The sequence below is a fragment of the Phymastichus coffea genome, unplaced genomic scaffold (genome assembly GCF_024137745.1).
Source record: "Phymastichus coffea isolate CEN01 unplaced genomic scaffold, Cenicafe_Pcof_1.1 PCOF00016, whole genome shotgun sequence".
NCBI classification, from domain to species: Eukaryota; Metazoa; Arthropoda; class Insecta; order Hymenoptera; family Eulophidae; genus Phymastichus; species Phymastichus coffea.
This window is the reverse complement of record NW_026706827.1, coordinates 2,094,733-2,166,821: the sequence shown is the minus strand read 5'-3', so window position 1 is coordinate 2,166,821 and position 72,089 is coordinate 2,094,733. Positions and strand designations below refer to the sequence as shown.

Below are 72,089 nucleotides of genomic sequence, written 5' to 3'. Positions count from 1 at the left end.
CCTTTACTCTTTTCTTCTTTTCCTCCTTTGGGCCTTTCATATCCAACCTTCCACCTTTATCTCTTAATTTTTCTTTCTCGCCAAAACTCGCGCTCACATCCAAGACACGTCCACACTTCCCTCAAGTGAAATCTAACCTCCAAATATTTTATATATAAAACATACTTTTCTTTGTAGGTAACTGGAGATTACATCATTTTTTGGCTGACTTTTTAGCATCACCAAATTGTTGGTTGGTCTCTTCATCTTTGTCACTCGATACTTTTCCAAATTTTTGCTCCGATCTACTTTTAAACATACTTTTCTTCGTGGATGATCTTTTTTTGGCTGACATTTCAATTTCAAAACTAGATGATTTATGCTTGCTTTATTTTTTTCATTTCGTGCAAAACTAGATTCCTGTACACAGATGACTTCCGAATTTTCTAAAATAAAAATTGTTAAATTAAGGAAGTTCCGAATTTAATTGCATATAATTGTCACTTACATCCCTTTGACAACGAGAATGGCATCATTTTACGCCCTGTTGATAGTGGTGTATCCAATGATGTTTGGTAATTAACCTTTGCAGTGTCAACTAATAGTGCTTGTTTTGCACTCTGTCGAGCCTCTTCTAACGCTTTTTGTAGTTGTTGGATGATATCATCCTTAGCTCTCAATTCATCGTCTTGAATTTTTTCCTTAAGAATTGGTTCAAAATTCAAACCTGTCATTTAATCCACACTAGTTTTCACCTTTTCTGTGACTTCTTTAAAAGATGCAATAGAAATCTACGGACGTAATATATAAATTAATAGTATAAAATGTTATTAAACAATAAAAACAGCTATCTCGTGCCTTTGGGATTTCCTTGGTTTTAGTACATCTGCGTACAGCGCTTTTATTGTCCAAGACTTCAGGAACAGTGATGCCTTCTTCAGCTAACTCCTGTAGAACCGTAGATTTCCGCTTAGTTGGCTTGTACCAGCGTCCCTTTCTCAATTTCAGTTTCTTTTCATCTCCTAGAAATACAGAATATTATTATTATTTTTTTTTTGTTTAACAAGGAGTTGCGGAATCCTTTTCACGGATTCCCCTTAGTCTTCCTAACTAAGGGTTTATGTGGGACTCCCCGAAAAAAAATAGACCTACCCACTAAACCGCCATCTCTTTGGTGTCCTTCCCCTAGCCAGGGACTATATTGATATTACTTCTGACTGGAGGTTCTGTCTGTGTTCGTCCGTTCGTGTTGTTCCTCCGTATCTCGTTACGTCGCGTCACTTCGTCTGCTCAATCATCTGTCAGGCAGCCGTCCGCGTTTGTACGTCTCAGTATAGTTTCCGTATTGGTAGCGACTAAGCGCCACCGTTCGGGTTCACGCAACATTAGAGCCACGATGTTATCGAGGGTGATGCTGCCGACCGTTTCTTCCAGTTCCTGTCTGAGTCTTGTCCAGCGGTCACACGCGAAAAACGTGTGTTCTGCGTTGTCTCGTTGGTGTCCACAGTACTTAAAGTCGGGTGTTCGTAGTTTGTTCATATTGTAAAGGTACTGTCGGAAGTACCCGTGGCCCCGTCAAGAGCTGGGTGACGTAGAAATTTACATCACCAAATTTCCTTCCGAGCCACAACCTCAAGTCCCGTATCAATCGTCTCGTCCAGTTACCACCTCGTTCCTCTGTCCATCGGCCTTACCAAATGTCAATTGTCCTGTCGCACTCAGCGATTGCCGCCTTCTTTCGTCCTATGTCCGCGCTGCTCCCATAGATCCTTTTGCGTTCAAAGGCCAGAAGATCCAAGGATATTACGCCAGCCACCACCAAAACAGTATGCGCAAAGACTGTTCGATAGGGGCAAGCGATTCGCAATGCGCCCTGTCTCTGTACCATCATCATCGACTTACAGTATTTCTTTGTCTTCACGGAGTTTGCCCATATTTCCGTGCCGTATAGAAGGATCGAGTGAGCTGTCGCCATTAATAGTCGTCGTTTTCCCGATCTCGGTCCCGTCGTATTTGCCATCAGGCGACTCAAGGATGCTATCCTCTCTGCCGCTTTCTGGGTTGTTTTCTGTATATGAGGCCAGAAGGTCATCTTCGTATATCGGGGGTTACTCTAAGGTACTTGACTTCCCTCTTGGTCTCCATCTCGCATATCCCCACCCTCATGTGCAGTATCGTCTGTATGCGTCTTCTCGTGAGAAACATAAGTTCCGTTTTTTCCGTTGCGAGATGTAGTCCGTGGTCTGTCATTCATCGCCCGACTCGTCCCATGGTCTGGTTCAACGCTAGCTGCGCCAGCTCGGGGGACCTCTCCGTAATCACCGCCGCACGTCATCAACGTAAGCGACGAGGGTCACTCCGAGCGGCATCCGAAGCCGAAGCAAGCTATCGTATAAGCCATTCCAAAAGTCAGGTCCCAGTATCGACCCCAGTACCACCCCAGCGGTTACCTATCTCGTTACTTGTCCTTCGATCGTCTCGCACGTTATCCGTCTGTTTTTTAGGTAATCCTCCACAACCCGAACCAGGTATGGCTGGATTCCGAAGGTGCTTTTCAACGCCTCCAAGATTCCTTCCACCTGGCCGAATTAAAAGCATTCCTAATGTCGAGCGTCCCCAGCAACACTATATGTCGCGCTGCGTGGCAGTGTCTGTCTAGTTCCAGGAAAGAGTCGACCGCCTTTTGTATCACTCCAATCGTCGATCGACCCCTCCTGAAATCGAACTGCAAATCTGATAAACCCCCTCCGGTCTGTATCGCATCCATCAGTCTCGGTCTCAGTAGTTGTTCAAAGAGTTTACCAGTCGTGTCAAGTAAACTCAACGGTCGGTAAGCTGAAGGCGTGCCAGGATCGCTCCTACCTTTTGGGATAAGAACGAGCCTTACCACTTTCCACCGGTCGCTGAAAGTTCCTGTCGTCAAGCACGTGTTGTACAGGTCGAGAAGTATCTCCGGCCGTAGACGAGCCATAAGCAGGAAGATCTCGGATCTTCCGGACGAAAGATCTCCGTCCGGTCTCGGTGCCTTACCCGTCTTCATCGCATTCGTTGCTTTGATGAGCTCCTAGCGGTAAAGTTGGGGGGCATTTGTGAGTCCACGTCATCCATCACGTTTGTCCTAATCGGGTGCGTCAGAAACAATCCGTAAACAATCCGTTCTGCTGTTTCGGCATCTTTAAGTTCCGGTGAGACTCGGGCCCCTAGTTTCCCGGTCACGATCTTGTAGCAGGTACCCCAGGGATCCTGGTTCACCTCCTCACAGAGCTTCCTCCAGCATCGCGTCATACTGTCCCGTATTGCTTTCGTCAGCGTCTTCTGTGCTGTTTTGTATATGGCTTGGAGGTTTTCCCTTTCGGGTCCGCCTCCTGCCCTTGTCACTCATCGCCGATTTATCAGGCATATCCTGCGTAGCTCGGCTATCTCGTTCGTCCACCAATATTGTGGTTGTCTTTGTTGTATCTGTCGACGATTCGGCATTGTGCTTCTGCACAAGCTGTCTATTAATTTGGCCGTCTCGTCTGTCAGTTTTTCCGCTCTTTACCGGCCCGTCAGTTCAGGGGGAATTCTCTCCCCTGGAGCCGGTACTACCATTACCTCTTCCGAAAATTTTCATCCGTCGAGTTTACGTAGATTCCACCGCGGGGGTTGATGGGTTCTCGTTCGTCTCGTTCCCGTCCGTCCCACCACTTCAAAGACGATGTACTGGTTATCGCTGGCTGTGTAGTCTTCGATCACCCGCCATTTTCTCAGCCGTGGCAGAATTCTGTCCGATGTCATCGTGACGTCGGAAATAGAGTCTCCGACGCCTGACCGTCTATACGTCTGCATATGTCCCGTATTTACCACTGCTAGATCGAGCCTTGCGGCCATTTCCAGCAGTAGTCGTCCGCGTCGATTCGTTTCGTTCATTCCCCACTCGGTCGCCCTCGTGTTAAAATCCCCCGCAACGATAACATCCCCAGGCAGTTCCCTGATCCCGTCTTCTAGGAGTGCCGCCTTTCTTTCGAACTCCATCGCGGTGCAGTTGGGTGTCAGGTAGATGCTGAGGTAAATGATAGCGCCGACTGTGACCCAGACGTAGTCGTACCCAAAACCGCGATTGGAGACTCTAGATTGGGTGCCACCCCGTACCCAGATAGCAGTGGTCTCTGTTTCATTTGTAATGTACGTCTGGGTCATCCTTCTCTATAGTTCACTCAGGATCAGGATGTCCGCATCATATTCGTCGGCTATCTAAAGTAGGAGCATGTCTGCAGTCCTACTTCGATTCAGGTTTTCCTGAATTATTTTGTCCGTCCTCTGGCCCGTCCCCTGCACTCCTCCAGTGCGGCCCGGAACACAGCGCACCTGCCGCCTCCGGCGAGGTGGGCGACGTCCCTGTGCCCGGCCTCGGAGCACAGTGGGCAGACTGGCTTGTTTTGGCTTTCCGTCGCGTAGTGTCCGGATGTGCCACACTTGCGGCAGCATTTCGTCCTATCCTTACCTGTGCATTCAGCTTTCACATGGCCGAAGCCCAGGCATCTATAACATTTTGTCACCGTCAGTCGTTTCCGAACGCGGCAATGCACCCAGCCAATTACGATCCGACCACGCCGAAGCAATGCATTGGCTTCCCGCGATTCTAATTCGCAGACCGCCATATACTGCTCAGCGCGGTTTGAATCGAAAATGTGGACTCGAAAGTCCGTGTCTCGTCCCGTCTCTCGTCTGAGCGCAGCCGTCACGTCTTTCGGAGTCGCAACGCAGTCCAGGTCCATGATCTCCAATTCGACCTTGGAGGTCACGGCCCTGACACTGCCCGCTTCCCCGATCGTATTTTGGATCTGTCGTCCAAACATCTCACGTCCGTCCGGCTTGTCTGCGTCTACCTGTAGCTTCAGAAGACATAAGCCGTTCTTCGTCTTCCTTAGGGTTATCACCTGCACGTGGCTCTCCTTCGGGTCGATCGTCGTCCGTATTTTCCGTACTATATCAGTGTACGTCGTATCCGTGCCCGGCCTGATCAGGACAGCCAGACCCCTTTTCCGGTGGGCCGGTCCGCCTCTGTCAGACCGATTCCTTGCGTCCGTTTTCTTTTTTGTCTTGTCTGATCGTTTTCGTGTTACCGTATGCTAGTCCTTGGTCGGTTCCGTCGTAGGAGCGAATCGCTTTTAAAGAAATTCCTCCTGTAAAATGCACCAGAGTCAAATATTCTTCAATATGTTCGATATTTAGAAACACAGGAATGCGCAAAAGTTTTAAAAACTTGGAAAAGTTGGAAGATATTTTGGTACCTACTCGTCCCGAAAGCCGATGGATATTGGAATTAAATTTGTCCGATTTTGTCGTGGTTTATCGTAAATTAGTAAAAATGGAATATACTTACCTATCTTATAACAAAGTAAGATTGCGATCAAACAATTCCTTCGTAAAAACAATTAATAACGAATTTATACGTATTGATTGTTTTATTGTTGATAGATTAAATAAACGAGAATATACTATATGTAAGATCGTAAATGTTGTAAATATTTTTGAAAACATCATTCCCGATTTCCAAATAAAACGCATAAACTTCATTGATCGAAATTTGTAAAGTATTGAAACGGAGACAATCAATCGAATCTGTGTTAATGTAAATTGTGGAAACGAATCATATTTATGTGAGTGCAATAAGCACTCTTATTGAAGAGATATTCTCAAAATTCAAGAATTTATCATTGTAAATATAACATTTCAATAAAAGAAAACTGTACTCCATGTGTTTCAAAAACTATATTTTAGTTATTTTTTAAAGGAAAAACGTCAGTTTGAATTTGAATGACGTAATTTGTCGAGTAGCGATGTTAGAGTTTTACAAAATCAGGTCTTTTTGAAATCACGTCTTTAAATATAACGTTGTTTATGGACGTCATTTTGAATTTGAATCTCGTTTTTCGTCGAATAACGTCTTCAAAGAATAACGTTATTTATAAACGTCAGTTTGAATTCCAATGGCTTTGATCAAATAACGTCTTTAAAAAAATAACGTTATTTTTTTACGTCACGATGAATTCCAATCACGTCATTTCCCGAGCAGCGATGTTAGGTTTTTACAAAATGACATTAGTTTTTACAAGAATCACGTTATTTCGAAACTAAATGACGTTTCCGATTGTTCGAAATGAAGACATCAAAATACGTCACCAAAATTTTTTTGAATCAAATTACGTCATTTTTTACGTAATTTAATTACGTCGAAAATATACGTCATCATTTTCAATAGGGTATAGTACATTATGGAAATAGGGATACAAAACATCACCTAAGCCATAGCTCGTGGAAATCACAAACTATGGGATTATCGTTTTATTTCCTGGAATGTATATCATATTTTTCATATCTGGATGGGCGGAAAGAAAAAATTCCCGCCTTGCCAAGGGACGGAAATTTGCATTTTCCGCTCGTTGACACGAATTAATGGATTATGTACCTAGACCGAGAAAGTATTGGTCAGACTATAGCACGTGAAAATTAATAATCGAGACGACGTCGTGGTTGTCAAATACGTTCTATGAGCTTACTAATTTTCCGACCTTATGGTGCATATACAATTTTATTATATAGCAGAGCCTGCACTGGATGATATTGCAAACCAAGCGAAGCGAGCATTATAATATTTTTCTTTCATCCTACTATAGTACCAAAGTAATAAATGAATTAACGCCTTCACAATTGCGACATAAGAGAAATGTTAATTCTGAATAATTAATTAATTTGGTACGTAGGATACAACAAGCTTAGATGTTCTTCAACAGTGAGTCTGTAAATATTGAAAGCATGATTTTACAGGGTTTTTTCACAGTACAATGTCTAATTTTACACAGTACATATGTCTATTCAATGTATGAAATCTAGGAACACCAGAGACATGTAAGTTCATGTGTTTATTGGCCAGTCTCTTTCTCTGCCAAAAAGTATTAAGACACGTATTCTAAAAAAGTATGTTTTTACTGTTATATCGCTTGATTGAATATGGACAAAACATTCTTAAGTTATTGGCATATGTGCTGAGAATAATTACGTTTATTTATGACATCAATATTTATTCGGTTTGGAACGTAGTTGAGTAAGCGTCAGAGTAGTTCGAGCTATTTCATAGCATAAAACAGTTTTCAGATATTCTTATCGCAAAGCAACACATTAAAACTTACTGCGTGTTCTAACTTCAACGCTGAAATTACTGTGGTGAACAATATTGTCTCCTAAATAGATTTTTCACATTACAAGAACATTCTGAGAAAAAATAGTTTTTTCATATTATAAGAATATTCTGAAGCAGGTTAGTATATTATGTTGTGACACAAAACTAAGTTTTACCCTCACCGGTCGATCAATTTCCATTAATTTCTCATTGCTAGATCATATTATTTAATGTTGTACGAAACGTTATTAATTTTTCTTTCAAAACGGATTATTAAATAAAAATTTATTTAGTAAATTATGAATATTAAATCGCCATAAATACGAAAGATATCGATAAAAAAGTTTATTTTCAATTCTTAAAGTAAATTTCGTTATAGAATCGGTGTATCGAGAATGAGGAAAATGTGTTGATTATTAATCGGAGCAGTGGTTGCATAGAACTTCATATCATAGTAAGTCCATTTTCAATATTTGTTGAGCTAAATTTTTAATGTAATACTCATTTTATCGATAATTTATTATTTCCAGTTTTACTTATGTAAAATGTTTGAATACGCATTTTTCATACGCCTCTGGTTAGTAGCTAGTTTTTTACTTTATATTTACATTTACAATTTTTTAAGATATTATATATTCTTTATTGTTGGTTATATTTATTCAAAGCTAAACTTGATAACATAAATATTCAATAAATCTCTATATCCTGAGAAGAAATGTAATTTAAGTGAATTAAGATTATTTTACCATATTATTTTAAAGTTAGATCGTCGGGTGGATGTGGAGTTTATTTTGTTTTGTTATACCTACGATCGTCTTATTTTTTTATTCATTCAATTTATCATTGGTAAGTCGAGCTATTTATTAGCACCGATTTTCTACTTTTGAAGCTTTACCGGGGCTATGAAGCTTTACCGGAACCGAATCGGAAAAAAGGCGAGAAAATTCTCTCGGACTCCACACGGAAAAAAGTTAGAAAGCTTTAGGCCATTGAAAAGGCAAGTTGTTTATGCTTATCTAACATGCACTCTGATTTATGTTCGCCGTAGTTTAAATCACTCTGTTGAGCATTATTTTAGATAACTATAATTTCAAAATTTATAAGTTTCTACCGTTTTGCTTCGCTTAATTCACGCTTATTCTATTATAGTTATTATTTTAGTTCGCTATTTGTTTATTTAGATTATTTTAGATTAATCTCATCGCTGTGTTTAATTTTTCAGTTCATTTAGTAGTTTCTTTCATCAATACAAACGTACTAATCATGCTATATCCAAGCATTATCTAGTTTTTTTTTTGTTGAGAATATTACAAACATCAGACTGTTTATTCAAACAGTTTTTGCTCGAAAGGAAATGATGTACGATCGTAAACTATTCGCTAACAAAAATAAGAAATATGTAAAAATAAATGTCACAGTATGTCAACAGTATTTCGTTATTGTGTCGTGACTTTTGTAGCTGCTTCAACGCTGAATTTTACGTCCACCTAAACATTACTTTCATCTATCTTGATAATCTGAAAACGATTTTCTTCAAGCAGTTGATAATGTTGCAAAAACAAATCGACATTTTCTACAGTATTATGCTGACTAGACGTTTTATAATACTTCTGTAATTTTTACGAAGACTCACGAACATATGATTGACCATTCGTTAACTTTCACCATGATTCAGTTTCCGGCGTATATTTTCTTGATTGGTACTTGATTATTATCATTTACATTTCTTATATATAAATTTTGGATTAATCGAATCTTTCTAATTTCAGCTCAAATATTCATTTTAATCAAAACTGATCCACTTAAGGGTAAGCTTGTTTTTTCAGTGGATTGCCGACAATTCCCTTTCATTGTGTCAATTAGACAAAAGTATTTTGAAGGAATATCAAACGGTTACCACTTCTGTACCGATTCACTTATTACGCAGAATCACGTTATAACAGCTACAAACTGTTTTCAAAAAAGAATAAAAAATTAAGTCGAAGCGGTCGTTACAGGCCAAAATGGGACAAGGCCCTATTTGAGTCACCATGAAATCGATTCATGGTTAACATATGACTCATGGGCTCGAGCAAATGGAAAAACTATAGAACTTCCAATAAATGATGTGGCAATTGTTAAGGTAACAAATTTTCGTAGATATGATATTGTGGACTATAAACTTTGATGAATATATTTTCTAGTTATCATTACCGGTAAATCACGAAGTTATAATACCTGCCACCCTCACGAATTTAAATAACAAATAACTTTATGGAACAAAGGCAATGCTAGTTGGCTGGGAAGGCATACAAGAAAATTCACTTACAATACACTTACTACAAGGGAAAGTAACGATATTAAGACCCTACAAGTCCGAGCATCTATTAACATTGGTGGCTAATAGAAAAATTAAAGTAAATGAAAATTATCTGGCTATGTACGCCGAACCATATATACTCTCAAATTGTGTAAGAGAATTAGCAAATTTTATTTATCAGCACAGGCAAATAATGATTTTCAACGAAAACATATGCACTTTAGGGTGATAGCGGTGGGCCGCTTTTGGACAAAAACAATTTTCTTTCAGGTATCACACACAGTACATGTCCCGATTCAAGGGTAACTTCTCTGAGGAGCTTATAAATTATTATAACATTAATCTTCCTTCCAGTGTCCATTACTATAGAGAATTCATTGAAAATGTGACAACATTAGCTGAAGATAATAATATACCAATTTTCTGCCGTAGATCAATGCCGTAGATCTGTTCTTTAAAGAATAGATTGTAAACAATTGGAATTATAATAAAAAAGTATCTGCTTAAAGACGCATTGGATGGAAAATTTTTGAACTAAAGTATCATTAACTATTCATGATCAACTAAATATATTACTTTATTCTTTGTTTATCGCGAATTTCTTCAAGGATTCGTTAAAATATACCACGTTTTGAGAATATTTGTATTTACTACATATTTTAATAATTTCATACAAAAGTCATACATACTTTTTGGGAATGGTCGTGTTTTTAGACGATATATAATAATTGCTATAATACTATAATTGTTAAATTTCTATAGTATGTGTTTTTCTAATAAACACTCTTCATCCATATTATACGTAAGTAATGTTGCAAATAATTTTTTACATTAGTTAAATTCTTATAACTTGTTCTTCCTCAGTATAGTGTGGTTTTACATTGATGAATGATTATTCCACAGGTTCCATAGGTTCAAACTAGAATTGTAGATAGAAATTTCATAACTTTTAAGTAAACATCGGTGGCCATTGTTGGATAGAAACAGAGGTCTTATGGAAATGAATTACGGAAGTGTACGTACAAGTCATAACATTGGACTGATTTTTCTCTAGAGTTTGTCACTTAATGCGAAATCAAAGTTGATATGAGTATTAAATACACAGATTTTAATTGAAAAACGTAATTTTAAATTGAAATTCGTAAAATGATAACAAAATCCTGTTTATGACAAAGCTTAAAAACATAAAGTTGATGTATTTTTCTCCTCACGTTTCAGACACAAAATAAAATTCAATAATTTTCCAAGTTATATAAATGCTTTAAATAAAACAAATCAATAAAGAAAAACTCGTTCCAAGATATAAAACATAATGCTATTGAAAAACAATTATGTTCAGTCTAGAATACAGATTCCCATTCTGAAGCCCAACTAAATCCCAAATCATTCTAAACCAAAGTCAAAATTAATTTTTGTTTACAAGAAAATTCAAACAAGTTCATAAAATAAATGAGAAAAAATTTATTTTAAAATGATATTATAGGACCTCTGGTTGAGATGTTTGAACTTATAACAAGAAAATCGTATCCTATTGGAAGTACTTTAAGATTAAGGGGGAGGGGGGGGGGGGGGGGGGGGAAGTGGTTACTGATTTGTACTATCAAAAAATCGATTTTCATCAAATGAAGCTGAACACAACGAAATTTTCGCAGAGAATGTAATCTACGGAGTTAGAATTAATAACTCAGTGTAAGCTAAAAATAAAATTTTTTTTTATCACGTTTTTATAGTTTTTAAACGCGTTTTTCTCAATGTCACTTTTTCAAAGTACGGGTCCAATTTAACTGAAAAACTACTCGATCGATGCTTTTTAAATTTAGTATACATATTCTGCATATAAAATACCTCTCTCCAACGGTTAGTATGACAATTATTTTACGTGAAAGGGTTTTTCCATTGATAAAATTGTAAAAGTTTTAGTAAAAAATCGCTTTTTCCTTCAAATAACTATAAAAAATTTTAAATCTAAAGAAAGAAAAATCAAAGACCACATTGGGTGTGATACTATAGAAGATTTAATTTAAAATTATTGCTTTTTTAATTTCAGATAATTTTCGGCTAAGGTATAGTGGATGGCTGAGATACAGCAAATCATCTTTTTCAAAAAGCGTCCTCGAAGATGCTCCGTCACCGATTTATTTCTCGATATTTCTAATATTGTCTACGTATGGTTTCCATGAATATAAGCTAAGCTACCTTTTCTCATAAAAATGAACAAATGATTGTTTCTCACAAAAATGTTGTTGATGGATGTAAACCACAATCTTCTGAGGGTTATAATAAGTTTATCTTTGAAACATATAACCTACAAAACGGGAAGTTAGATTTCACTCGAGGGGAGTGTGGACGTGTCTTGGATGTGAGCGCGAGTTTTGGTGATAAAGTCAAAGAGGAAAAGTGTTTGAGCAGAGAAATAGAGGTGAAAAGAGCGTGGAGGTGGAGGAGGAGTGGAGAAGAGAGAGAGAGGTCTGGAGAAGAGCAGGAAAAAGCAGAGAGAAAGGAATAAAGAAAAAAATAAAAGTTGAGGTTAAGAGAGAAAATCAGAAAGCAGGAAAGACAGGCAGAGAGGAGGGGCGGTAAGAAGTAAAGGCAGAGACAGAAAAGGTAAGACAGGGAATAAAGGTGGGATCACGGGTAGTTATAGAGAGTCGAATTAAGGCGTACAGGATAGGATGGAAAGATTTGTGACAACAGAAAAATTAAGAGATAAAGGTGGAAGGTTGGATAAGAAAGGCCCAGAGGAGGAAAAGAAGAAAAGAGTAAAGGTGGTGAGGGGGAGAGATAGCGGGGAGGGGCTGAGGGAGAATAATAGAGGAGAAATGAGAGAGGCAAAGAGATGCAAGAGTGAGAGCGAAGGAAGCGAGATGGATGGGGAGGGGGGAGAAGGATTGGACAACACGTTAAGAGAAGTGGGAAAAAGTAGTAGTCCAGAAGAAATAATGGAAAAGATATGGACAGACATAAGGGAATTAAGAGAGGTATGGGAGGAGGAAAGGAAAGAATGGACAGAAATGTTTAAAGAAATAATGGGAACAATGGAAAGAATGGAGGCAGAGGGGAAAAGAAGAGAAGAAAGGTGGGAGAAGGAAATAGGAAAAGTTAGGAAAGAACAAGAGAGAGAGAGAAGAAAGAAAGAAAGAGACGAAAGAAGAAAGGGAAAAAGCAGAAGGTAGAGAAAAGAAACTACAGGAAAAATGGGAAGAGAGGATGGACCAGTTGGAAGAGGAGTGCGTGAAACTAAAAGAAAGCATAGAAGGAAGAAACAAGAAGCAAAGAGGAACAGAAGTAGGCAATAAGGAAGAATTGGAGCACATGAGAGAAAAAATGGATAGGGAAAGTAAGATAAACAATATAATAGTAACAGACTTAGAGGGTGAGTTAAGATGGGAAAACAAGGGAGAGGCAGAGGTCTGGTTAAGGGAGGTACTAGAAATGAAAGGAGAGGTAGTGAATCTGAGAAGAATAGGAGGAACAGCGGAGAGAGATGATCGGAGAGAAAGAAGAAAAAACATGTGGCAAATTAGATGCGCGTCATGGGAACAAAAAGAAGGAATTATGAAGAAGAAAAAGAATTTGGCACAGAAAAAGATATACATAGATCAGAACTGGACGTGGAAGCAGAGAAGGATAAGAGAAGAAGTAAGAAGGAAAGCGAAAGAAATAAGAAGTAAAGGTAAAGAGGTAAAGATGTGGCATAACGGGGTGAAATCAGAGGAAGAAGAATGGTGGTGAAGCGAGAGAGAGGGAAAAATGGTAGGAAAAGGGGTGAAAGGGTTTCGAAAGCAATAGGGATAAAGGAGAGAGAGAGAAGAGAAGGGAGAGAGGGGGAGAAAGGCAGTAAAAATACTATTCTGGAACGTGGCAGGGGTGAGGAGCATGGAGGAAGACGAATGGGAATATGTTAGGGAATTCGACATAATAGGGCTAACGGAAACCTGGGTGAAGAGGCAAGGGGCAAGAACTGGTGTGGAGAAACAACTGAAAGGGTACAGCATAGAGTGGAGAGACTCAAGAAGAGAAGGAAGAAGGGGGAGAGAAATAGGGGGAGGAATAATGGCGGTAAGAGAGAGGAAAGGGATGAATAAGGTGAAATGGAAGAAAGAAAGGACAAGTGAGGTAATAGTAGGAGAAATAAAGATCGGAGGGAGGGAATACATGATAGCATCGGTGTATATGCAACATAAGAAGAAGGAAAACTATGAATACCTAAGTGAAGAGATAGAGGAGAATAGAGGAAAAACAATAATTATAGGAGGAGACTTCAACGCAAGAACAGGAAACGAAGGAAGCGAATGGGAGACAGAAGAAAACCTAGAAGAAATTAAGGCCAAGGATAAAGTGTTAAACGCAGAGGGAGAGGAAATGATAAAATAGCTAGGAGAAATGGGCTTAGTGATAACGAATGGGAGAAAAGAAGGAGATGAAGAGGGAGAAATAATATATATAGGAGCGAGAGGAATGTCAACGATAGATTATGTAGTAGGTAACGAGGAAGGTGATGAGGCGATAAAAAAGGTTTAAATAAAGGAGAGGGTAAAGTCGGACCACTTACCAATAGAGGTGGAACTGGGAGACAAAATAGCGGAAGAAAGAAAAGAAGAGGAAGAAAGAATGATAGACGACTGGAGTGAAGAAGGTATAAGGGAGTATCAGAGATGGTTAGACGCAATAGAGGGAACAGATAAATGGAAAGATATAAAAAATAGAGTGAAGAACGCAGTTGTAAAAAAGAAGATAAGGAAAAAAAAAGGATCAAAAAAAAGCTGGTGGAGAAAAGAATGTAAGGCAAAAACGGATAGGGTGAAGGCAGAATTAAATAAGGTAAGAAAGGGGGAAGGAGACAGAAGCAAATATTTAGCAGCAAAGAGAGAATACAGAGAGGAAATAAGAAAAGCAAAAGAAGATGAAGGGAAAATAGTGGCAGAAGAAATAAGAACAGATAAGACGAGAAGAAAATTCTGGGATAAAGTGAATGGTAATAGGAAGAAAAGAATTGAATTAGACGAAAATATAGGAAAAGATGAATGGATAAAGCATTTCAAGGAACAATTGGGAGAGAAAGAACAGGAAGAAATTACAGGGGAAGAAACCGAAGACAGCGAAGGAGAGGAAGGTGAAGAAATTAAAGAAAGAGAAGTAAATGAGGTAATAAGAAAAATGAAAAAGAAAAAGGCGACAGGAGAAGATGGTATAGCAAATGAAGCTTGGGTGGAAGGCACGGAAGGCTTGATAAAAGATATGACAAAATGCTTCAATGGAATATGGAACGGAGAAGGATATTCGGAAGAATGGAGAAAGGGAATGATAGTACCAATATATAAGAAAGGGAGGAAAGAAGAAGTAGGAAACTATAGAGGAATAACGCTGATGGACACGGGATATAAAATATATGCGGAAATACTGAGAAAAAAGCTGGAAAGAGAACTAGAAGCTAAAGAAACGCTAAGTGATACGCAGATGGGATTTAGGAAGAAAAGAGGAACAATAGACGCGATATTTATATTAAAAACAATAATAGGAAAGGAAATAAGGGAAAAAGGAGGAAAACTGTTCGTATTCTTTGCAGACATGAAGGCCGCTTTTGATAAAATAAAGAGGAAGAAAATATGGGAAACAATGAAAGAGAAAGGGATAAATAGAAAAATTGGGAAAAGAATAGAAGAAATATACAAGAAAACAGGGAGTGAGGTAAAAGTTGGAGGAGAAATAATTGGGGAGTTTGAGACTTACAAGGGTGCCCTTTGAGCACTACGCTATTTAATCTTGCCTTCGCCGACCTGGAAGTGAAGATCAAACAGGTGCAGGAAGGAGGGGTAGTGATAGGAAGGAAGAAAATATGGACATTAGGATACGCAGATGATATAGTGACGATGGCAAAGAGTGAAAGTGGAATGAAAGCAATGCTGAAAAAATTAAAAAGATACCTGGAAGAAAGGGGGTTAGAGTTAAATGTAGGAAAATCAAAGATGATGAAATGCAGGAGAAGAGGAGGAAGGGGGAAGGAAGAAGAATTCGAATGGAAAGATGAGAAGATAGAGATGGTAAAAGAGTACAACTACTTAGGATATGTGATAAGCAGAAATAACGGAAATAAAAAGCAGATAAAGAAGGTAGAAGGGAAAATAAACATGGGACTCGGAAAGTTATGGGGGCTAGGAGAAAAGCTATTTAGAGAAAACTGGGAGCTAAGGATGAACCTGTTCGATGCTCTGGCGAAAAGCGTGATTATGTATGGAGCAGAAATCTGGGGATGGAAGAGATATGAGGAAATAAAGAGACTACAACTAAAATACATAAAGTGGGTATTAGGATTAGAAACACGCCAAGTTACCTAATACGATGGGAAACAGGAAGACAAGAAATGAGAGAAACAGCATTAGAAAGAGCAATGAAGTATGAAAACAAAATAAGAGAAGAAAGAGATGACTCAATAAGAAAAGAAGCATGGAGAGAATTAAAGAAAAGGGAAAGAAATGAAAAAGATAAAAAGGGTAAGAAGGAGGAGAGAGAGGAAAGGCTGGAAAAAAGTAAAATATACAGAGAGAGAGAAGAGGGAGATGAAATGAGGGAAGAGTTTTGGGAAGAAATAAGAGATGAGCTGAAGAAAAAAGATGAAAAAGAATTAGAAGAAAAGCTAGAAAAATCAAGATACATAAACGAGTGGAAAGAGCTGAAAGAAGAAATGAAAAGGTATATATTAAAGGAAATTCAAGGAGAGGGAAGAATAAAAGGCCTGCAAATAAGGGAAAGGTTTAGGTTAGGTAATGAAACGAGAGGAAGCAGGTATTGGGAAAAAGAAGAAAATAAGAGATGCAGAATGTGTATGAAAGAGGAAGAAAATTGGAAGCACATGGTAGAAAAATGTGAAGAAACCAGAAAGGAAGGGGAAGAATGGGAAAAAATAATAATAGGAAGCAAAGAAAAGATAGCGTGGATGATGGAGATAAAATGAAAAAGAAGTAGAAATGAAGAGAAGAAAGAAAAAGAAAAGCAAGAAGACGAAGCTACAAGACCCTAAAGAGAGACGGAAACAGAAGACAGAGAAGCAAGACTCGCAGACACATCTACACACACATACACACAAAACACAAACAGACGCGCAAACATAAACATACACATGCACACACACACACAAGACACAAGTAAAAGCAACTACACAAGCGAGAGGAAGCAGGTATTGGAGGTTGGAACAAAATGGAAAAGAAGAAGAATCGAAGAATAGAAAGAAAAAGGTTAACTAGAAGGCAAATCATAAGATACTAAGGAAAAATAAGTGAGGTTGAGGAAAGGAAAGGCAGAGGGAACAATAGGAAACAAGAAAAAGGTGTCAAAGCCTTAACAAGAAGAAAGATAGTTGAAATGATTAGCAAGGAGAGCAAAAGCAAAGGAAAGGCAAAGGTGAAAAGGCAAAAGAAAGTAATAAAGGAAAAGCTGAAAAGAAAACAGAAGAGCGGAAAAGGCAGATCTTGGAGAGAGAAAGAGGAAGAGAAGATTAATCAGAAGAACAATGAGAAGAAAAGAGGAACAGGCGGGCGCAGAAGACAGGGACACAAGAGTTGCAGACACACCTACAAAGGCACATATTTACATAACACATACACAGACACACACGCACGCGCGCACTCACACACACACACACATAAAACACATACATAATCAACTACACAAACTGGATACGAGACACAAATAGAAATTTAAGAAATGTAAACCAAATGTAACATATAAGTTGTAAATAAATAAACTAACTAACTAACATATAACCTACAAAACATTTCCGAGACTCTTTTAAATCAATTGAAATTAACGGTCATGCAAATAAAGATTACTGCATAAACATGATGGAGAAAGTGTCAGAGGATGACAAATAGCCTGCAACTGCTCTTAACTCGTACAAGAATTTCAGTTTGTTGATTAATATTGTTAAGCTCATACACTCACAAAAGATAATAACAACTTTATTATAAAAGAATGATAATGAGTTTTATTTTCGAAACTCAGAAATAGGTTAACAGCAGGTATTATCAGAATCGAGCTATTAACACAACAACTGAAAAAATCATAACACCGACGAGAGAGAGAAGTTGCTTAGCAACGCAAACGTTCTTTTGCTCTTCAGATGAGCCACACATAACATTATCCCCCCGTCTTCCAGATTGTCGTCCCGACAATCTCAAAAAGAAAGGGAAGAAAAGACCGATGACAGCAAGCGGGTTGAGTCTTAGTTTTCCTAACCAAAGGCCCGTCTCTTAAAAATCAGCACAGTCTTTTCAAAATCTTCTACTTCTCGAAAATAGCATCCTCATCAAGCGGGCTGTTCCTTCGCTCATGGCCAAAAGGTCCGTCTCTTGAATTGATCCATCTTGAAATTTCGATAGAATCATCCGGAATCATCTACTTGTCAAGCGGGCTGATCCTCAACTAATCCGGTCAAAGGACCCGTCTCTATCGTGATAAATTGCCAGTCGGTCAATGTGGACTATCTTTGTCTTGTGTTTTGGAGTCTTTTGGATGCAAAACACTACGTCGTTGGTTTTCTTTATGATCTTGAATGGTCCCTCCCAGTTACTTTGGAGTTTTGGTGTTTTACCCTTGATGCGACTAAGATTGTAAAACCAAATTTTTTGACCATCTTGAAAATCAACTTTTCGAGCTGTTCTGTCGTAGGCGTTCTTTGTTCTTTAAGAAGAAATTCCAATGTTGAGTCCTGCAAAATGGTGGATTTTGTTGAGTGTGGTCTTGAGTTTGTGTATGTAGGTTCCGGGGGTGAATAGATCATCAATGGATGGAGATCCACGCATCAGGTCCAATGGAAGTCGTAAGTCAAATCCAGTAACCATCACGGCTGGAGTAACTCCTGTTGTTGCATGTATCGAAGATCTGTAAGCTAAAAGGTATAATGAAACCCAACGATCCCAATCTTTCTAATTATTTGTGATGTATTTAAATAAATATTCAAGTATTGTTTTGTTTTGTCTTTCAACTTGACCATTCGATTGTGGATATAACGATATTGTTCTTGTTTTTCGGATACCAAGTAAGTGAGATAATTCTTTGATTAATTTAGAGTCGAAATTAAGACCTTGATCTGTATGAATTTCAAGAGGAACTCCATATCTACTTACGAATTCTCGAACAAATAAATCTGCAATAGTTTTCGTTCTCGTATTGGAAAGACGGAAAACTTCTACCGATTTAGTAAAACAATCTATCAAAACTAAAAGATATTTATTTCCTGAAGAAGAAATTGGGAAACGTCCTAAAATATCCATTTGAATTCTTTCAAAAGGTAAACCTACATCGTAAATTTTCATTTAACTGTGGCTTTTGTTAGAAGGACCTTTTTTTACGATACAGATGGAACAAGATCTATACCACTTTTCTACATCATTTTTATAAGAAGCCCAATAGAATCTTTTACGAATTTTTTTTAGTGTTTTATTAACTCCAAAATGACCACCAGAAGGAGAATCGTGAGCTTCTTCCAAAATCACGTCGATGTAGTTTGTAATTGAAGAATTTTGGTTTTTAAATCAAAAGAAATTTTTTAATATAAAACATCATCTTTAATTACTAGAGAATCCCATTGAGATATATAAACTTTTATATGTTCATCTTTAGAAGAAACATCTTGCCATGATAATTTTACCTCATCCTGAATTTGTGATAAAACCGCGCCTATACCATGATCAGAAGCATCTGTATCCAAAATAAAAGGTAAATCGGTACAAGGAAATGCTAGAATGGGTGGAGTTGATAAAACTTTCTTTAAATTTGAGAATGATTTCTTACAATCATCTGTCCATTCAAATTTAGTCTTCTTTTCGGTTAACCGATAAAGGGGTTTCGCAATCGACGAAAATCCCTTAATGAAACGTCTATAATAAGAACATAAACCTGTAAAAGCTTTTACTTGTTTTTTACAGACGGGTTCTGACCAAGAAATCATAGTCTCTATCTTTTTAGGATCAGTCCTTTTTCCTTTTTCCGAAACAATATGCCCTAAATACTCGACTTCACGCTGAAAGAAAACACATTTTTTTCTATTGAACTTCAAATTAGCATTTCGAATCCTTGTAAAGATTGTACGTAAGTTAACAAACATATCATCGAACGATTTTGCCATTACCATGACATCATCTAAGTAGATCAACCAAATTTCATTTAAAAGATCACGGAGTAATTTTTCCATTAAACGTTCGAATGTAGCTGGAGCATTGCATAGTCCAAAAGCCATAACGACAAACTGCCATAAACCATTACCTATCGAAAAAGCTGTCTTTTCTCTATCCTCTGGACGGATCTTAACCTGCCAATATCCGCTCTTAAAATCCAAAGTCGAAAACCAAGAGTTACCAGCTAACTTATCTAAAGTTTGATCGATTCTAGGTAAAGGATATGAATCTTTGATTGTCTTATCTTTCAACTTTCTGAAATCAACACAAAATCTCCAAGTGCCATCTTTCTTTTGTTTTAATATTACTGGAGAACACCAAGAACTTGATGATTCCTCGATAACCCCTTGTTTGTGCATATCATTAATCATTTTATCAATTTCTACTCGTACATGAAAAGGAAGAGGACGAACCGGCTGTTTCACAGGATTGGAATCATTTAATTCAATTTTATGCTCAACCAAATTACATTTTCCGGTAAAATCATTATCTTAAAAAATGTCTTGAAAATCTATTAAAATCTGAGAGAATTTTTCTTTCTGTGAAGAATCCAAATTTCGGGAATTATCTTCAAAAACATCTTTCAAAAGATCTGGTAATTCCCCAGCCCACTCCATAATTCTGCAACACTTTTGCCCATCCATATCACTGTCAATTCTACTTGGGATACCTTTAAAAATTTTATACATCGACTCTGTAATTCCAGTCTTATTCAAAAACTCACATCCAAGTATGCAATCGTCAGTAATATCTGCAACAAAAACAATCATCTAAACTGAATACTGACCTAAATCAATTCTAGCAAGTGTTTTAAACTTAACAGGAACATTTTCATTAGTGGGATACTTTAAATTTTTTTTATTGAGAGAGATTTGATGGCAATTCGGAGTAATAAATTTAGAATTCAGAATAGTAACGTCTGAACCTGAATCAATTTTCAAAATACACGATTTTTTATTTATGCTACCTTCAAATTCAAAAGTTTTTAAATTCTGAAGAACCCTACAAACATGTAAACTCTTATAATCCGATTCACCAGTAAAATCAGTAGGAGCCTCTTTATCGGGTGTCAAACTTGCCCCTGAAAATTTGACACGAGCTAGTTTCTCTGTTCAGGACAACGAGAACGCGTGTGTCCTTTTTTATGACAACCCCAACATTCAAGATTTTTCAACCATTCTTGATGATCGAAAGATTGGGCCTGTTTGTCAGAACTTTTTGTGTCATCGTCAAACCTCTTTTGCGAAGAATTTTGATTATTATTTGAAGAATCTTTCAAACGTTGAGAAGCCAAATTCTTATTTTGGTCTTTAATAACTTTCAATTCCAAGGCTCGTGCAAGAGCTACTTTGAGAGAAGTAATACGTTCTAATTGTAGAGTTTCTCTGACCCCCGTGTGATAAATTCCATTGACGAATTGAAAACAAGCAATTTTATCCTGAACTTCTATCGAACATTCTGGGTAAGCTAATGCAGCTAATTTTTCTATATCGGATGCCAAAGTAGGTAGATCTTCACCGGGTTTTTGACGTCTATTTTGAAATAATGAATAGCTATTCGCTCCCAAATTTTCACCTAAACGTGCCTCTAATTTTTCAAGAAGTAATTTTAAATTTAAGGTCTCTGTATTCTTAAAGTTATTCAGCACGCTCGTTGCCGGTTTTCGCAGAGAAGCGGCTAAAACGACTACCTGTTTTTCATCACTCCAATTATTAGCTCTAGCAACCAAGTTGAATTGATTGAGATATTCAGACAAAGGGGTTGAGCCATCATAAGTGTCGGGCTTCAGACTGTAACCTAACCCTAAATCGACAGTCGTAACTGGATTTGGTGTGTGTAATTGTGTGTTCGGATCATAACCATCTCTTGTATCGTTCATTTGTAACGTAGTGTTGTTGGTTTGTTTGGTGTCATTGTAGTATATGGTTCTGTGTGTGACAGAGAAATCGTGTTTCGACTCATCTGGTTCAATCGTTGTTGAAGCTGGACAAACTGTTGTTTGAGGGATAGTTGTTCCGACTACAGTCCTTCGATAACGCGTCGACCCTCGATGACCTCATCGTCACGCACGCGTAGTTTTGCCGCAAGACTATGTTCTTTCTCAATGCGTTGTTGTAATGTCACCTCAAGTTGCTGACGATTTTGACGTTCGGTTTCCCGAATAGACTCCAACGTTTCAAGCCGTCGTCGGTATGCATCCAATTGCGTCCTAGCTTCGTTGAGCTCTAAGAGCGCTTCGCGAAGGAGAGGTGGTTGAGGTACAGGCAGCGGTGGTGGGATGTCACGTACGAGCGGAGAGGCATCGGCCGCCGTCGATAAGATGTTGAGCATCATTGACGCGTCGTCAGCGGCTGCTAGCGAGGCACCAACTGCCGGCGGCGCTGCGCCACCCGTCGAGCGCGCATCATCGTGCAAATCATCGGAGCACGAGTCATAAGCTGTTTGATGTTGTTGGTTATTAGCAGCGGCAAAATCGGTGTCCGTGGCATTGGTAGCAGTAATAGTAGCAGCTCCCTCGACATTAGCAGGAGTAGCGTCAGCAGTAGTTTGAGATCTGGTTTTTATTTGAAATGGTACTCGAGGCGGTATTCGTGGCGTTTTTCCGGACATAGTAGTCTTCAAGAAAATCCCGGCTGAGCCCCCAAAATTGTTAAGCTCACACACTCACAAAAGATAATGTAAAAAATTATATATATATTATAACTCAACATAAATATTATGCCGAACTTGAATTAAAAGGCCAACACAAACATGACATTTAAATGTCGGTAGAGCATATGTAAACAGGCAAACGACCAAGAGCTCAGGAACAAGATCATGGGAATAACAAATTAAATTGGTTCTTACAATCAATTTACAATTTATTTAACTATGTTATGAATTACGTAATCACGCTTACACTATTCGCAATACTTTAATACAATAGAGATTCTAAATTAAACGATTATCAGAATTATTACAACGTCATTAACCGACATGTCGTTTTCACTAAACTCTTTCTATTCTCCAATGAAATTATTAGAAAAAGTGCGTCTTACATTATTTTTGCTTATTATTGTGCAATAATCCACCGTTAGCAGACTAATCCTCCATTGTTTAAAGTGAAGTGGATGAGTTTCTCATAATTTTTCCTCAAAGTCTGTGGTGGACTTGCAGGTTCAGGTCGCTGTTAGTAGTTGGTAATTGAAAGATATCTGCGTACGCGTGTATATGCTTGTAGCCGACTGTTGATCTCTCTATGAATCTGGTAGGCGGATAATCCTCGGCTAAAGTTGACTCACACTCGACGTCCTTGTCACCGACAGCGAGTCTCAATTCCTTCTGCCCAAGCGCTAAACTGTCTTCTCTTTTAAAACCTCGGAGAGGGATTAAGGGGCGCACATAAGCAATTCTGGGAAGAAATTTGGTGCGCAAGACGGCCATCAATAAGAGAGAGAGAGACCGCTCAATCTTATCAAAAAACGACTCAAAATCCCATTGTTACAATAATAACAACTTTATTATAAAAGAATGATAACGAGTTTTATTTTCGAAACTTAGAAATTTAACAGCAGGTATTATCAGAATCGAGCTATTAACACAACAACTGAAAAAATCATAATACCGACGAGAGAGAGGTTGCATAGCAACGCAAACGTTCTTTTGCTCCTCGGATGAGCCACACATAACAATATATTCCAAATCTCCGTTTGGAAAAAAATGTCATGTGAACATAAACTATACTCTAAAGAAAAGACGAATGTGCGAAACGGAATTGCGCAGTAAAAAAAATAGTTTCCTTATTGTTACGTAACTTTTGTTGAAACATGAACACAGACTTTACGATCAATAAAACTTTGCTTGATCCTGCTTATTCATATGAAAACGATCTTGCTTGCACAGTTTGCAATGTCGCAAAAACAAATCAATATTTTCTACAGTAATATGCTGATTTGATGTCTCATAATACTTCTACAATTCGACAAACAGCTGTTTGAATAATCCTTAACGTTCGCCATGTGTCGATTTTTAGCGTATATTTTCTTGATTGGTAATTGGCTATTATTTATCAACATTTATTGAATGAAAATTTTGGATTCATTAAATCATTTTAATTTCAGCTCATATTTCAGTTTTTATCAAAGCTGATCCACTAGAGGTGAACAGATTTTTCAAGTGGATCCTCAAGACTTTCCTTTTGTTGAGTCATTTAGACAAAAAGTTTCAGAAGCACTGTTAGACACTGTACACTTCTGTACTGGATCACTTATTACGCAGATACTCGTTATAACAGCTGTACACTGTTTTGAAGAAAGAATAGAAAGTGAAATCGAAGCGATCATCGTGGATGAATATTGGATAAGGCCCCATGTCGATTACGGAATTGATTATTGGTTAATATATGACTCCTGGGCTCGAGAAAATGAAAAAACTATTGTGTATCCATTTGACGATATGGCAATCGTTAAGGTAAACGGTTTTGAGAACAAAGATATAATGGAATATAAAAGTAAGTGTCCATTACTATAGGGATTTCATTGAAAATGTAACATCATTGCCTGAAGAACAATAATAACTGTGATAACTATTTAAGTTTGTCTTATCAATGCCGTAGAACTTTACTTTAATAAACATATTGTAGACAATCTGGATTGTAATAAAAAGGTTATTCCCATATGGTCTTCTTAAATGTAAGCGAAACAATCTTGTCTGATGTAAATAAATACGTGCTTTCTCAACATATAGCACTACACCATTTTTGGAATAAAACAACTTTCTCTTAAAAACTACAAAAATTTTATATTGAAATATATAACCAAGAAACGTTTCTAAAGAGTATTTTACACTTTCAGAGTCACAGAAGCCACTATAGTGGCTATATATTTCATTTCCCTTTTTCTTAATTTATTCTTTGAAATCATTGGTTAATATAAAGCTTTTAATTTTTGTGATATTAAATTTCTGAAACTTTAAAATGCTTTGAAAAGTTTAAATATTTATTCATAATTAATATTGTTATAAATAAATATATACAAAAAAGAATGTTTTCATGAATCTGATTCGTTACCGGTGAAACTAGATGATGAACATATACTAAAAATTACACAGGCCGACAAAATTTGACCAAACTCCAGAACCTGAGACCGGACCTAGTGTACCCGAAGTATTTTGTTGCGCTGAAAACGAATCCGAGCTCAGAATTTAGCCTATACGTCTGAGTTCCGAGATATTCTAACCTAAAAGTGCAAAAAATACCGTTTTTTGCTCATTTTGAGGTTACATAGCATCTTGAATAAATTTTTTTTTCCAAAACGAGGAAAAGCATCACAAAGGAGCACTCTTGTCCTTTGAAATCCATTTTTTAGATTCAAGATGGCTTTTTTTTTTCATCGAGATATCATTGATTGAAGTTAAATATTTTCGCAGTTTTGTAACAACGTTGAAACAGCCTATGTAGCATATGTGAGGCTATAAGCCCAATTTATAAGTGATCGTATTCGATCGAAAAAATCTATATATGGGTTTTTGAGGTTGCTGTTAAAGAATATAAGGACAGATTTTGAAAATTCAAAACATGCGCCATATTGGATCCGCCATTTTGAATTTTCAAAATCTGTCCTTATATTCTTTAACAGCAACCTCAAAAACCCATATATAGATTTTTTCGATCGAATACGATCACTTATAAATTGGGCTTATAGCCTCACATATGCTACATAGGCTGTTTTAACGTTGTTACAAAACTCCGAATATATTTAACTTCAATCAATGATATCTCGACGAAAAAAAAAGCCATCTTGAATCTGAAAAATGGATTTCAAAGGACAAGAGTGCTCCTTTGTGATGCTTCTACTCGTTTTGGAAAAAAAAATTTATTCAAGATGCTATGTAACCTCAAAAATAGCAAAAAACGGTGTTTTTTGCACTTTTAGGTTAGGATATCTCGCAACTCAGACATATAGTCTAAATTCTGAGCTCGGATTCGTTTTCAGCGCACCAAAATACTTCGGGTACACTAGGTCCGGTCTCAGGTTCTGAGATTTGTTGGCCTGTGTTATCTATCTTGAGATTTTTGAGGTCGTTGATTACGAATACATAGTGAGATTTTGCAAATTCAAAATGTTGGATCCAATATGACGGATCAAACGCTAGAGATTCCATGAAATTTAAACAATTGTATCGGGGTATTTCGCTCGGCGTGCTAACAGAAATCTCACCCGTTAAAGAAAGGATGTTCCCAGCGTCGCGAGGCTAACCGCCGCCTCGATCAGCTCGTTCGGACAGCCTCGATCTTCTGACCTTTCGCCCCAGAGCCCGTGAAAACCCACACGTGGAGAACACGTGCGGCGATCCGCGTTGCCCAGTGACTCAAGGTCGGGCAGGTTCTGTCGTGGGCGTCAGAAGATGGAAAACCAAAGGGAATTCGAAAGAAAAACTCTCAGCCAATTGTCGCAAGATCTGCAGTTTTATTCCTTCTTGTCGCGTTCAATCTTACAATGGTAACGCTATGACCGAGAGGTTTCGCCGGGTATCTCGCGCTCGCGATGAGAGAGAGAAAGACACGGACTATCTAGCTTCGCTTTCCGGTAGCGCGCATTTACATTTAATGTCGGGGACTTACGCTACGGGAACGAGTCGCTGCTAACAAGGTGTCCTCGACGGTGTCCACGGGTCGCGTCGGTTTCTGGCCCTTCCTCGCAACACACCTTTCGGTCAAGGTTTTCCCTGCCCGGGTTCGCAGTTGCCCGCGATCCTCGACTGGTGCCTCAGATCGCTCTGGGCAACTGGCAGTAATGGGCAGCGAATGACCTTTCCCTGAGCCGTGATTCACAGCGACCTTGGAACCACCGGGTCTTCGTATGATATCGGTCGAGAATCTCCTTAAATTCCCAATGCAATCACTCGTCACTCGTATTTTTCTTACCCGCAGGTCCGGACTCGACTTCTCACATGCATTCCTCCTTCGCGTCTCGCGCACGCCGGCCGGCGGCCTAATCGCTCTCATTCCCCTTCCCCTTTTTCCTACTGTCACATGCTATGCGCGCCTAACACGCGCTGGCCGGTGCCCTAATCTCTCTCCTCTCTCCCGCTTTTTCGTTCGTTCGCCTCGCAGGCGCTTTCCGCTTCTCCTTCTCTGATTTATTCTCGCGGGTCGGCTTTTGCGTCGCCCCACGCGATGGAAGCGCTTAGGCTCTACCTTTAACGAGCGACACTCGTTACAGCCTCCCCCTAGTCGACCGGTGTATAGGGACGACATCGGCGACGATCTTCGTTTAAGCGCCTGGGTGATATAATGAATGATAGATGGACGGGTAGGGATTTTCGGCGGGATTGAGTGACCAAAGGAAACAGATTTCAAACTTTTCTCTTTTTCTCTTTTTTTTTTCTTTATTTTTTCTTTTTTTTTATCCGCCGTCGTATAATCTATTCTCCTGTTCTTCGGGTCCGGTTCTTCTCCTTTTCCTCCTGTACCGTCGGATAGCTCCGTGTTCTACTATCCGCGGATACCGGCTGGATTTAGCTACTCCTGGATGCCCACAAATATAGCAGCCCTGATCGTCCTTTCGCGATTTTCCCTCGCGTACCCCCGCAGGGTTGACGATGTTGGGATTGGACTGTCTCAGGTGCGCCCAACCTTGCGTCTGGGGAGCTTGATTGGGGCGAGGACGTGATTTTTCCCTCGCCCGTTCCCCAGATCGTCCGCCACCCAGGTTGATCGTGATGTTCACCGAGCCAAGGCCCGACGGAGACGCATCAACGCTTATTTTGCAGGGCGAAGGATTTCGACTTCGCCCTGCCGTTCGGGTGGCTGAGGTCGGGCGTTCGGGCATCCTCAGAGGTGTCTGCCTTGGGAACTTCTGGGCTCGCCGTATGCTCACGATGGCGTCGCGGTACGCCTGCCATCTTAGCACCCGGTCCACCCAGGGCATGACGGAGGGATGGGTCCCCGGTAGCTCTTTGTACGCCTGGAACCTCTCCATTACCCGTGTGTGTAAGCGGCTAACGAACTTCCAGGCGTTTTCCAATTCTCGGAGACCCCTCTCCATCACTCGCCACCGCTCCTCTGGCGACGTTACCTCGCTCCACAACAGTGGCGAGGTAGGCCAGTCTTCTTCATCGAAGGGGTGGTCGGGCGTCGGTGCCCCATGGCCCTGCCGGGCCGCGCGGGCGGGTTCCCCAGCGTCGGATGATGGTCCAGTGTCTCCGATAGCGGTGGGAGTTTCGCCCTCTCTTTTGACTAAAGTGGGTGCGTGGTCCGGATCCTCTGGTGCTACGGGCTCGTTCCTTTCTTCTCCCCTGGGCGGCTCGGTGGGGCGTGGCACCTCCGACCTCGAGGTTTCCCTGCCGGGGACGGACCGACCTCCTTCGGGAGAGGCGGGTTCCGGCGATATCTCTGCCTCCATAGATGGTTTGGGAGGGGGAGAGGTTTCTTCCTCCTCGGTGTGGGTGTCCTGTCCACCTTCCTCGTCATCCACGAGGTCTATTATCTCGATGACATGGGGCTTGGGCCTAGGTTTGGAGGTCCCCATTGGTATGTACCGCGAGAACAACTCCTTGCGGAGGTCGTTCTTGGGCGGCGGGCAAAGTCCAGGCCGCCCCGCGATATTTACGGGTAACCCCTCCGTGGCCCTATGAACCTCGTGGATGGTTGTCTCTGGTACTGTCTTTTGCAGGCACGCTGGAAGATCCGGTTCCTTCCGGACGTGCTGCAGCCCTAGGGCGAAGCGAGTCTTCGCTCCATCCAATAAATTATGGAACGCCCGCCCTAGCTAAGATGCCCACAAGGCGTCGACCAGCAGGTTCGTAGCTTCCAGCAGCTCCGAACGGAGGAGGCGCGCCGTAGGGCATCGCGGAATCGCCTACGGGCCGCGATGAAAACGGCCCTCTTCTCGGGCTCAAGCTGTAGGCGCTCCACGTTCTCGACGAGCCACTCCACGGCCTCATGAAGGGCGCTTTCCATCCTGTAATGGAGTTATATGGTTTTGATGAAGAGGTAGGATGGAGGGCCCGTCAGGCCGAAGGAAAGAGATGAGGTTTAGATGATTCAATAAATCGATTCGCCTGCTTGCTTCGCTCTAACTCGCATGCTCATCCGGCGGACCACTTGTACGCTTTTCCGTGGTCGGCCTCGGGGACGTCTTACCGACGGTAATTTGGGAACTGGGGCGGGGATTTTCCGCGGGCGACCTCGCCCCCTCCTAATCGGTTCGACGGGATTTTGACCTCCTGGGTCTTCGCCCAATACGCCGTTGCCCCTGTTTTCAGGCGGTGTTTCGCTATCTAGACCCGCGCTTTCGATGTGCGGTGGTTGATTACCTTCCTGGGGCGGGTCGCGCTTCGCCTCGCTTCCCCCCGGTGGTTGAGTATATTTGTCTTCCTCTTCATCCCCCTCTTGATAGAAGGGCTTCAAGTCTTCGGCATGGATCACTCCGTCGAGGTCCTCTTGATGATTCGCCAAGCGACATGTATTGGAGCCGAGCTTTTCTCTCGCTACATAAGGCCCTGCAAATGTCGGCGCCAATTTTGCCGTGACTCCGCTATCTGTTGAAGACAAGATGCGGCTTACTCGCCAAACTCAATCCCCGACTTTGAAAGGAGTGGGGCGGCGCTTCCGATCGATGAAGCTCGCTTGCCGCCCTTGCTCTATTCCTGATCTATTCACCGCTTCCTGATATAGCGCCGACAGGCCTCCCATGTGATCTGCCCAGTTCTGCCGCTCTCTCTCGTCCTCCTTTCCGCTAACGAGAGAGTCCTGAGCGCGGCGCAACGTATGGGGCGGGATCGGCTGCCGTCCGTAATTCAATATGGCTGGACTCACTTTCGTCGTACTATGTTTCGCTCTATTCAATGCGAATACCAAGTCACTGAGTTTTACGTCTCAGTCACTGTGTCGTCCTTCGAGATACAGTCGAACCTCTGCTACTGCACCCTCCGCAACTGCCCGACCTCTGCCACTGCCCGTTACCTAGCCTCTCTCACTACCCGATTTATGACTCGAGCGCAGTGCCGTGCGCTCTCGGTCGCTTACCTGGCACCTGCCGGTGGCGCACTTTTATGAGTCTGGCGCCGACGCGTCGCTCTTCAAGATGACTCTTAATGACTTGTAATTTGTGACTTATGATTTACACTCCTTGTAATTTATGACTCTTGTAATTTGTGGGGGGGATATGTACCTAAAGACGCGCTTTGACTTCAGTCTGTATTCGACTTTCGATGCAACACCCTCGTCCTTTTCTCCAGTTTACATATCTCTCAGTGTCCAAAACAATTTTATTCAATCGAGTGTATAGTTTCTGTATGTTTTGATTGTGTTTTTAAAATCAACTGGTTTTCAAGAAGTTTTCAAGATTAACTGGTAAGTTTACAAGTCTATTTTTACACTATATCTTTTATATTTAGTCTATAAAATAAAATAAGAAAACAATTTTTTTAATCAAACCTGCCAATCAATTGTCAGGTAGCTTCTTTCATTATATTTTTCGATTCTTATTAATATTTGCGTCAATTTTTTATATATTTGTTTCATTCATTTGAATTTGTACAATAATTTTTCAGATCATGGCAGCCAAGAGTTTGAACCTGTGTCAAGTAGCTGAAATAAAGCAGAAGTTGTCCAACAATGTCAAGATGGCTCATCTTGCCAAGGAATACAGCGTTTCTCCGCACACTATCAAGAGATTGAGCCAGGGCTTGGACTTGTCTTTGGAGGACAATCTCCGGGGACCAGAAAACGGCAGGTCAACTTAACAGTGCAGCAAAAAGCCGCTATCGTCGCAGCTCTGGACGCCGGCAAAACAACGCAGAGTTTGGACCAGCTCTACGGCGTTGACCCGACGACGATCAGAAGATTGAAGTCGCAGAAGCCAGAAATTATGAAGCGCACCCTTGAATTGGATGACAGCTCCAATCTCGGGCGATGTTCTGAAAGCTAAGGCCTTGGAGCTCAACAAGTTCGTTTGGGAAGCGGCCGATTTCAAGGCCAGCAATGGATGGCTAGAGAAATTCAAGAAGCGCTACCAGATTCGGCAGTTATCTATGCAAGGAGATAAGTTGTCATCCGACAACGTAGCAGCAGAGAATTTCAAGGAGACGCTGCATTCTTACTTGAAAGAGAAAGGATACACCGAGGATGAGGTCTACAACGCCAATGAGACGGGCTTATTTTTCAAGTCCTTGCCGAAGAAAACTCTAGCGGCGGGATACGAGCGGCAACCGTCGGGATTGAAGGAGCAGAAAGAACGAGTGACTGTGATGTGCTGCGCCAATGCGTCCGGATCGCATAAAATCACTCCTCTACTCATCGGCAAGTCGAAAAATCCCAGATGTTTTTCGAAGTGCGAGAGAGAGAAACTGCCCGTCAAATACACGAACAGCCGTTCAGCTTGGATGGATCGGAACATATTCTTGGACTGGTTCGAGAATATTTTCGTCAAGGAGGTCCAAGCGCATCATCCGCCGCATCAGAAAATTTTTCTCCTGTTGGACAATGCACCGTCGCACCCCGCAGCAGCTGAATTAAATTACATCGCCGAGAACGTTGAAGTGATGTTCCTGCCGCCGAACGTCACCGCTTTGATTCAGCCAATGGATCAGGGCGTCATTGAAAAAATGAAAAAAATGTTCCGGAAAAATTTAGTCAAAGCGCTAGTCCTAGAAGAGGCAACATCGGGAGCAAGCGTCATCGATTTGGCAAAGAAGCAGACGGTGAAGGACTGCTACTACCGAATTTCTAGTTCGTGGAATGTTATCAACGCCAGAGATCTCCGCAACGCATGGAACAGAATTTTGGGCAAGGACGATTTTCCCTACGAAAAAAGAGCATCGGCTGAAGAAGTTAACTTGTTACAACTTCTTAAGGATAGCCCAGCCTTCGCCGACTGCACATTCGAGATGGCCCAAGCATGGATCGAGGAAGATTACACGGATAATGGCTGGCAAAATTTGAACATCCAACAAATTTTTGAAAGGTAAAATTTTAAAAAAAAGTAAAAGTTTTATGTAATTATTTATATGTAATTTACATGTGTTCATAGAAACAAATATGTACTCAAAAAACATTGTATTAATATATTTTTTTTATCTATTATTTTAGAATCACGTCTAATAATCCGGAGAAGTTCGCTGAAGAAGACGAGGAGCCGATCGCAGAAGTCGAAAATATAGAACCAGAGAAAGAAGTTTCCGTTGGTGAGGCCTACGATACGGCTCTGAAGCTTCGAACATTCTTAGAGCGAACGTGGGATTCGACGAGCGTGCAGATAAGCAATGTGCAAGAAGTCGCCGATTTAATACTAAATATATACAAACCAATGTAATTTGTATGCTGAATGTGTATGTTGATTTTGTACGTTGATTTTATTTGTTGATTTTTTATGTTGATTTTGTATAATGTACATGATTTTGTTAAAATAAAGCATAGTTAAATTTATTTATAATGTTTTTTTTAACGGAAAATTTGAAAAATTTAAAATTTATGTATGTACCTACAAACATGCATTATCACCTGATATTTTTCTAAATTATAAACAGTACATCATTTTGTTTTCTTCCACTACACTTTTTTTTTTAGGTAAGTTGTATCACACCATTCGAGTAAAATGATTTACTGTGTATAATATAAAACAAAATTATTAGGTGATAATGCAAGCAAAATTTGTAACATTTTCTCCGGGCCCCCCTCGAGACCAGCGCGGCACGCCACTCAATGCCCGTACCTGACGGAGCGCTCTTATTGGCTAACGTCAGAGAGCCCGTAGCGGGTAGTGGCAGAGGGCACCAACTCCCGAGAGCGTGTAGTAGCAGAGGTCCGACTGTACCGCAATGAAAAATTGTTCGCCTTATTTCTATTTTACATTGTATGATTTTCATTGATTTGAATTCCGTTTTTTGTAATAGTTCGATAGTGGCTTATGTGCTATTTACTTGAATTTCTTGAAAGTTGCATTCCCCTGCATCCAAGAGTGAATATGTTGTAATGGTAGGGTTCGTTGAGCCGCAATTGAAGCCAATAAGTCCTTTGCTTGTTGAAAAGGAGGTGATTATGATTAAGATAGTCATTGATTTTTGCGCCATTGTGTTTCCTGGAAATAGAATAAGATTACTATGCTTGTTTTGCTACGCTTAATTTATTGGCATGAATTGTTTTTGGTTTTCCATTGTAATCGATTGCAACACTGCCTTTTTCAGTTATTTTTAATACTTCAAAAGGTCCTAAATATTTATTTTTCTCTAATTTCCCCGGTCTTGGTTCTTTCAAGAACCATACTTTATTTCCAATTTTAAAATTTACTGGATTTGTAAATCGGTCATAATAATTTTTTGATTTTTGTTTTGAGGTTATTAGATTTTCTCTAGCCATGTGTAATATTATATTCATGTTTTTTATTAAATTCTCTAGGTATCCATTAAAAGTTGGTAATTGTTCGGATTTTTTTAATGGTACACTAGATGGTAGTTTAGCTGGAAAAGCAAAAACTAATTCATGTGGTGTGAAATTGTGACTAGTGTGTACGCTGGTCTTGTCGTTGAATTGGGCCAACTCTAGGAGTTCGTCCCAATCACATTTTTTTGATGTAAATTGTTTGATGTATTCGCAAAGTGGATGGTTAGCTCTTTCGACAGATCCATTAGATTGAGGTGAAAACGACGTTGTTTCAATTTTTTCGAAATGAAATCTTTTGGCAATTTGTTTTAACATTTTGCTTCTGAAGTTTTGTGCTCTGTCCGTTAGTACTATTTTTGGAGTTCCGAAAGTACAAATAAACCTTTTTATAAAAGCTTCGCTTACAGCTTCCGCTGTTTGGTCTTTTAATGCTACTAATGTGATAAATTTTGAAAGTTGGTCTTGAATTGAAAGTATGTACCGATTATTACTTTTTGTAATATCAAATGGCCCCATTATATCCATGGCAACTTTATCAAAAGTTTTGAAAGGTTTATCTGTTATAATCATTGGTTGTCGTGTAGGTTTACATTTTAATTTGTTTCTTTGACATTCTATACACATGGAAATTCTTTTTTGTATGTCGTTCTTTAGGTTTTCCCAACAGTATTTATCTTTAATTCTATTGTAAGTTCGATTCACTCCCGAATGACCTCCTAATCTCGAAGAATGATATATTTCAAAAATTTTATTTCTCTGGTCTAACTCACATATATATTCAACATGATTCATACAAACAATAGTCTTGATGTTAGTTCCTATGAAAGTATCATTTTTGATTTCTTCTATTTCTGACCATTGTATGTTTCTTATGTCAATGTTTTTTGAAATACTCAGCATAGAGATCTTATTTTGTAATAGAAGTCTTTTCAAATTTTTGAACAATTCGGTTAAATTTTGTTTTACTGTTTCAGTCGCTGCGGCAGTGTTCAGGCACAAGATAAATATTTTTCGTTTACCGTAGTTTAATGTTTCCAAATTATTACTGGATAAATTTTTGTTTATTTTCAAATTTTTCTCTGCAAGTATGTTACTCGTATTTTTGTCCTGCCTCTCATGTTTTTCAGAGATTGTTCTAGAACGAAACGACTTCCTTGGCGAAGTAAGCCGCTTTAGTTTGAAATTGTCCTTGATTGCTGATTTATCTATCGTAGTTAGATTTTTAATTGATTAGAATAATGAAGGGGAAAAATCACTAAACACTGTTTACGGGAAAAAGCCGTAACGGCATAAAAAACCCTCTTTATTAAATGAAAACTGGAAATTACACTTGCGAAGATAACGCGGGATAGAGACGTCGCGCGGAGACAATGGTTGTTACCATGCACTCATTCACACGCTCTCACACAAAGAAAACTTTATACACGATAGATTCACAGTCACTGTCACACATCCGAATTACATCGAAATGAGAAAAGAGACCACGTGAGTGGACGAAAACCTTATACTACGTGGGTAATATAAGTGAGGTTGCACGTGGGTGCACGAGGACGTTACCGAGAACGTGAAGGCGCGAGGGAGCTCCGCACGCGGGACGCTGTCGTCGACGATTGCCGGATGTACCGGCAAGAGCAGCCATGCTTGGCGCGAGTGGCGCAGCGCCGTAAGGTGCTGCCACCACGCTAGGTTTAAGGCCCTAGCGCCTCACACACACTTACACACAGACACACCAGAGCTGAGCGCGCAGCTTGATTCGCTTCAAAAAATACATATCTGAATATCGTACGTATGTGTTAATACATGTGTATCATGTTGCGACGTAACATACTGCCGGCCACGGCTGCGAGACTAATTGGACCATTAATGGTCGAGCAGTGTTAGACTTAACAAGAGCTTATATTGACTAGTTGACCCATTCCGGATTACGAATCTAGGACGGTCTTTGGTTTCTTTACATGAAGAGCCAGTTTTCGTTGAAGGGACTGGTCTATTGATTAGCATCGACATCACAATCTGATTGATTGAAAGCTATTTTGCTTTAATTTCTTAAATTACTAATACAACGAAACGAACGATTTACAAGTCTTAAATCTAATGAACAACTTATTCTACTTAAGATCATCTCGTGCCACAAGTTTGACACTCCGCTGATCACGCTTGTCCTAGATTAACGTCGACGAAAGGTTGGAGTCTCCGCGACTATGGGAACCTGATCTCCGAACAGGTATCGCGCTTCCAAAGATTGATTCTTTGGGCATCTGGCTGTAGTGCACTCTGTACCCTACCCTCTCGCGGGCCAGGCTTCAAGCACTTCCAGAATACCCCATGGTTCGACTCGTTTATGGCAAACCAAAGAGCGCACATCTGGGGCTAATCACGAGTTCGGGAGGGTGACTTGAGACTCCAACGGGTCCGCGTTTTCCTGATCTACAGGGAGCACACAGAGCCGAGTAATGTTTCGTTTGTAGATTCCAGAAGCCATCTTCACCGATGCTACTCGAGCAATGCCATCGCTCCCAGGGTGGATCTCCACGACGACTCCCAGCGGCCATCTTGCGCAAGCAGGGTTGTCCTCCATGGACACAACCACAGATCCAATTGATAATGCAGTTCCAGAAGTCAACCACTTCTGACGAGTTTGCAGTTCATGCAAGTACTCTTTGTGCCATTTGCTCCAGAAGGCTTGTCTAGCTTTAGAGACGAGCTGATAGGAGGTGAGACGATTGTCCGGAACTGAAACATAATTTTGGTCGAGTAAGAAATTGAAAGAACGCCCGATTAAAAAATGAGCTGGAGTTATCGCAAGGGAATCGTTTGGGTCGGCAGAAATCGCGTATAATGGTCGAGAATTTAACACGACGGCGATTTCCTTTAATAATGTTTCCAATTGTTCGTATGTGAGCTTTTGATCCTTAATGACACGATTTAGATGGTGTTTGAAACTCTTAACCGCCGCCTCCCACAAACCGCCGAAGTGCGGTGAGAGAGGGGGATTAAAGTTCCATTCAATCCGTTCGGCTGCAGCAAAGGTTTGAATCGCGTCCTTAAATTCAGGCGAATCATGCAATTGGTAAATCCTTTGCAGTTCGCTGTTCGCGCCCACAAAGTTAGTACCATTGTCAGAGTACATGGTGGTCGGTTTGCCGTGCGTGGCAACGAACCGACGAAAACACGCGAGGAAGCCCTCGGCTGAGAGATCGGATGCTACCTCGATGTGGACAGCCTTAGTGGCCATACAAACGAAAACGGACCCATACGCCTTAAGGAAGCTTCGATTTCGATCCTTCTTTTCCTTGATCATAATCGGACCAAAAAAATCGACGCCGGTCTTCGCGAAAGGGAACGCAGGGTTTACTCGAGATTCTGGAAGGTCTGCCATCTTGGCATGTGAGAATTTTGGCTTTTGCCGAAGACAGGGTACGCAGTGGCGCAAGACATATCGAATCTGGTTTCGACCGTTGAGAATCCAAAATCTTTCGCGTATCCTATAAAGAGTGGATTGAACCCCTCCGTGAAGATTTCGATGATGAGCGTCGCGGATGATGAGATCTGACACGTGATGGTTACTGGGTAGCAAAATAGGGTATTTTTGGTTGAATTGAAGATTTAAATTCTTCAACCTACCGCCTACTCTGATCAGTCCATACTCATCTAAGAAGGAATTGAGTTCATCGAACTTCGTTCGACTCCTGAAAGCGCCGTTGGGGCATTTCGATATTAATTTCGTAGTCGATTTGAGCAATCTAATCTCGGAACTAAAACATTCTCTTTGAATAAGAAGGAGGATCTGGAGTTCAGCGTAAACTATTTCGGCTTGGGAAAGATAACGAATCCCTCGTTGCGATTTACTCGCAATTTGAGTATCGTCTGGTAGTGATTTTCTTCTACTCCAACGGAGAAGATATCCGATGGACCTAATAAGACACCCGTAATCAGAGAAACAAGAGTAGATGTTACTTCCGGAAGAGGTTGTAAATAAAACGATTCCTTCTTTCGCGCCTAGAGGATCAACTAACGAGGGTTCTTCCGATGAAGGCCATTGATCTTCCGGAAGGACTAACCATGGAGGGCCCGAAAGCCAGAGGGGATCAGTTAGAAGTTCCCTGGGTAGCTGTCCTCGGGATAGAGAATCGGCAGGATTGTCCTTCGAACGAACATGCTTCCACTCGACCTTCTCACCTAACGCTTGAATATCAGCGACTCTGTTCGCTTCGTAAGTTCTAAGTAGATGAGGAGCTTTGCCTAACCAGCAGAGAACGATTTTTCAGTCTGTTCTAAGAATTGTTCGCGCGATATTGAAAGTCAGCTGGGTCACCAGTTCGACATATAGTCTCTTCAGAAGGGCAGCGCCAGAGAGTTCTAAACGAGGTATGGTGTGATGACTAAGCGAAGCGACCTTAGATTTACTGCAAGCTAACCTAACAGTAACATTTCCCACGGAATCAACGGAACGAATGTAGATGCACGCGCCGTATCCCTTTATCGACGCGTCGCAAAAGCCGTGTATCTCGGTGGATATTGGGTTTGTGACGTCATATCGCAGATACCTTGGTAACGCAAGTTCTCGCACTAAAGGAAGTTGTTCAGCTAAAGCTATCCACTTGGTATGGATGTCTTGAGGTAGGGATTCGTCCCAGGTAATGTTAGCTTTCCAACAGTCCTGAATTAATGTTTTGGCATACAAGGTTAAAGGACCTAATAAGCCTAGACGATCGAAGATCCTTGCAATTTGGGAAAGGAGTTTTCTTTTGGTAGAAGCTAACGCATCAGGGTTTGCGGAATACGTAAAGACATCCCGTTGTGAGTCCCAGATGATTCCGAGAGTCTTTTTTATAGGGTTCCCTTGTATGCCGCAATCTAAATCGAAGATGTTTTTATCAATGTTGTCTAAAGCCGACGGATGGTTCGACGACCATTTTCGTATCACGAACCCCCCACGACTTAAAAGTTTGATCATTTCGTCGCGAATCTTCATGATGTCCTCCAGCGTGTCTGCACCTGAAAGGAAATCGTCAACGTAGAAGTCTCGACGAAGTAGCATTGCCACCCTTGGGAATCTGCTCTCTTCATTAACGGCTAACTGATGCAATGTTCGAATTGCGAGAAAAGGAGCGCACTTGACCCCGAAAGTTACAACGTTGAGAACGAAAGTTCGAACTTCACCTTCGTGGTACCACAAGATCTTCTGGAACTTCCTATCGTCGGGATGAATCCAGATTTGTCGGTACATCTTTTCGATGTCGGCAGTGATGACGAAGGGATGAGAACGGAATCGCAAAACCTGCTCCCACAAAGTTTCCTGAATGGTCGGCCCAGTCAACAGCATATCGTTTAATGAAATGCCCGTGGAGGATTTTGCAGAAGCATCGAAAACAACACGACACTTCGTCGTTTCGCTGGACTCCTTGATCACCGCGTGGTGAGGCAAGTAGTAACCATCGTTGTTGTCGTCTTCGCACAGCGTCATGTGGCCAAGTTCCAGGTACCCGTTGAATTCCTTCTCGTACTCTGCTCGGAAACTAGAGTTAGCATCAAATTTGCGCTGCAACGCCTGAAAACGCTGTAACGCTTGATGTTTTGACAAACCTAGTTCGAATTTGCCTGATCGAAACGGTAGACGAACGATATAACGACCTGAAGCGTCACGTGTCGTGGTTTGAACGTAGTACCTTTCGCATGCTACGTCCTCTTCTGACTTGATGGGTTGATAATCCATGTCTTCCATCGCCATGAATCTTTCTAGGAGTGAATCTAACCTCACCGCATTGCACGAAACTGAGTTGGGAATCGTTGATAAGATAGATCCTCCGGCTGCTATCCAGCCGAAAGAAGTTTTTTGAAGAGTGATTTGGGATCTTTCGTCATTTAGCCTGATTTGCCCTATGGCAAGAGAAGATAGAGTTGGACCTGACGCTAGCAAGACATCGACCGGTCTGGGTATATGAAATTGAGGATCTGCTAATTTGATGTTCTTGGGGATGTTGAATTTCTCCCGAGGGAAAGTCTCATTAGGCACCTACTCAGCTATTTTAGGTACAATCAAAAAGTTTAATTGATATTTAGAATCATTATATGTAGAATAGAAAGTGGCAGTAGTGTATTTTTCCGAAACAATATTCGCATTGTCTATTGCTCCGATATTCACAAAGCATTGTTTAACTGGTAATTGTAAACGATTGATAAGAGATTGAGTCATTAAGTTTGCGTTAGAACATGAATCTAGTAGTGAGCGTGCCATGAGACGTTTTCCTCGGCATGACTGAAAGCTTAAAATTGCTGTAGTCATGAGTTGAGAATCAGGGAGGTATGCGCTTGACGCGAATGTTTGTTGGCTTAGTCATGATTGAGATGTCCCGGACGGTTTTGAGTCGTTCGCGGGTTGAGGGGTAGATGAACCTGATTTTTTGTCTGCATGTAGAAGGGTATGATGATCCTTATGACATTTTTTGCACCTTTTCTCGCTGGTACAGGAAGCAGAGTGAACGTATAAGCAATTGCGACATAACCCCTTTGCTTTCACGAGTTCCCACCTTTCGTTCAATTTCGCTTGATTGAACTTTTCGCATTTGTAGAGCCTGTGGGATTGACCGCATTGGACGCACGCGTTGCTGCTGGTCGTCGAGGTAGTGACGAGTGTGTTGGCAATGTTTTTGGAGACCTTTGCCGGGGGTTCTGCCTTGCTGCCTGCTCCCTTTCTTTTGGACTGGTAATCTCGTTTCGGAAGTTCATCTATCGCTCGTTGCTTAAATATTGAATCTTGAACGAAGATGTATAGCTCTTCCAATTTGGGGATTTCGCGATTTGAGTGTTTATCCATCCATCGCGACTGGAGATACCCGGGCAGGCATTTCTCGAGAATTCGCAAGACAATCTCGTCGCAGATCGCAATGTTCATTGTTTTGAGCATGCTGACGTGCTGACGGACGGTGTACATGAGGGTGGCTGTGGTTTCGGCGGTTGGATTTTGAACGGGAGCTAACTTTAGCAGAGCGTCGAAGTGCTCGTTGACCAGAACACGTCGTTGATCGTAAGCGTTGCATAACGCTTCCCAAGCTAAGCCGTAGCTGACGTCGCTGGGGTCAAGACAGAATTCTTTTATTACGGTCGCTGCTAAACCCTGAACTGCATTTTGAAGTTGGGACAATTTGACACTTCCCGCCATTCCTGGACGATCGTGTATAAGCGCTTGAAAGTTGGCCTTCCAGGGGACCCAGTTCTTGTGGTTCCCATCGAATTTGGGTACTGTCAACGGTGCAAGTTTCGCCACGTCAGTTCTCTCTATGAAGGTGGCGGTGTTACTTCCGTTGAACATAGTAGAATTCGCGAGAGGGGTCGCTGGGGGTTTGTTCATTTTTGATATTTGACTCGCTATCTCGAAATATTCGGATTCGAGCTCATCGAATGCAGCAATGTGGGGATGCTCGGGTTGCATCGAAAGAAGTTCTTCGCGATTCGCTGAATAACCTTGATATATTGTCGAAAGGGAATTTATTCGTAACTCCGCGTTCGTCGCATCAGGCGATCCCTTTGCTAAATATTCTTTAAGGGATTTCAATGTTTTTGTAAACCTATTAAATTTCTGTTCGATATAAATTAAGCGTTTTTCTGCGTTGCCGCTGGCAGGAGTAACCTCGTCGTTATTCATTTTGACTATTTATTAAATCGAAACAACGCGTTATGAATCAAATTGAAACTGACGTTAATTGAAGTTCAAAGAAAAAAACATGTAATTGAAACGGACAACGAAATTCTAACTGAATAATTAAACAATGTCAAACAATTGTCTACAAACTTATTTAATGGCAATTAATCACTAGTGGATTGTAAATTGCTCGCTAAATTCGAATAAACATGAAATGCTAACAATGACTCGAGTACCAATCAAAGCGCGATCGAATTTTAGTTTGATTGATTCACTCAATTTGACAAGAAGCAGACGACAAAAATAAAAACTAAAACGCTAGAATTAATTTAATTAAAATGGAATTAATCGTTATAAGTGGAAAGCGAAGCCGTTTGTTCGCAGGCGCATATTTATTTATTGAAGCAGAGAAGGCGAGAAAAGAAATAAAAACACTTATCTTAGTTAATGGAGAACGATGTTATTGGCCGCTGTGTGTAAATCCCCCTGGTCGGAAGCGATGGCAATGCTGATCGGCACTGACGACTGCGCACGCTGTTGCGCACGCCGGACGACTGCGCAGGTTGTTGCGCACGCTGGACAACTGCGCACGCTGTTGCGCACGCTGAGTGTTTGCGCGCGCTGTTGCGCGCGCCGAGTGTAGGCAATTGCACGAGGCGCGAATGAACGGCGGGAGAGCGAGCGAGAGAGAAGACGAATTTGGCGGGCTGCACTTGTCGGTGCACGTTGCGCACGTTTTCGCGCGTTTTTTATATGCACTTGTTTCCCTCCCCACACACTCTCACACATTTGCACTCGCGCGACGTCCCCTTTTCCGAAAATGAAAAAGGAGAGAAAGAGGTGGAAAACTACCTCACAGGAGGCACCATGTTCTAGAACGAAACGACTTCCTTGGCGAAGTAAGCCGCTTTAGTTTGAAATTGTCCTTGATTGCTGATTTATCTATCGTAGTTAGATTTTTAATTGATTAGAATAATGAAGGGGAAAAATCACTAAACACTGTTTAAGGGAAAAAGCCGTAACGGCATAAAAAACCCTCTTTATTAAATGAAAACTGGAAATTACACTTGCGAAGATAACGCGGGATAGAGACGTCGCGCGGAGACAATGGTTGTTACCATGCACTCATTCACACGCTCTCACACAAAGAAAACTTTATACACGATAGATTCACAGTCACTGTCACACATCCGAATTACATCGAAATGAGAAAAGAGACCACGTGAGTGGATGAAAACCTTATACTACGTGGGTAATATAAGTGAGGTTGCACGTGGGTGCACGAGGACGTTACCGAGAACGTGAAGGCGCGAGGGAGCTCCGCACGCGGGACGCTGTCGTCGACGATTGCCGGATGTACCGGCAAGAGCAGCCATGCTTGGCGCGAGTGGCGCAGCGCCGTAAGGTGCTGCCACCACGCTAGGTTTAAGGCCCTAGCGCCTCACACACACTTACACACAGACACACCAGAGCTGAGCGCGCAGCTTGATTCGCTTCAAAAAATACATGTCTGAATATCGTACGTATGTGTTAATACATGTGTATCATGTTGCGACGTAACAGAGATTAAATGGATAATGTTATCATTACGAAGTTGTATAGAACTTTTGCTATAAATGACATGACCTCTATTATAATCATTATTAATGCTACTGATTTTGATACATTTTTTATCTATATTGTTGGATTTGTATGTATGTTTCCGTTTGCTCTTTTCCTGAATGCATGCGTGATTAGTAATTTGTTCCTTTTTGTCAATATTTAATGATTTTGTCTGTATTACCTCTTCTAAGGTTCTTTTTCTTTGTGCTCGTGTCATAACACAAATTTTTGGTTCTACCGCAATCCGCGATAAACAGTCAGCTGGACCGTTTTCTTTGCCTGGGCGATAAATTATGTCAAAATCGTAATCAACTAGTTTTAGTCGCCATTTTTGTACTCTACTATTATTATCAGCCGATTTTAATGAAAGTAGAGGTTTGTGGTCCGTTACTACCGTAAATTTATTTCCGAATAAGTATGTTCTAAATGTTTTAATAGCGAAAATTATTGCAAGAGCCTCTCTTTCATAAGTCATATAATTCTGTTCTGTTTTGTTCAAAACCCTTGAAGCGTATGCGATGGCTCTATCGTACCCTAATTCTCCCTGGGAAAGGACCGCGCCCAAACTATGATTCGATGCGTCTGTTCTAACAATGTAAGGTTTGTTAAATTGTGGATATTGTAGAATAGGTGCTTCGCATAGTAGTTTTTTAATTTATTTAAAGCTTCCTGTTGTTCATTGTTCCAGAAAAATTTTGTGTTTTTATGTAAGAGTATAGTGAATGATTTTGTTACTTCTGCAAAATTTGGAATAAAACGTCTATAATAATTGCATAGCCCTAAGAACTCTCTAACGTTTTTCGTAATTGTCGGTGTTGGAAAAGCTTCAATAGCTTGTACTTTTTTTTTATCTGGTTTAATCCCATATTCACTGATAATATGTCCCAAAAAGGATACTCCGTTGTTGTTGTGCAAGGAAATGTAACAGATTCGGGGTCCTCTAGTGTATTTTCTCTTTCTAGTGGATGAAATTTGTTATTTTCCTCAAAGATTTTCGATTCTTCGTAGTGTTTTTCTTTTTCGTTTTTTGTTTTATTTTCCTTATTAATGCCATGTAAAATTTGACTTAAAAATCCCTTTTGTTCTTCCCTATTGGAATTTCCCACATGGGATGCGACATGGGATCCCACATGGAAACCTACATGGGATCTTATGCGGGATCTCGCATGGGATCCCAAAAAATTCAGAAAATCTTCGCAATCCCACATGGGATTCCGCATGCGGTACCAAAAAAAATTATTGATATAAGCGTATTTTCATTGATAATACCTCGAATAAATATTTTCAACATGCAATAATACTAATAATCACAATTTTAACTTATTACATTTTATTTTCTTAATGAAAAATCGAATTACAAATTTATTATTCAATAGTATTAAGTTGGAACTTATATCACTTTTAATATTCATAAGCTTTAATGCAGAAACCAAATAAATTGTTTTTCTTTTCATCTTCGTGCGTCTTGTATGGCGTAGCCGATATGTCGCTTGTATAATCCTTTCCAAGTCGCTGCCATAGCTCCAGTAGAATCGATGGCGTTGCAGCGTTTCATTAAGAGAACTGTAAGAAGAATAATATTAATTGGAAGCAACGATTAACATAGTTAACTTTAGTAGAATAAAAATATTTTTATAACCTTTGATAATGCGTAATTCTCGACGGAACATTTCTTGTCTTTCTTTGTCATTAACTACTACCGTTGTTTTTATCTCGAAAATACATTTCTCGCACAGCGTGCGCAAAGTTCGATTTTGCGCACGCTTTTCCGTGTGCAAAACCCTTGATTCCCGTACGCTTATCGTAACACGGAACTGCGCATGCGCAAACCCATTCCCGCACGGGGAAATACTTTGCGCACGCTAACTGCGTGGGGGAAATACTTTGCGCACGGAAAAAATGCGTCAATGTCTACAAAGTTTAACGAGGGAATACTGGGGAAGATACATTTTTCCCGATTACTGTAATTGGCGAAGACAAATTTTCGCCAGTTACTGTAATTAAGGAAGATAAATTTTCTCCAATGAAAAAAATCTAGGAAAAATCAATTTTATTATTTATATCCAGACATATTTATGATTACATTACAGTTATAAAAATTTAATGTAATTTAAATGTTTTTAAATTTAATGTTTATTTAAATCTATTGTATTTGCCAAATTTATTTCTGTAGCACCTTTTGTTTAGACATTTTTGTTGAATTGAAAGGAACTAGAAAGGACAAACGCGAAAGGACAACTGCCAAATTTGTACTGGCAGAATGTTTTCCGTCGGACCTCAAGAACATAGTTTTTGAATTTTCATTTTTAAAAATGAGTTGCGTGGAGTGGGAAAGGACTTCGTTTTCCCAATATTTTTCGCTATCTACATTGTCAATGGGGAAAAAAAATGTTTTGCGTGTTTTTCCACATTTATTCCTTAATTATAAAACCTTCTTTTTCCACCCATCTCACAAATTCAAAGTATAATCGAACTTTTCGCATCTCGTACGAGAAAATAGTATACGATACGCGTGCGAAAAGTAGGCGATCATGCATGCGCGTTACCGACCTCGCTTAGCTCGGTCGGTAACCCTCGCGCGTGCGGGAATCGCCTACTTTGCGCACTTGTATCGTAATGTACTATTATTTGCCAATTCATGTGGTTGAAATAAACGCTTCAACAAGAACCTCAAATATTTCGACGCAGATTTTCGTTGTTTATTTCAACCACGTGAATTGGCAAATGAATGTATTTTCCGTCGAGAATTACGCATTATCAAAGGTTATAAAAATATTGTTATTCTACTAAAGTTAACTATGTTAATAGTTGCTTCCAATTAATATTATTCTTCTTACAGTTCTCTTAATGAAACGCTGCAACGCCATCGATCCTACTGGAGCTATGGCAGCGACTTGGAAAGGATTATACAAGCGACATATCGGCTACGCCATACAAGACGCACGAAGATGAAAAGAAAAACAATTTATTTGGTTTCTGCATTAAAGCTTATGAATATTAAAAGTGATATAAGTTCCAACTTAATACTATTGAATAATAAATTTGTAATTCGATTTTTCGTTAAGAAAATAAAATGTAATGAGTTAAAATTGTGATTATTAGTATTATTGAATGTTGAAAATATTTATTCGAGGTATTATCAATGAAAATACGCGTATATCAATAATTTTTTTTGGTACCGCATGCGGAATCCCATGTGGGATCCCATGAGGGATCCCATGTGGGATTGCGAAGATTTTCTGAATGTTTTAGGATCCCATGTGGGATCCAATGTGAGAAATCCTATCAAATTCCCGGAAAGGATCCCACATGGAATCCCATGCGGGATCACGCATAAAATCCCATGTAGGTTCCCATGTGGGATCCCATGTGGTATCCCATGTTGGAAATTCCAATAGGGTTCTGTTATCTTTGATTCCTCTTTCTTTTTGTTTTCGGTAAAAACGATTGAGTTCATTTGAGTCAACGGTATTGATACAAGTTTTATTTTCTTACTATTTATTTCCAAATACCTTCATCTAATCTTAACTTATTTTCTTTCAGAACAGGTATGCCAAGAATGCCGTCATAAGGGATTGAAAATTCTCTTGGTACAATATGAAAATCAATTAACAACCCATTAATTGTTATTTTTATCAAACCTAATGTTTGAATTGTTTTATCAGTAATACCGGATAATGAAATTTTTTCTGAGTCCAAAATAGCGTTTGATGGTATACAATCGCTTTTTATGATATTGATTTGAGCTCCGCTATCTATAAGTAAATTAAAATGAACACCCGAAAATGGATTCGGTACCTTTGTGACGTCGGTCGACGAAACAATTCTCAGGCGCACTTTTTGGTCTATCCTTGCGGACAATAACCGGGACGTGCGTTACCACTATCGCGGGAAATTCCTTTTTTCGGCGACGGAGGATCGAAGCTTTGCTATACCACACGCTTGGCAATGTAGCAATACTTCGCGTTATTTTACCACACTCTTGGCAATAAAATAACGTAAAGGGAGCATTTTTTCGGTATTTTTTTTCTTTGTCTTATTCTCTCTTTTTTTTTTGAACCGCCGTTACACCTGTATGTATAGTAACAAATTTTTTAATTTTAGGAAATACATTGGCATTTTAGTTTCAATAATATTTGTAAGTTCTATATTGTCATTATATTCATTATAAAGTTTCTTTTGTTTATCATTTTGGAGGCATACTTTATTATTTTTTTCCGTTTTGGTTTGCGACTCATATTGTCCTATTAAATTTAATGCTTGAGTTTCATTTTGGTCATTAATGTCCATGTTTCGTGTTGTCGTTTTTTCGTCTCCTAATTCTGCAGCGAGTGACTTTTTATTTATTTCCTCCGTGCACTCATGTTCGGAAGAATCTATTAATTTCCCTGATTATTACGTCTAAAACTAGTCGACTCTGTATGATCGGTACGTTTACAAATTGTACAAAATTTTTCTTGGTTATTTTCTAGTGATTTTATAATTGGACATGATTCGACTTTATAACCTGATTCCTTGCAATAAGTACAAATACTAGTAGTTTTTGCATTTCTTTCTAAAGCTCTCAATTTCAAACAATTGTCAATTATATGATTATTTATGTGGCAATAATCACACTTAGTGTTATTATTTCTTTTCCCAAAATTATTGAATCGTGAAGGTCCGTTATCGTGATTAAAATTTCCATTTCTGCGTTTATCGTCACTAGAATTTGTTTTTGAACTGATTTTATTATCGTTACTTCTATTGTTCTTACTATAGCTAACCAGGATTCTTGCCAATTCACAATTATTGGCTTCATGACCTTTTTCTTTACAGATTGTACACATTGCAAATCTACATTCTTTCGTTTCGTCCGCGTTTGGGCAATATTTTACTGAGTGACCGCTTTCATTGCAACGCCTGCATGTCACATTCGGGCAATTGCGTATCGTATGGTCGCTGCTGTCGCAAGCAGCGCAAAAGTTCGCTGATTTGAAAGATTTTGAACAGTTGTGCGGGGCGTGTCCGCTTTCCTTACATTTCCAACATACTTCAAATTCTATAATAAATGGGCATTATGTAACCGTACGACCCATCACCTGACAATATTGACAATGATTTCCTTTGACTCTGTTAAATTTACAACCGTCTATAGAATGCCCTTGAGCATTACAGAATTTACATATCAATTCGATTTTTTTATTTACAATTTTACAATTGTATGACAGGTGATCTTTGTTTTTACAATATACACAAGCTCCTTTGTAACAAAATAAGGCTTCATGGTTATAGTCCTGACAAATTTGACAATTATATATGTGAGTAACATTTGCTGAAGCAGTAACCGAGTCTACATTACTATGAAAAGAACTAGCGATATCACCCCTCAATAATCTTTGTTTTTTTAAGTTTGTTTCAATTTCAATAGCGTCTTGTAAAGCAGTACCCAAATTAATGTGATTTCCTAATTCTAAACGAATGTCTTGTTGTAAACCTTGTTTAAAAATTTTTAACGCGTCAGCATTTAATACTGTTTCGTACGTTTTGAAATCTTCGTCAGTTACGTCTGCTTCTAACTTTTTCATTTCTTTAATTTGCAAAACTATTTCCTGTAAACGGTTTGCATATGCTAAGACAGGTTCATTTGTTTTTGGATGATTTCCGTAAATTTCCCATATAAACTATGAATGTTGTCAAAGGAGGGAAATAGCTGCCTTATCACTTTGATATAATCATTTATCTTATCTATTTTGATGTTTACTAATGCTTTGTAAACTTCTCCGCCCAATTTAATTTTCAGAATTGATATTAAACTTGGTTCATCTAACTCAGAAACAATTGTTTTTACGTGTTTCAATTTTTCAATATATTCATTAGTTGTCATATTTTTTCCATCGAACTTTGGAACTAAATCTGCATCGTATTTAAGCGGTAAACGTAACGGTTGCGTCATTTTGTTGCTTGTTTCTACACCGTCGTTATCGACTTGTTTAAATTTATTTGTTTGAATGATTGGATTATAGAGTACTACTTGTCTGTCCGTTCCGTTCGTATTTATTGTACGTTTCGCGTCTTTGCAAATACTCTCTTAGTTACAAATACAACCAATATCTGTGTATTCGTTATTATTAAATGAAAATTCGTAATTCTGATCAAGAGTAAAGTCCAAATCTAATAATGAATTTGAGTGTTCAAAATTTTGTGTTAATCGTTTAAGTGGATTTTCTACAGAGTTGTTTACGTCCAACGTATTAAATACTTGAACTTCTTGTACCGTGCTTTCGTTAGGTGTTCCCTACTAATTCCTTTAGGAGGAGAGTGTACCAATTTTCTTGATCGTTTGAAAGGATCTATAACGGATGTGCTCGGTTGCACTATATCACTTCCCAACTCTGGTTTATTTTTTACCTGAAGCCGCGTGAGTCGTTTTGCTTTAATAGGGCTAGAGAGGTTTTTGTTACTCATTAAAATGTGATTTCATCTAGAATGTTATTATATAAAACAAACACCCATTTAGTACCGGAACCAATTGTTATGTCGCGACTACGTAGCCGTGACGTGTAGTTTTAGAATATGTATGATCATTTATTTATTAGAAATTATTATAGTGACAGGAACTTACCTGGGTTATTATTTCGAGTTAAATTGGCTGCTTAGCTCTATCTCGATGGAGTATATATGAGGTCGGTCGGTAATGATGCACGAACACTCGATTTAAGTAATTATTTATTTATTCAAAGACAGAAATGATTTCTCAAAAAAATAACAATAGGTAAATTGTACGTTATTCGGCCGTCGCGCTTCGCGAATCAGCTCGTAAGAACTTTAACAAATTTTAATGCTATTGAGTAGTCGCGCGTCGCGAATCCGCTGCCGAAAAGTCAAGTCTCTGTTTTTATATTGACTCTTCGGCCCGTATTAATGTGTTGAGTAATCAGAAAATCAAAATGTCGGGCGCCCCAAATTTTCGGACTACTTATCTATTAATTTCGCTGAGTTTGTATTTCGTAAAAATGCCGTTCGTCGTTTATACATTATTTCGTTTTCAATCGATTGCTGATGAAATCAAAATGAAGAAACATTTACGTCTCAGGACGTAACAGCTATATATGAAGATATATTAAAAAATACATAAAAGCTAAAAAATTATCAAATTATTAACATTAAATAAGTACAAGATTCTATTAATTAGTAAAATCTTATAGCTCATTTATAAAACATTCTCATCTAAAACTAACACTGTAAGTCTTACCTGTAAAAATCAATACAAATTGAAATTCAAATAAGTAAGAAAAATACGGAAAGAGAGAGAGAGAGAGAGAGAGAGAGAGAGAGAGAGAGAGGGAGAAAGAATGTGCCATGAGATAGACTAGATAGTAAAAGTTGCGTCAATCCATTAGTAATTTTTTCATTAATAATTTGAAAGGCTATTCCCAAGAGTATAATGGCGATATAAGCGGATTGCGCTCTCATCTTGGATTGAGTAAAAACGTAAACATGAAAAGTATCTATTGTCTGAAGCGTGTTGCGACTTCACTGCACTGCTCAATTGGAAATGATGACATATCCCAGGTGGCTCACGCATCACTACTTATAAATGCTAATAAAAACATGTGTAGCAGACATTTTCTGAACAGATGAGGAAAGGATTATACCTGAGATATTAAAAGTGCAGTCCCTAGGCTCTTTTTATTTCTTACTTTTTAACATTCACTAATGTAGAATTTTAACGAAATATTATGAATCATTTACAATTGTCTGTCTTCATAATTATGGTAGAAATTATGTAAAATATATGATTAATTCTAAAAATAAGTGAATATTTAATTCTCAATTTTATTTTTACGTGCACCCTGTCGGAAACAATTTCTGCGACAAACTATTAGTAAATGTAATATGCAGTTATTTGCAGTTTATAAAAGTTTTAAAACGTCATATTTTAGACACATATGAGGAAATCTACGGAACCGTTGATTTTTCGAAAAAGTAGAATCGAAAAATTTTTTTAGAGGCACACTTCTAAAACCTATACAGACGTGTTTCTTGTAGCCTACAAATGTAGAATATACCCGCGTAACTCCTTTTTACCCATCCCTCAAAAAGTTATAGCAGAAAATCAAAAAAAAATTTTTTTTAACATACGAATCGATTTTCTTTGATTCGATTGCTATAAATTATGAAAAAATTTCTGGAAAAAACGTTCAAAATACTGTAATAATTAATTTTATTAACTAACGTCAACATAAACATAAACGTTTGGTAGAGATTTTTAATTTTTCTTTCGTTTCTCTCTTATTTTTTGTCTTTTTAGAAGCAATTTGGCTTTTCTGGTTTTGTCAGCACAGTCTGTCGAATACAAAAAAAATAATAAAAGTAAAAATTGTTTTCGCATTATACAAGAATTATCTATGAAAAAAAAAACGAATTGATTGCACATTCCATAATTTATGCAATATATAACTACTTACCCATTTTCTTATTTCCATAGTTTAACTGTGCGTTGTGCCATACACGATCACTCACTTGCAACTGTTCTCGAGAATGACAAATCACGATACTGTATACAAACGTACACACACGTGGCACGTACGTACGGAAACAGGATTTTGATAGTATACTTCCTGAATGAAACTTTAGCGATTACAAGATGTTTGAGTGAATTTAATTTGAAATTGGAGCTGTGCCTCCAAAAAAACATGAATTTTCCAAAAAGTTACGCGAGATATTTTCTAACATTTTGATTCACAACTTAGTCATTATTGATGGCACGTCGATTTTGGAGACGCAGTAATAGCTTGTCGAATCCAAATTACAACCTTAGCATCCCTCAAAAAGTTGTAAGTAAAAATGTAAAAAAAAAGTCCGCGGCCCAAAACCAAGTAACGCTACTTTAAGGGCATACCATGGCAAAAGATTGATAGGCACACTAATGAAACTTTAATGATAATGAAGTTTTTTATAAAAAAAAAGGTTGTGTTAAATTTTTAGACCGATTAGAAGCTCCCTCAAAAAGTTATAGGAAGAAAACGAAAAAAAAAATCAAGAGTAACGTTTAAAAATGTGCGATTTATTAGTGATTTTATATTTGGAATTCTAGTTAAGTCTATAGAATTTTTGAACCTACAAAAATGATTTAGTTGGATAACTATACACTAGAATGGAGGTTTATACGTCTGATAGACATAGAAAAAAAATTTTTTCCTCAGCAGGTCCTTGAGTAACACAAAAATCAAAGGTTCCGTGGATTTCCTCATATAAATATTGATAACAATTATTTTTAGCTTCTAACAGTTTGTAACAGTTATTAACAATTATTAGCATTTAAAAAAAAAATATTTTTATGATTTATAAATGAAAATATCTGTTAATAACTGTTAATAAAGGTAATACATTGTTATTTACAATTACTAACAGTATATAATTGACAGTAACTGATAATAACAATTTTTAACATTTATAATAATTTTTCAAAATTGAAAAATTCAAAATTGTAAGTCGACAAATACAAGTAAGAGACACTAACCGTTAATAACAGTTAATAACAGTTATTAACAGTTATTAACAGTTATTATCGGTTACTATCGGTTATTAATAGTCACCAACAGGAAAATATACATAGTATATTCCAAAATGAATGTAAAATCCAGACTAATTGTAATAATACCTTTAATAGTAAATAATGACTTTATTCTATTATTAGATAGATAGATTTAATAGATTTAGACTATTATTAGACCACAAGTCTACAATGTTAAAAAAACATTCAGGCCATACAAGACCTATTATTTTATAAATTCTCAACAAAAGATTCCTCGATCAACATGTTATTATAAAAAAAAGAGCAATAAATATTAATTCAAAGGCCAATGAAAAAGGAGAACCAGATGATTTTCAAAAAGATTCGTTTTGTGCTCCTTTCTTCGACCAGTCAATAAGTATGGATAAATTTTTTAAGAATTATTTAAGATCATAACTTTTCTTTCAATTAATTTCAGGATAATGCCGATCCACGAATCTCAGAGAAATCCATTATCAGCAAGTCTTGTAACGCAAATGTGCAAGACATACATATTGTACGTAAACTTTTTATTACATTACTTTAGCGCATTGTATTTATTGAAATTTACTGTAAATTATTAAAATGTGATAAGCTTTCATATTCAATAGTAATTAACTTTTTTAGGCGGCGGAATATTCTAAGAAAAGTCTTACCATTCCTTTATCTAACGATAAAAAACGCAATAAGCTATTGAGTGGAAAACTTTGTGATTGTACAAATGTATCTGTTGGAGAAGTATTGTTAATTATAATGAGCATAATGAAGAAACATTGTCTAACATGGGTAGCAATGATAGACATCTTTTTGGTACTGAATTTCATTTTTAAAGCAGATATGTTTCCTACTACAACGTATATGATTAAAAAATTGATGCAAGTGAATGCTGACGTTGCAACTAATCATATTATATGTAGCGAATGTAAGAAATATTTCGGAAGTTCGTCAAAATCAATTCCCAATTCGCCATGTGATTGCAGTAATAATACAGTATCATCGAAGCCGCCATTGGGATCTTTTTTTGTTGAAGTAGATATAAAAAGCTAATTGCAAGAATTATTTTCTAACCCAGTGATACGAAAAAGTCTTGATAAACGATTTCATAGACAAAAACAATATGAAAAAAATTTAGAAGATATTTATGACGGATCACATTACCAAGATTGTAATAGTAACATATTAAGCAGCCCTTGGGATTTGTCATACTCGTATACGTTCAATACAGATGGTTGCCAACCGTCAATGAAATCAACTTTATCAGTGTGGCCTATATTTTTAATGATACACGAATTTCCAGATGAAGTCAGAAAAAAATGTATGGTGTTGGCAGGTTTATGGGTTTTGGAAGTTGAACCTTCTATGAACATATAAACGAAGCAAATAATTTGGCGTCAAATAATTTATCAATAATGTAAACATTAAAATTAGATTGTTTCCTTTAGCATGCTGTCTTGATTCAGTAGCACGATGTGCTGTGTTGAACATGAAGAGGTTTAATGGAATTTATGGATGTACTTTCTGCGAACATCCGACTATGAATGTCAATGGAGTTCAGAAATACCCTATGATGCAAAATGTTCCTAAGAGGCGAACAACTGAAAGCATTAAATGCCAAATGATTGCTGCTCATACAAATAAGGAAAACACAGTTGGAGTATGGGGACCATCTTGTTTGATTATTTTGAAACACTTCGACATGGTGAATGGTATAATTGTAGATTTTATGCACTCTGCATTGCTTGGTGTGACTGAATTGTACACAAACATTATAATGTCAAGTACGAAAGCAAAATACTATGTTGGATCTCCTGCTGCTACTTCTATTATTAACAAGCGCCTTCTATCAATCAGACCTCCAACATGTATTGGAAAAGTTCCACAAAATATACAGGAAAGAAACAACTGGAAGGCTTCAAGTGGCTTTTTTGGCTTTTGTACTACGCTGTACCGTGTTTAAACGGACTTCCGCCGAGAAAGTATATCAATCACTTAGCTATGTTCGTTACAGCCATGAATATTCTATTTCAAGATAGCATATCGTTTGATGACCTTGAAACTGCTCGACAATTATTAGTAAAATTTGTATTTTATTTCGGTAAATACTTTGGAGACGAATATATGCATTACAATGTCCATCTTCTTTTACATATATGTGATACTGTAAGAAATTGGGGCCCATTATGGTGTATAAATACGTTTCCTTTTGAAAATCAAAATAAAAATTTATTAAGAATGAAGAAAGGTAATTGCAACGTTGCTAAAGAAATTGTAATGAGATTAGCAACTTACCAGGCAATTTATGAATTAGAAACTAAAAAATTTATAACTCAATCATCAATAGATTTTTGTAATCAATTGCGTAGTAATCACCTTCAGAAAGCACTAAAAATTAAAGACTGTGTTTTATTAGGAGTAGGAAAAACGAAAGAACTTTGCGATGAAGAAATTTTGAGTATTAGTGATAATATAGATATTAATAAAATAAATGAATAATAAATGAATGTGAAAAATATGATAAAATATTATATGGAAATGTGAGATATACAACTTGCGGTTTTTCGAACAGCAAAAAGACAAACGACTCTGTCTTTGAAACTAAAGATAAAAAGTTTGGTATCATTATTGCTATTAATTTAATAAATTATGAGAATAAATACGACGTCTTTGTCTTTTTCAAATTGTTGTGTACATCAAATATTTCCATACTGAGAAATGAGAAATTAGAAGACATAATAAATTTACAAAGAATTTCATTAGATTCCAACGACACTCATTGTATACATTATTCACAACTGCGTAGATCTTGTATCGTAACTAAATGTAAACGTCAGCATTATATAAGTTCTCTTGTAAAAGGATCAATTGCTAGTTGTATAAGTTGATACTCTATTTCATTTTCATGTAAAATTATTAATTTCAAATATATAACATTTAATACAGTTTGATGAATTATTATTTTTATATATCCATCAAAATAAATATTTATTGAGATTTGGTTACTAGATGTTTTGAACAGTTAATTTCAGCTACTATTAGTTACTACATGATCTCCAATGTAACAGCAAAGTAATTGTCAGTAACATATATTGACAAAAATAAAAAGTTTTTTTCAGATATTATCATTTACTAACAGTTTACTTTACCAACCTAACAGTTATTTTTAGATGTTATCATTTACTAGCTTTTTTATTCGCGAACCCAATTTTTTTGCGACGAATAATAAAAGAAAATAACTGTTAATAAGTGTTATGAATTGATAATAACTGTTGATAACATTTAATAACTCAATTAAATTGATAATAACAATTATATGTGTTATAACGAATCGCTTGTATATTCGTTATGTCTCTCTCTCCCCAAGAAGCCAGTAACTAATATATTTAATAAACATTATAAATTATCATATCGTTTGAATAGTTACAGCATTACGGACGTCAGCGAACTGGTAAGCGACGCGACTGGCGTACGATAATCGATATCGACTCGCGGCGCGGACCTCGCGGAGAGACGCTTCCTTGCGAGGAGAGAGAGAGAGTTTCGAAAATTGATACAGTTGGCTTTCAATCAGCGACCGGCTAAGACTCCTCGCACGAGTCGCCACAAGTTTTCCGGCTTTTCTTCGCGAAGAACTAGCGTTAGAAGGTAGCAGAGAATATCGCTACAGCGGAGCTGAAGCAGAGGCCTACTACGGACGATCAGCACCGCTCCTATCAGGGGAGAAGCGTCATCGCCAATTCATCGACGACAAGAGCGAATACGCAACAGAAGCGAGTCCGCTACTTAACGCTCTTGGTCCGCGGGTTAGATTAAGCGTGCAAGCGGCGATACTGTAAGTACCAGGTCTAGCGCTTGTCTTCTCTCTCTATACCGCTCTCTCCCTTTTTGCGTTAACTAAGCCGCGCGTTTACGCTCGCCTTTTTCTTTTGTACACGTTGCGCCGCGGCCACAGTTGATACCGGCATGTTCTCTCTCTCCGCGAGTGTGCTGTCGCTTTTGTATATTCGTCGTACTTCAACCGAATAAGTGCGGTTTGCCGTTCGTGAACACCCGGCTCCTGCGAGGCGATTTTGCTGCTACCTGCTTCGACGAGGTTAAGCGCTGTCGCCTCCTCGTTCGAACGGTGCGCGCCGGTTCGCTGTCGCCATTGTGCACAGCTCACAACAGAGCGAGTGCTTGCGCGACCTTAACCGCGTAGCGCGTGCGCAGTTCCGTTCGCTTCACTGTCAAGCTATTGCGAGTTTGTTGCGTTGCGATTAACTTTGTTTATATCGATCGTTTTGATAATATGTATTCCTTTGTTGCTAATTAAAATTTACACGCATCCGCGTTTAATCATATTCGAGTGCTTATTGCCCGCTGACTCCCTGTTCCTTGGACTGTAATTGTGTATGCGACTGTACACGCGCGAATCTCTCTTCTTGGACGTCGCGCATCTTCACGCGTAGCCTACGACACTCTCCGCGGGCCAAGCTTTCTGACAGAAAAGGAGGCAACTGAGCTGCTGGACCCAGGACACCCGGTGCAGGAGTACCGAGCTGCTCTGGAGAGTCACTCATCTACTTTTCCGCGGTTACTTTTATATAGCGTGTCCCGCTCGAGCGAAGCTGAGCAGGAACCCCGTTATAGTGTCTAAAATCTGACGTTTATAAACTATTATAAACTGTAAATAACTGATTATAAAAGTTATTTTATGTTCATATTTCTTCACTGCAATTATATGCATAAATTTATTTCCGACAGGGCAGTACAAACTGGACGTAAAAATAAAATTTTTGCTATTGGAAAAATAAATTCTTGATGTTTCTAAATTCTTGGTATTTAGATTTTACTAAATTACTTCAGGTAAACAAAAATTTTCGATTTACATTACAAAAAATTATCAGAAAAGGTTAAAATGTAACTCCATCGACTCCCTCACGTGAAATTCTATAATTTACATTACTGAGTTTTACACGTACTGAGTCGGTAATAACAACTAAATAATACAAACTATTTGTTTGATCATATAAAAACATATGTTCAAGTATAGGCATTCTAAATCTTAGTATTTAAATATGTTATTAGACAACATTCTCCCACAAGCAAAAATTGCCGACGGAATTTTGTAAATAGGCATTTCTGCATAGTAAAAGATATTTCACCGGTAAAAATAATACTTCTTAGTTAACGAAAATCATTACATTAGATATAATCTATATAAGCATGTTTATAAGACTGTTAGCATAAAACAAATTTTTTAGTTTGATAATATTGCCTATTTTAATTACGCGTAACTCTGATGATATACCGTGTGATGTTCGTATCACTTATGAATAATAATATTTCGAACTCTCGTATCTAGCTAATGAGTAAAAATTTGTTTCCAATAATTTTACTCTACTTGTTAATAAAATAAATAGATAAATCAAATGTATTCTAACAATAATCAATAAATCAAATATATATAAATAAGTATAACGTTTTATGGAAAGTCAGACAATGCCCTAGTTTCTTATGGTGCGAATTGTCCCATAAGCAGAACTAAAGTCTTTCTTGGATAGGATATAATTCGGCTAGTTAATTCAGTTAATTACAATGAGAGAAAGAACTTAGGTATTAGCCAAGTTTATTCAGACTCATGCGCTCACCTTGCAAGGCTAGAAGTGAATGCTAGCCTGTGCAAAGGTGGGCCTATTTATACATAGATTTTCCCGCTTTTTTTTGCAGGAGAGATGTCATTGAACATTCGAGAGACATTCGCGAATTTTCAGTAATGAGTTTTCTTAATTTACAAGTAAATAATCATTAATATTAAGCTTTTAACATATGTAAACTTTACAAAATTTGTTATTTGTTGATTTTATAGAATATACAATTATCACAAATAGTGTCGTCAAAAGTTATTAACTAATAAAGTGAATTAACGTGATATTATAATATTTACAATAGAAAATTAATAAATTTTTATATAACTTTATAGTTGATTCAATTTAGAAGTATTTTCTAAAAATGAATATTTAAATTAGTTAATAACATTTGAATTATAACTCATTTTTCATATATGTAACGGTTTTTCCTAATCTTATAATGCAATTATTAGATTAATTATCTAAGATTCCTAAATTATAAAGCTATTATTGTATCTCAATGAATAGACAAAGAATAATAATCTAATAATAGTTTATTGAATCATGATACAAACGTGATCTCTTTTCAACGGTTAGTGTACGACTAAACTCAAAGCCGCATTCAAGTTATTAAATCAAGAATCGATATTCATTTATTAATAACGCAAGTAACTAAGAAGTAACTAAGAACAATACATTACATTCCTTCACCTTAAGAATAAACAAAAACCAACAACCATAAATCATTATAAATCAAGAATTTTCCTAGCTCTAATAACTCTAGATAAACGTCGTAAAGTTGGAACTTCATCAGCGGTTTTCTGTTCTTGAACATGATTATCTTGAATAACAACATGCGATTTCGGACTACAAGTATTTTGTAAAATTTTTGATTGATCGCTAACACTACTAGCAGCCGTTGCCACATCATTCTCACACACACCCGACATCTCTTTGACATTCGAATTACTCTGATGTACAATAGAAATAGAACTTCCACATTTTTCCGGTGTTCTTGAAGTATGACTATTTCGCATTCACAAATTACAAGCTCGCAATTGATCAACATGACGTTTCCATATACGTTGATCATCTGTCGTGACATTATATGTAACCGGGCCAACTTGCTCACTAACTTCAGCTTTCCGCCAATTATTATTCGCATAATCTCTAGACATAACAACTTCATCAAAAGTTATATCTCTGTTTCCTCTGAAGTGTTTTTTCTGTTCTTGCTGTTTGAGAGTAACGGTATTTCTGATTCTCTCTTTCAATAAATCCCATCGTGTACGAAATTTTCTTCCCAATTGCAATTCAGCTGGACTTACACCTGTTGTATAGTGTGGAGATAATCTATAATGGAACAAATATTTAGCTAAAGCTTCTTTTCTCGATGAAAATTCTTTAATTAGTATTTTAATCTTAGCCTTAAAAGTATTTACAACATTTTCAGCGGCTCCATTACTTGCTGGATGATAAGGTGCAGTCTTTTGATGCAAGACTCCATTAGAAATCATAAAATCTTCAAATAGCTTAGAAGTGAATGTTGGACCATTGTCTGTAACAAGTGTATTTGGTAATCCCCAAGTGGTAAAATAGTCTCTAAAAACATCAATAGTTGTTTCAGAAGTTATATTATTTAATTCCCTTATATCAATCCATTTAGAATGACTATCTAAAATTACAATAAACATTTTTCGAACTTTCCGGCCAACTCCAAACATGTAACGAAGCTTTAGGTGGATTAGCAACACTTTCAAGGCACAACTCACATTGCTTACATTTATTTTCAATCTGTAAATCCATCGTTGTCCACCAGATATACGAGTGAGCCAACATTTTCATGCGCACAACACCCATGTGTGAAATATGAAGTTCTCTTAGCATATCCTCTCTGAGAATTGAAGGTACACAAATACGATAACCCCACATAACACAACCATTTTCCAATGTTAACTCTCATTCTTTTCGTTTGTAAGGTAATAATTTGTCATGAACCTCTTTAGGCCACCCTTGCAATAAATACTTCTTAACTAAACTCAAAACTAGATCTTTGTCTGTTTCATAGCGAATAGTGTCCAACGAAAACGTTCTTATTCCTTCACAAAAATAATTCACATAAGTATACTCGTCATTCTTCGCGTTGGTATTATTTTCAACAGGAAACCTTGATAAAAAGTCGGCACTGCCATTATCAACGCCTTTGATATACTTTATCTCATAATCATACCCTGCTAATATAAGACTCCACCTTTGTACTCTATTCGCTGCCATTGCCGGCAACCCTTTCTTATCTCCAAAAATATAAATAAGTGGCTTGTGATCTGTCTTAAGAATAAAATGTCTACCATATAAATATTGGTGAAAAGTTCTTACGCCAAATACCAAAGCAAGAGCCTCCTTATCTAGCTGCGAATAATTCCGCTCGGCAGATGTGAGAGATCTTGATGCAAAAGCAATCGATCTCGTAATATCATCAGAAAAAATATGCGATAAAACCGCTCCAACTCCCACAGGTGAAGCATCACAAGTAACTTTGACTGGTAACTGAGTATCGTAATGTACCAAAACTTGATGGGAACTTAATCTTGTCTTAGCTTGTTCAAAAGCTTCCTGACACTCATCAGTCCATTTCCATCGAACATCTTGTCGAAGCAATCTATATAACGGGCTAACCACAAATGAATAATTCTGAATGAATTTAGCATGATAATTCATCATTCCTAAAAACACTTGAAGATCTTTAACGTTTGTTGGCGGCTCAATCTTTTTAATCGCTTGAATTTTCTTGTCCGAAACGTGTATACCTTCAGCATCGATTGTATGACCTAAAAATTCAATTTTAGGTTTTGCGAAAATACATTTGTTTTTTCTAACCGTTAATCCTGCACCATTGAATCGCAGTAAAACATCTCTCAATCTAGTATCGTGCTCTTGAACATTTTTTCCCATGATTAAAATATCATCAAAAAATTTTAATACGCCCGGAATACCCTTCAACAATTCTTCAATTTCTCCTTGAAAAATGCCAGGTGCCGTAGCCACGCCAAACACTAATCTCTTAAATCGAAGAAGTTCTTTGTGTATATTAATAGTAGTCAACTTTTGTGATTCTTCGTCCAGAACAAATTGTTGATAAGCATTCATCAAATCAAGTTTTGTAAAAAGTTTGCCGCCCTTGAGCATTGCTAACAAATCTTGTGTTCTCGGAATAGGATGTCTATTTATAATCAAATGTCGATTTACAGTAATTTTATAGTTTCCGCAAATTCTCACTTGACCATTCGATTTCATTATAGGTACTATCGGTGTCGCCCACTCACTCGAATCAATTTGTCTGCAACACCCGACTTAATTAACCTATCTATTTCCATTTCAACTTTTTCTCGTAAGGCATACAGTACCGGTCGCGGTTTACAAAATTTCGGCATTACATTCGGTTTTAATTCTAACTTAAATATTCGCTTATTATACGTTCCTAATTCTTCGCTAAACACATTTCCAAACTCTTTTACAATATCTGCAAATTTACTTTCACGTTCATTGATCATTTTGATTTCATTCATTTTACATTCAAAATTTTTTATAATTCCTAAAATCTCCAACCAATCTCTACCTAAAATTGGCTTACTATTACCAGGCAGTACGTATAACAACAGCTCATAATTTCTCTCCGAAAACAATACTTTCACTTTAACCAACCCAACCCAATTGGAACAATAACATCACCTGAATAACTTTTGAAAATTCTCTTGTTTTCATTCAATTCTAACTCTTTAAACTCATGTCTGCTAAAAAAATAATTACTTGACATTGCCGTAATCGGTGATCCTGTATCAATTTCAAAAATATTTCGAACATTTTCAATCGTTAAATTAATCTCTAATGGTTTCACCTTTGTCTTTTTCAAAATTTCAAAATTTTCAAAATCAACTAAATGATACAGATTGTCAAATTCATGCTCAATACAATCTACCTCATCAATATAATTCTGTTTAGCATTTTCTCTATTAAAATTATTTGTCCTACTTCCACTTCTATTATTGTAACTCTGATAATTAACTCTTTCAGTAACACTCTTCGTTTGACTGTTAGATTGAAAATTATTTGCACCCCTACTATTATAACCTAATTGCGACTTTGCAACTTTACAGACTACAGCTAAATGACCAACTTCTTGACAAATATTACATTGATAATCACGGTACCTACAAGTAGCTTTTCTATGATTAGGTTTACCACAACAATAACATTTTACACCGTTATTACTACTACCCTGTTGGCCATTCACTTTTTCGTTTTGGTTCATATTCTTATTCTTATTATCTACCATATAGTTCACCATTGTTGAATGCACCGCTTCCTTTGATTCACCCATGCCTTCTGCATCGCGTGTTGCCATTTCCGTAGCCTGAGCCAACTGTACTGCTGAATCAAAAGTCAACGCCTTTTCCTTGAGAAGCTGCTTCTTGGTTGATTTGCATGAAACACCGAAAACGAACTGGTCTCGCAAATAAGTCTTCAATTCTGTACCAAAATTAGAATTCATGGATAATTTTTTCAAATTAGCAACAAACGTTTTGATGTCTTCACCCTCTTTTTGGCGACATTTTTTGAATGTATAACGCTCGCTTATTTCACTAGGTTCCGGTTTAAGATGATTTTTTAAAATTTTAGTGAGCGCTGCATAATTTTTGCTCGCAGGCTTATCGGGTGTGCATAATTCTCTTAATAAAGCATAACCTTTATTACCCAAAAATGTGATCAGTAAAGGAACCTTCTTATCGTCATTAACCTCATTAGCCGAAAAAAACTACTGCAATCTCTCTTCCCACAACTCCCAGTCTTCAGCCAAATCGAACTCAGCAATTGAATCAATGTATGTTTTAGTAGCCATCGTATCACAAACTTCTTCTTCGCTCAAAACATCATCAACAAAGATGTTATTATCGTCGTTTTCACCGTCCGAATCAGAATCTTCTACATTTCTCATCAATTCGCCAGTTCATCCTCGTCGCCAATTATTGGATCTCAATGAATAGACAAAGAATAATAATCTAATAATAGTTTATTGAATCATGATACAAACGTGATCTCTTTTCAACGGTTAGTGTACGACTGAACTCAAAGCCGCATTCAAGTTATTAAATCAAGAATCGATATTCATTTATTAATAACGCAAGTAACTAAGAAGTAACTAAGAACAATACATTACAGCTATCATTATCAAGTATAAAATTAATACTTTCGTTCTATATACAGCTTATTGTTTAAATAAATTATTAATTGTTTATTTACTAATAACAGTTATTATTCAGCTGTTATTAATGAAACCAATTCTTACTCATGTTCTATACTTATTCATTTTGCATATTTACATTTTTCTAATAATTCATATTGTTAGCGTAATAAATAAATCAATTTTGCAAATTAAAATTCATTATTGTTTCATAATTAAATGCAATTTGTGTTATTATATTCTGAATCTACGTACTTAAATTTATATAATAAATACTTTGTTATATTAAAATTATCTCTATTTAACGAATTTTTCTTAATAACAAAAATTACTATATCTATATCTATTACTTTGTGACGTCACGCTATTTATTTTGATTTGACTCTTATATGAATACAATCGAGTAAACAGTGAGGTAGCGCCGCTTAATGTATTGATTTGAATGAACAGATAGATGCGTTAGACTGGTTGCAGTGATTCAGTGATGTAATAAACTATTTCATAGATAGGACCGTTACAACCGTTTACTCTAAATAACATGGCTGTGTTGGAAAACAATATTCAACGTTTTTCAGTATATTGAATCCTTAATATGATATCACATTCAGATTAACTACCTGCTTCACTGAATGTTTAAAGTCTGCATGTATTTAAGAAATTCGTAACTCCGTTGACATAAAATAAAATTGAAAAACTTAAAACATAATTTTCTTTATTATTATTTTTAAAAAATTGTGTAAAAATTAAATGTAAATCTAAATAATGTATTTAGTATCTTGTGTTAAGCTGATTTATTTGAATATAATTTACTAAAAACACGATTAAACTTTCGTGTTTTTAGTTCGCATCATAGTAAGTCACTATCCTACTCTTTCTGAAGCTATACGAGGGTGGTCCGATAAGTACTTAGCCTCACCGCCCCATGGTGCCACTCTGGCAAAAGAAATATTCTATCACGTAGTACAACCTTCTCGATGATTACTGTCAAGATTTCAGCCGGATCGGAGTTGTAGTTTATTTTTGAGAGCGTGTGAAAGCAAGTGTGTCCGTTGATGTTTGAAAAATGGAAAAAGAGCAGTATCGGTCGGTGATTCGTTCTTGTTTTTGGAAGGGAAATCGCGCAACGAAATCAAAAAGCGCTTAGATTCTGTGTACGGTGACTCTTCTCCTTCGTTGGCGACCGTCAAAAATTGGTTTAACGAGTTTCAACGTGGTCGCACGTCGATTTTTGAAGAGCCACGTCCAGGTGCTCCGAAAACGGCAACCACGGAGGATAACGTGACAAAAATTCACGATCTCGTATTGGCAGATCGACGATTGAAGGTGCGCGAGATAGCTAAGATCGTAGGCATCTCAAAAGACCGCGTGGGTCATGTCCTGCATGAAATTTTGGGTATGAGAAAGCTGTCCGCGCGATGGGTGCCGCGTTTGCTCACTCCGGACAACAAGCGCAACCGTGAGATAACTTCAGAGCAATGTCTGACGCTGTTTAAGCGCAATCCGAAGGAGTTTCTGCGTCGTTTCGTGATATTCGACGAAATATGGATCCACTGGTATACACCAGAGACCAAGAAATAGTCGAAACAGTGGACTTTACTTGGCGAAAGTGCTCCGAAGAAGGCGGAGACTACCCCATCGGCCGGAAAGGTGATGGCCACCGTTTTCTGGGATTCACAATGTGTGATCTACATCGACTACCTGGAGAGGGTAGAACGCACCGGCTCACACCGTCGCCATGGCCAAATTGGTCGAATTAGGTTACGAACTGCTGCCCCATGCACCGTATTCTCCAGATTTAGCCTCGTGCGACTTATTTTTGTTTCCAAACTTGAAAAAATCACTCGCCGGGCAAAAATTTGAGTCGAATGAGGAGGTAATCGCTGCCACGGAAGCCTACTTTTCAGACCTCGAAGAAATGTATTTTTCAGACGGGTTAAAGAAGTTGGAGCATCGCTAGGCCAAGTGTATCGAACTAAAAAGAGATTATGTTGAAAAATAAAACGCCACTTTTCCAAGATTTTCGTTTTTCTTTTGTAGTTTAAGTACTTATCGGACCACCCTCGTATATAACTCAAGCAATATTCAGAATTAGAACTCTGATATTTTATTTGTTATATACCAGTACAGTTTCATACTAACATCAGAATATGTAATACCAAGTATTTTCGTCACAGACAAACATGAGAACAAAAGGCAAAGATGACTCAGCTTTGTCTGTTGTAAGTGACAATGAAATTGTGTATACGTATACACTTTGAATTTGTTCAATTTAATTTTGTATAACGGCCGGGACCGTTTTCGCGGAAAGTTGCCCGCGCGCGAAGCCGAGCACGGCCAAGCGGGCAAGCAAGCGCGAAGCGAAGCAGAGAGAGAGAGAGAGCGAGACTCGATGAGGCGTGTGCCGCGGCGGCAGAGTGGGGAGAAGAAACGATTTTCGGGCACTGATACCCGGGAGCTCGAGCTGTTGACGTGCGCGCAGGAAGAAAAGGAAAGCGACCAGCAAAAAGAAAAGTGCAAGTGCGCGAGAAAATTGGACACTATCCCCGAGGATCGCCAGAGCCCGTGGACCGTCATCTCCGGTGGGCGATTCGAGGAGCAGAGTTTGCCCGCCCGAGCAAGGGCGATAGCGAGGGCGATTAGAGCGAAGGAGTAGTCTGTCTGCAGCAGCTACTTCCCGGTGAGTTTCTTTGCGTTAGCAAGCGATTACTTAGCGTGCGTTTAGCGCGAGCGAGCGTCTCTCTCTCTCTCTCTTTAAAATAGTATTCGAAGCGAAATCTCGGCATGCGGTATTGTATGAAAAGTTCGTTTAAGTAAATAAAGCCCAATTTGACCTACTCAAGTGTTACCGTTGTGTTGGGCGTACCCAGGAAGGCACCTTTGTCCCTTCCCACGCCCGTGGTTAGAATCCACGCACGCTCTCGTGCTTAGCCGCGCTTTCGCGATCCCTTTTCAGGGCAACACGTGTCCGCCCGTACGCAGCGGAACACCAGGAAGCGCCTAGCTGATCGGGGCGGCGGTAAGCCTCGCACCGAGCAACGAAGATAAATTTGTTAACAGGCCGCGAGAATAATTTAATTATTTTCCGGGCCGTTACAGTGGCGCCCAACTAGCTAATATCACGGGCAACGACGATTGACCGGCGCGCAGCGACCTTCGACAGGTCGAAACCGGCGCGAGAGAGAGAGAGAGTCTTTGTGTCAGGCGCGCGTGAGTGTTTACAAACACGCGGCATGAGCCAGAGTTCGTGGGGAAAATAGCGGCCTTGACGACTTTTATGTCGTTCAAAATTTTATCATTGTAGCCGAGTATCGCGACTACTAAAATTCGTAGTCGTCAACGCCGCTAGATAGGTTCGACGGCAGTCGCGCGGACAGCGAAAATTGTGCCGCCGCCCGCGCGAGCAAGGCGACAGACAGTTACGAGAAGTTTTTTTTTTTCTCTATCATTGTTTTTTTTTTGATTTTACTTGTTTCTTTTTTTTCTGATTTTCTCCGTTGATTTTTTTTTTGCAGTAGTGTGTGACTCCTCGCAGCGGTCGATATATTTTTTTTTGTTTTTGCTTTTGTTTTGAAAATTTTCTTTTCCTCTCACTGTTTTTTTTTTTGACTCGTCGTAAGCCGCCTTGCTACGCCGAACTTATAGCAGACGAAGCGAATCGAACTTTTCTCGGATTCTAGCTATCGTCACATAATAACCCCAACGAACTACAACACCGGGCGTGCCCAAAAGAAAATGAATAACACAGCGGCGCTAACAAACAGTTAGTACTGCTGATAGGTAGGATTATTGTTTTTTTTTGCGTAGAGTGGCGTGCCCCAAGCCGCGTGTTGAGAGGCCATTAAGAGAAAAGCTCGCGTTGGAGCATTGAATTCGTTGGAATTTAAGACGCAATTAATTAATTTGTTTTTGGTTGGCCACCAATTAGTCAAGAATACACTCACGTGCGCTAGGTTGTCAGAGCGAGGTTGTAAATCGTACTAGGCGATTATTGACATTTACAACAGCGCTCGCAACCAATTAATAATGGAGACGCTACGAGACCCGGAAGTAAGCGTTCAGCAATGGATCGCCGAGTTGCAAGAAGATGGGCTGAATAGGACACTGGCAGCCCTAGATTTGAAAGAAGATGGCGACATAATAGCAAAGAAGAGTCGGCTGCAGAAATGGATGCTGGGAGACTATACCGCATCAGATTTTCAGCAGACGACGCAAGCATCACCAGCAATGGCTATGCGAGCCAGGATGGAACGGAGGACAACGTTTATCCTGCAAGATCAGGAAGCGTTGGCGGAGGCGACGGGCGTCGCAGAACATCCACTCCAAATAGCATTGACCAATGACATGCTCATATCAAAAATGGATATGCAGCTAACAAGGCTGATTCTGGAGGAGTCGATGCACTCGGGCGAAGCACCAACATCGCCCCCAAGGCCAGAGCAACCCGTGGATGAGGCCGACGATCTGCTGACAACCGAAGGAGACCCAGTGCAGGTCTCACGGGAGTTCATAAAAGCGATAGGAGTTTGGGTCGAAGCAACTCCGAGCTGTGGAAAAGTCCGTGGCCCTAAACAACCAGAGGGTTCGGGAAGCGACGCAGCTGATGCAAGGAGTGTGCGCAGCACAAGCCAAAATCGTCAGCCAAATCGAGACACTCCAGCACAGAGTCGGAATGCTGGAAAACGACATGGATGACCTGCAGGATGCGCAAGAAGCGCAGACACACGCTGAACAAGACGCCCCGCCACCAGACAATCCGCGCCCAGGCGCGCGCTTCCAGGACACGTTCACGCTTCACTACCCGAGCGACACAGGCGACAGCACGCCATTGAGCGGCAATCAAATGCCCGGGGCGCGATGGCCATACCAACCACCCCTAGCGTAGCCCTCAGGAGGGGGCGGACAGCAGAATGCCCATCTGAATTCCGCTGTACCGAACCCAGCAGGGCAGCCGAAGATTCACCATAGTACCACAGTCGGACGGAATTTTGGGCAGACAGAACCCACCACCACCGACAAACTGGGACTCAGTGCAGGGCAGAACAGGTTCAACAGCACCTATCGCCCCAGGTACAGCATGGGCCCGTCGGCGGAGTCGCACCAAAACACGACCGGCGGGTTTTTCACAACCTGGGATGTAGGAAAAATAGTGAGAGGATGGAAGGTTAGGATCGCTGGAAGTGAAGGCCAAAGTGTGGACGTCTTCATAGATAAGTTGGAAGCGCAACGGATGGCCGCCGGAATTTCCGCGGAAGAGATGCTGATGGGCATGCTCGACGTCCTAACGGGGGCGGCCCAAACCTGATACTTAAACAACCACCAGGATTGGATCAGCTATCAGGACTTCCTCGAGGACGCGCGCCAATGGTTTGGCACCAGCATCGTGCAGCAACAGAGGTTGAAGAGGGAGGTGCATGCGCGCTACCAGGGGCAAGATGAGCCGGTAAGGGATTATATTACCAAGCTCCAAGCCATGGTGAGAAAAGTGCAGTCACCCATGGCCGCGTCGGAAGAGCTTGAACTATTATACGCCAACTTGCTGCCAGAAATCCAGCGCCACATCAGACGCACGGAAGTGACCTCGGTGCGTGAATTATGCCGCCTGGCCACAGAGGTCCAGAACGATCTAATTCACGCGAGCCAGAAAAGAGTGATGCTGGAGCCGAAAGCCGCCCTGTTTCCAGAATGGATTTATACCCCACCGGGGGCGGGGGCAAAAAAGGCAAAAGTGTCGGCACTGAGTGCCGAACAGCCCGAGGAAGGAGAGGAACCGGCCGAGGCAGAGATCGCGGCGATCGCTCATAAGGGGGCGGCGAGCCATTGGATGGAGAAGCTGGAAAAATCCATAATGGATAAGCTCAGTGAAAAACTCGCCCAGATTCCTTCCGCAACAAGAGCACCGCCCAAGCCGTAAGCCCAGGACGAGACGACACCCAGGCCAAGAGGTCAGCGAAGGGCCATAGACTATTCGAAACCGTTGAGCTGCTCCAAGTGCGGCAGACTCGGTTTCAGCGTTAGGTATTGCCCAGATTGTAACCCGTCAGAGCCGGCGGGAAACGGGACGGGAAATGGTTAGAAGGGATCTCTACCGCTCTCCCCAAACTCCAGATCCCACAGGCAGGGCAAATCCCGGACGATAAGGAGCGCCCGATGCCCCCGATGCCGGTCACCAGAAGAAACTCGCAATCAGCGGGCAACGACGACTCGCTGAAGCCAGCGAGCGCCCAGCCGACACAAGGGCGAGGAAACGGTGACGACGGTAACATCGGCTGTGGGACCGCGGCAAGTAGCGAAGATTCGGCTACAACACAGGAAAAGAGAGTCAGCGGACCCAGCAGCGCCGACTTAGTCCTCACAGATGAGCGCGACGGACATTCTTTCCACAGCAATGGCAAGGTATCGGCCTCGGCACCAGAGAACCCAGAGATCTCAGGATCCCGCGCATCTACGCAAGCCCAGACGGAGCAGGCAGCGAGCGAAGGGCTCACTGTAGCTAATGAAGCTTGTGATTTGGGCGGCGAGTCTTCGGCGACTGCCGCGGTCGCAAAGGAACGCCGTATCGTAAGCCGTGAAAAAGAATACGCGCCGGAGGACGAGTCGAGGTGGTGACTCACCGTGCAGATGGGGACTTTCCGAATTCGTGCCCTATACGATTCAGGAGCCTCCTGCACGTCGATGGGAGCGTTAGGTCTGCTGATTGCCGCTGAACTCGGACTTAAATTGGAAGTAACCAAGGCTGGGTCGTGCAGGTTGCCGGACGGCCGATCAGTGCCCGTGATAGGCCATCTAGCGCTGCCTTTCACAACCGGAGGCGTGACCAAAGATGTACGCGTCTCTATCATCCCAGAGCTCGTAGATCAATGTTGTGTGGGGGTCAACTTCATGAAAAAGTTAAAGGCAGTGACTGACCACACTAATAATACCATTTTTCTGCGAGACGATAACGTGACGGTACCGATGGAGATGGCTGGCTTAAAGGGAGCCGCCGAAATGGCCTCGATCGGTATCGCTGACACGACAGAAGAGCAGCGTGCAGAGATAGAAAGTTTGGTGAAAAGTATGCTGTCACCGCCCAGCAAACTTCTAGGGGCAGCGAATGACGTCGAGCATGACATCAAGCTGACGTCCACCAGACCGATCAAGCAGAGATATTACCCGGTCTCACCCAAGATCGAGCAGGAAATGCACAAGCAGGTCGCAAAGTTGCTCGAGGCCGGCGGGATAGAAAGATCGAAAAGCGTCAAATCCAATCGTGATGGTACCACGAGGCAATAAAGGAGAATACCGGATGTGCATCGACTTCCGCGAGGTGAACCCGATTACGGAGCCAGATGCTTACCCAATTCCCTTTATGCAAGATATAAAGAGGCGGCTGCGCAACGCCAAGTATATATCAACAGTGGATTTGAGCCTCGCCTACCACCAAATCCCGTTGAAAAAGGAATGTCGCCCGTATACAGCCTTCACCGTACCGGGCTTGGGGCATTTTCAATACGTGAGGATGCCCTTCGGCCTTGCATATGCGGGGGCGACATTCCAACGCCTGATAGACGGCGTCATCGGCCCAGACATGGACCCTTTTGCGTTCGCGTACCTAGACGACATCATCATCGTCTCTTCGTCATTTGAATAGCACAAGCTCCACTTGGCGAAAGTTCTGAACCGCTTGATAGAGGCAGGGCTCACAGTGAGCTCTGACAAGAGCGTGTTTTGCAAGTCGGAGGTCCGATACCTCGGATTACTCGTTAATCGCGACGGAATCAGGCCGGATCCAGAAAAAGTCCGGCCGATTGCAGAATACCTGAGGCCCAGCAATGTTCGGAAGCTCAGGCGCTTCATGGGCATGGCCTCGTGGTACCGGCGGTTCATCGAAGACTTTGCCACGATCTCTGAGCCCCTCGTAAAGCTGACCAGAAAGGCCGAACCATTCGTGTGGGGAACCGCACAGCAAGAGGCGTTCGAAACCATCAAGAACTTGATGATGTCAGCCCCAATCCTACAGCCACCAGACCCCAAGGGAGACTATGCGCTACACACGGACGCCAGTGACTCAGGACTCGGAGTCGTTCTAGTCCAGTCGGTTGGCGGTGAAGAGCGCGTGATTGAATTTGCGAGCCGTACCTTGTCGAAAGCAGAACGCAATTATTCGGTCTCGGAGCGTGAGTGCCTAGCAGTGCTGTACGGAATTGAAAAATTCCGACACTACATAGAGGGCTACAAGTTCAAAGTGGTAACGGACCACAGCTCTCTGCGCTGGCTAAAACGCATGAGAAACCCGACGAACCGTCTAGCGAGGTGGGCTCTACGACTTCAAGGATATCAATTTGAAGTCGAGCACCGTAAAGGAGCCCTGCACGCGGTCCCCGACGCACTGTCACGCGCGTTCGAGGACGACGACGAAGATGGGCCCACGATAAGTGCTCTCACGTGGGCCAAAGAAACCAAAGACGAGTGGTACTTGTCCAAAATTGAAGAGTTGAAGAACGAGCCCGGTGCCCATCCGATTTGGAAAATCATGGGCGGTAACTTGTACACTTACCGCCCCGACCGAGCTTTCTCCGAACTGCTTGAGGACGATGAGGCGTGGAAGCTAGTAGTGCCCCAAGAGCAGAAGGGGAAAGTTTTGGCCGAGTGTCACGATGCAGTGACAGCAGGGCACTTGGGGCGAGACAAAACACTCGCCCGCGTACGCCGCCTTTACTTTTGGCCGGCGCTTAAGCGCGACGTAGAAGAATACGTGGCGGCTGCCAAATTTGCCAACAGTGCAAGGTAGAGCAGCGACGCGCTTATGGGCTTATGGGGCGACACAAAGTTGAGCGCCCGTGGCAGGTAGTGGCCGGCGACATTACCGGTCCGTTCCCGCGCAGCCCCCGGGGCCACGAATATCTCTTAGTCTTTGTCGATTTGTTCACGCGTTGGGTGGAGTGCGTACCAATCCGCCGAGCCAACGCCAAGACCATCGTTAAAGAGTTAAACGACAAAATCGTAATGAGATTCGGAGCGCCGGAACAATTCCTTTCGGACAACGGGACAGAGTTTAAAAACCAACTCGTCGAAGACTACTTGACTAAGCAAGGCATAAAGTCCGGGCTAACCCCTGCATATAGCCCTCATGCCAACCCGACAGAGAGATACAACCGAACTCTCAAGATAATGATCGTCACCTATCTGGAAGACCATCATAAGAATTGGGACGAAAAGCTCGTTGAATTGTTCTTCGCCCTGAACACGGCCATACACAGCACCACCAAGGTCAGTCCGGCCCTTTTGAATTATGGTCGACAACCAGTTCCGCCCGGCACTCAGCGCCGCCAACAGGATTCAGCAAGCGCTGAGAACGAAGAAGAACAAGCTAGGGCAGAATGGGCTGAACACTTGGGGCTACTGAGTGACTGGTATGATGAGGCCGCAGCGCGCACAAAGGATGAGCAAGAGCGCCAGGCGCCCCATTATGACAAAAAACACCGGCCGCATAAGTTCAAGGTCGGAG

General features: G+C 39.8%; 3 protein-coding genes across 3 annotated transcripts; 1 reads left to right on the top strand and 2 right to left on the bottom strand.

Annotated features, from left to right (window-relative positions):
* Positions 1 to 30,151: 30,151 nt before the first annotated feature.
* On the top strand, positions 30,152 to 31,908 carry LOC131675116 (jerky protein homolog-like). The gene is made up of 3 exons (XM_058953961.1): positions 30,152 to 30,326; positions 30,495 to 31,560; positions 31,686 to 31,908. The coding sequence occupies exons 1-3, from the start codon at positions 30,152 to 30,154 to the stop codon at positions 31,906 to 31,908; spliced, it is 1,464 nt and encodes a 487-aa protein (XP_058809944.1).
* A 3,441-nt stretch (positions 31,909 to 35,349) lies between these two features.
* On the bottom strand, positions 35,350 to 40,326 carry LOC131675115 (uncharacterized). The gene is made up of 3 exons (XM_058953960.1): positions 39,496 to 40,326; positions 37,383 to 38,991; positions 35,350 to 37,217 (listed from the first exon to the last, which is right to left on the bottom strand). Exons 1-3 carry the CDS (start codon positions 40,324 to 40,326, stop codon positions 35,350 to 35,352), a joined length of 4,308 nt encoding a protein of 1,435 aa, XP_058809943.1.
* Positions 40,327 to 58,109: 17,783 nt separating this feature from the next.
* LOC131675114 (uncharacterized protein K02A2.6-like) lies at positions 58,110 to 59,250 on the bottom strand. Its single transcript, XM_058953958.1, has 3 exons — positions 59,136 to 59,250; positions 58,492 to 59,038; positions 58,110 to 58,389 (listed from the first exon to the last, which is right to left on the bottom strand). Exons 1-3 carry the CDS (start codon positions 59,248 to 59,250, stop codon positions 58,110 to 58,112), a joined length of 942 nt encoding a protein of 313 aa, XP_058809941.1.
* Positions 59,251 to 72,089: the final 12,839 nt, after the last annotated feature.

Coding starts and splice junctions, on each gene's coding strand:
- LOC131675116 (XM_058953961.1), top strand. CDS start 30,152: ATGGCAGCCAAGAGTTTGAACCTGTGTCAAGTAGCTGAAATAAAGCAG. Junction 30,327..30,494: donor TCTCCGGGGACCAGAAAACG/GCAGGTCAACTT, acceptor ATTGGATGACAG/CTCCAATCTCGGGCGATGTT. Junction 31,561..31,685: donor ATCCAACAAATTTTTGAAAG/GTAAAATTTTAA, acceptor CTATTATTTTAG/AATCACGTCTAATAATCCGG.
- LOC131675115 (XM_058953960.1), bottom strand. CDS start 40,326: ATGAACAAACCCCCAGCGACCCCTCTCGCGAATTCTACTATGTTCAAC. Junction 38,992..39,495: donor TGAACGAAAGGTGGGAACTC/GTGAAAGCAAAG, acceptor ATAGCTGAGTAG/GTGCCTAATGAGACTTTCCC. Junction 37,218..37,382: donor TACTGTTAGGTTAGCTTGCA/GTAAATCTAAGG, acceptor TCTGCTGGTTAG/GCAAAGCTCCTCATCTACTT.
- LOC131675114 (XM_058953958.1), bottom strand. CDS start 59,250: ATGCTAAGAGAACTTCATATTTCACACATGGGTGTTGTGCGCATGAAA. Junction 59,039..59,135: donor TGAAAATAAATGTAAGCAAT/GTGAGTTGTGCC, acceptor TTGTAATTTTAG/ATAGTCATTCTAAATGGATT. Junction 58,390..58,491: donor CGGAAAGCTGAAGTTAGTGA/GCAAGTTGGCCC, acceptor AATGCGAAATAG/TCATACTTCAAGAACACCGG.